This window comes from Magallana gigas, chromosome 8, assembly GCF_963853765.1.
Source record: "Magallana gigas chromosome 8, xbMagGiga1.1, whole genome shotgun sequence".
NCBI classification, from domain to species: domain Eukaryota; kingdom Metazoa; phylum Mollusca; class Bivalvia; order Ostreida; family Ostreidae; genus Magallana; species Magallana gigas.
The window spans coordinates 11,905,945-11,966,892 of record NC_088860.1 but is presented as its reverse complement, the minus strand read 5'-3'; the positions used below and the strand labels follow the sequence as shown (position 1 = coordinate 11,966,892).

The 60,948-nt window shown below is 32.3% G+C and overlaps 4 protein-coding genes and 1 long non-coding RNA gene across 11 annotated transcripts in view; all 5 read left to right on the top strand.

Annotated features, from left to right (window-relative positions):
- Positions 1 to 495: 495 nt before the first annotated feature.
- Positions 496 to 15,601, top strand: LOC105341314 (uncharacterized). The gene is made up of 23 exons (XM_066069010.1): positions 496 to 1,096; positions 2,046 to 2,259; positions 2,373 to 2,399; positions 3,391 to 3,494; positions 3,822 to 3,895; positions 4,083 to 4,612; positions 4,907 to 5,266; positions 5,601 to 5,927; positions 6,121 to 6,444; positions 6,964 to 7,383; positions 7,503 to 7,706; positions 7,910 to 7,951; positions 8,239 to 8,562; positions 11,037 to 11,456; positions 11,567 to 11,770; positions 11,958 to 11,999; positions 12,212 to 12,547; positions 12,932 to 13,255; positions 13,373 to 13,693; positions 13,805 to 14,236; positions 14,799 to 15,005; positions 15,128 to 15,175; positions 15,492 to 15,601. Exons 1-23 carry the CDS (start codon positions 584 to 586, stop codon positions 15,599 to 15,601), a joined length of 5,907 nt encoding a protein of 1,968 aa, XP_065925082.1. The 5' UTR covers positions 496 to 583.
- Positions 15,602 to 15,812: 211 nt separating this feature from the next.
- On the top strand, positions 15,813 to 18,114 carry LOC136271049 (uncharacterized). The gene is made up of 3 exons (XR_010708844.1): positions 15,813 to 16,118; positions 16,681 to 17,025; positions 17,122 to 18,114. It is a non-coding gene; the product is annotated as an uncharacterized lncRNA (long non-coding RNA).
- A 4,534-nt stretch (positions 18,115 to 22,648) lies between these two features.
- LOC136270504 (uncharacterized) lies at positions 22,649 to 31,469 on the top strand. 2 transcript variants are annotated; one of them, XM_066068106.1, is made up of 15 exons: positions 22,649 to 23,232; positions 24,221 to 24,434; positions 24,534 to 24,560; positions 25,517 to 25,620; positions 25,953 to 26,026; positions 26,210 to 26,736; positions 27,026 to 27,385; positions 27,737 to 28,063; positions 28,212 to 28,535; positions 29,024 to 29,440; positions 29,551 to 29,754; positions 29,942 to 29,983; positions 30,198 to 30,533; positions 30,928 to 31,251; positions 31,332 to 31,469. In XM_066068106.1, the coding sequence occupies exons 1-14, from the start codon at positions 23,218 to 23,220 to the stop codon at positions 30,939 to 30,941; spliced, it is 2,985 nt and encodes a 994-aa protein (XP_065924178.1). In that variant the 5' UTR covers positions 22,649 to 23,217; the 3' UTR covers positions 30,942 to 31,251; positions 31,332 to 31,469. The 2 variants fall into 2 exon arrangements, with proteins under 2 accessions (XP_065924178.1, XP_065924179.1); XM_066068107.1 differs by lacking the exon at positions 24,534 to 24,560.
- A 3,646-nt stretch (positions 31,470 to 35,115) lies between these two features.
- LOC117693159 (uncharacterized) lies at positions 35,116 to 42,968 on the top strand. 3 transcript variants are annotated; one of them, XM_034483543.2, is made up of 3 exons: positions 35,116 to 36,054; positions 36,895 to 37,286; positions 39,460 to 42,968. In XM_034483543.2, the coding sequence occupies exons 1-3, from the start codon at positions 36,023 to 36,025 to the stop codon at positions 39,678 to 39,680; spliced, it is 645 nt and encodes a 214-aa protein (XP_034339434.2). In that variant the 5' UTR covers positions 35,116 to 36,022; the 3' UTR covers positions 39,681 to 42,968. The 3 variants fall into 3 exon arrangements, with proteins under 3 accessions (XP_034339434.2, XP_034339436.2, XP_034339433.2); XM_034483545.2 differs by lacking the exon at positions 39,460 to 42,968 and having other exon boundaries at positions 35,122 to 36,054; positions 36,895 to 38,636; XM_034483542.2 differs by lacking the exon at positions 39,460 to 42,968 and having other exon boundaries at positions 35,123 to 35,395; positions 36,895 to 38,636.
- Positions 42,969 to 57,341: 14,373 nt separating this feature from the next.
- Positions 57,342 to 60,948, top strand: part of LOC105337610 (uncharacterized) — an 11,117-nt gene continuing 7,510 nt past the window's right edge. For all 4 annotated transcript variants that reach the window (XM_066068095.1, XM_066068094.1, XM_066068097.1 and 1 more), the window contains exons 1-4: positions 57,342 to 57,410; positions 58,891 to 59,104; positions 59,214 to 59,240; positions 60,504 to 60,607. In XM_066068095.1, coding sequence (XP_065924167.1) covers positions 57,351 to 57,410; positions 58,891 to 59,104; positions 59,214 to 59,240; positions 60,504 to 60,607 — 405 coding nt within the window. In that variant the 5' untranslated portion in view covers positions 57,342 to 57,350. The remainder of the gene's footprint in view (positions 57,411 to 58,890; positions 59,105 to 59,213; positions 59,241 to 60,503; positions 60,608 to 60,948) is intronic.

Genomic DNA, 60,948 nt, shown 5'->3' with positions numbered 1-60,948 from the left:
AGCATATTGAGGAAATATTAATAATGTAACCGTCTTTAAAATCACGTGCATCTGAAATAACAACCATCAATTGTACTACTTTTAAATATATCATTCATTCGCTTTTATTTATTTAAAAAATAATTTGGCCGAGAAAGAAATCTATTGTTAAAATCTTACCCAATCGGCGACTTTTAAAATGCTTCCTCAAATTCCTTCTTTAAAGTTTTCCTGTTGAACTCAATATTAAGTCACGTAACATTTCATTTTATAAATAAAAAAGAACCCCATACAATACAAAACCAATACTTAAATGAAAATATCAAGATTGAAAATCTTAATGTAGATCTAATGTGTTCACTTTCCAATCTTCTTGACTCAAATTTAACAACAACCTGTGTTAATCTCAGTATTATGTTTTATATGATGAGAGAAAAATGTAAATACATGAACTTTACTGAACCAGGAAGAACTGTTAAATAGATTTAAGTGGTACATATAACAGCGACACATTGTGTATGCTTTTTCATGTCTGGTATGGAGACATCTACTAAATGAGTCGCAAAGGAAACTAGACAAGGATAATCTTTTAAAAAGAGCCAACATGTATTCGCAAAGTAGGTCCAGTGGTATCAATCTTGGAGAATCTGAAGATGCACAGTTTAAACAGGAATGGAAGCAACAGAAAACAAAAATGTGTGCTGAAGAACACATGCTCGTTAGTAGTACAGAAAAACATCAAAACAATGTCAACGCTTCGCCAAAATTACAGTCATTCAATTATCCCTATAGTCCTACATCTTTAGATCAAGGAATCAAAAAAGGTACTATAACAAATGGATACGAAAATGTTTGTCATTCAGGAGATAATGGGTCTATAGATTCATCAGAAGATAACAATGGCCCGGTCAGCGATACCAATTATTATGTTTCATGTGAGTTTTCCAGTGATATTTACGAAAATGACACGTTTCGAACATACAGTGAGTTTGACAGAAGTTCGGTGATTTTAGAGAGATCTGACGATTTTCTAAGTGATAACAAACACCAGCTATGGACGGATAATATTACTGGTGGCACATCTAAAAAGGAGTATATAGACATGAACTTGTACCGGGTAAGATTGGTGATTTAATAACATTATTAGAAATCGAAATTTGATTATTGTTTCTGTTTGGTTTGTTATTGGTTGTTAAATGTGCAAACGGCCAATTTGATCTAAGTCTACTCTTTTTAATTTGAAATTTATCAATTTGTCTTTTTTCTTTTTTTATGAATCGGGATGAATTTTGGATGCTTTAAGTTCAGAATTCATTTTCGTTTGTGTTGGAAATGACTTCAAAACGCATGAAATGGCGTACATACATTGCATTTCATAGCCTACAAAGTACTTAAAATGAAAATGATTTTTAACTAACACCCCGTACAAAATTAAGACAATACAAATGGATAAGTATATATGTGAAAACATAAAATGCATAATTGTATTAAAAAAGGAAATGTAGATTTCTCATATGATTATAGGTATAAAGGAAGTTATGCATATTATGTATATCTTTTTTAATTGTCAGCATCAGAGTATCTTTAACCACAATCTAGACTTAATCATAAAAAGGCTCATGCAATTCAACAAATAATAAGTTTGGTATCAGGTTTTATTTGAAATTGATATGTTGTTCAAAAATAGATCTGTTCTGGTTCTCTCAATAATTGGTATCATCGGCCAGTTTCATTTGGCATTACTTGTTTTTTTTCTAAAATGACAGAAACTTAAGGTAGTAGATAAATAAACAAATATGGGCAAAGTTATAAAAAGTTTCAAGTTTTTAACACCTGTGAGTGTTAAGGACAATTCATTGCACTGCATACATGTCGTTGAAACAAGAAAATAACAATTCTCAATTTAGCTGCGAGGCATCGACTTATTTACAAAATAAAATTTGCCGATCTCCAGGTACAATTTTCATTGAAGAGCAAAAACTATAAGCCATAACAATTTTCAATTCATCACTTCCCTGTTGACAGTTGTTGGAAAGCAAAGCAATATCAATTACATTCAATTGCAGCCCACTTTTCAGCATGACAGCAGCAATTCCTTGGAGAACGCACGAAGAATCGGGTTTATTGAAAATCGCAGTGTAGAAAAAGAGACTCAGAATCTTTATCAGAATGAAAAAAGAAATGACAAAAAGACAAACAAGACTGGTCTTGTTGTTATATTGGGTATACTTTTAATTGCGTGCATAGCGGGAGTCCTAGCTTGGTTTCTGGCTAAGAAAGGTGAAGATTACTTAAAATTTGTGTTTTATGATTAAAAATGTGAAGATGCCTTTTTAAAGAATTTCAGATTTTTTTCTCCATAGCTTTTATACAATTTAATATTTCAATTACAGGGGATGATGAATTTTCTGTCAAATACTGTAAGTTTGATGTCAATATATTTACGTGGTTCATTTTTCTTATATCAGAGCATTTTAAAAACATATAAATAAAATAACTATCATATTTAAAACTGCAAATTAAAAATATAACATTAAAACATAACATAATAAAACATTTATGGCAATTATGGTAATCCGTTGTCTGGAATTCGCGTTTCTGTAAAATTCCATATTATTTACCTAACCCCAAGAACAATTAATTTCAAGCAAATACACCCAAATCATCAATGTTGGAATGAGAACGTGAAAAAGCAAATTGTCCTTCCCTTTTCGATGAAGAATTAAAAAAAAAAGTTGCGTAGATATGTCTAGTCTGTATACTCTTATCCATAATTCAAAAACCCCTGCTCATTCAGTGATAAAATTTACAAAGAAGCTTTTATATAGACTAGATCTTATATTGAAAAAAAACCTTGAATCCCTGACTGTCACTGGAGAATCAAATTGGAATTCTTTAAATACAAAGGAATATACAAACGCAAACATCTACAATGCCCCCATTTTATTTGTTCACCGACCAATTAACATTCAGCAACAATAGTTAAAAACATGTCTTACATGTAAAATGACTCATTAGTAAATTCATTGCACGCTATTTAATATTGTAATTTCACACGGTTTAATCAAATTCAAGTATTAAATAATTAAATTTTTTTTTAAAAGCAATTTGTGTTTTGGCTTTGTTTTTGAAAATGTTGTATACTGCTTCGTCTATCTACATGTACATAAAATGCATTGTAATATTTTTTGTTCTAGTATTCCATACTTAATATTGATAAAAGTTTTAATTATACATCACCCTAAGAATAAGTAAATCATTGACAAAAGTAAATCATTATTCTCCTTAAAACTTGTTCCATTAAACGGTCAAAGTATCACTAAGTTATTTCTTAAACGTTATCCTATTTAGATTGAGATTTTAACTTCAAACTGTTATAGATAAAGTAATGAAAATGATTCGATTTTTCAGATGTTGTGAATGGTGAAATGGCTCTGAAAAACGAATTCTATCCTGCGCTGTCAGATTCATCCTCAAAGGAATTCAAAGATCTTGCTTTACAGTTTTGTGGTGCAGTAAGTATCTTATTGTTACATTGATAATCAACGAGATAATGGTTGTTTTATCAAATTAAAAACATTTTATATGAGTATGAAATAACCAACTCAATGTTCAACTTATAAAAATGAGATGAACACAAAATCAAAACCCTCTCAAATAAAGCCCTAAAAATCCCATCCACTACATGTACTATATGTTTATGCATGTGATTAAGATAGTCAAATCCAAAATCAACTTATAGTTATTTTCTTACTTTTGTAATGAATTATAAGCGATTCATTTCATATAAGCTAGACGGATTAGTTTTACTTTACTAGGGTTTGAAAATATTCCTTTTTTAGATGACAGACGCCCTTAGGAAAAATGACACAAAATTTGGATTCCTCTACAGACATTGTGATGTAACAAAATTCAGGTACAAACAAATGTTTAGCAATTTAAAGAAACATTTCATGGAAAAACAAGTTGTTCTGGGGTTATTTTTTGTTTAGTAAAATAAGTATATTCATGATAGTATCAGCAATGATATCTATATTAAATTAACAGATTTAAAATCTAATCATTTCACACAAATAACGCATTTTTGTGATTGTTACCAACAGGAATGGAAGCATCATAGTTCAATACAGGTTATATTACCAATATTATGAAATTCAAATCACCAAAGAAAAGGTCTTTCAGGATCTCAAAAAATCTCTGACAGACATAGATTCCGGCCTCGCAAATTTTTCAGTCTTTGTTATCATAAAGGCAAGTGTGAGTTTTCTTGTAGAAGTTCAGACATTCAAAACAGATCCGTTTGCTATTGATGCACATTTAATCACTTCAACGACAATAACAGCAGCTACAGAACAAAAAACAACAACAAAGTCTACCAATTTCACCACGAAGGATACATCAGAATACCCGAGAGTATCGACGACAATGACAACATCAGACTATCCCACCGCATTAGCAAACACGGTTGAAAGATTTGCGGAATCAACAACAGTGAACGAAAGAGAAAGATCAACAATATCAAGAACAATTCATACTACAGAGATTTCCAAAATACCAACAAACCTTGAGACAAGTGAAAGGATAAGATCAACAACATTTTCGGCGACGGCGACTATCATAGAATATTCAGCAGGTGAGCTTTGATTTGAAATAATCCATCTTCTGCATACAGTGTATAAATGTTGATAGAACACATAATACAAATTTTGCATCATGTTATAGCTGATAATCATATTAACATCTTTAAATTGAAATGTCAAGTCCCAAACATACATGTACCATCTTTAATGTTAATGAATATGGTTGTTAATGTTTCAGTCGATAAAATTTCAACTTTCATTAATTATGAGGGGAACTAACCATGACAGAAACTATTTGAAAAGTTGCTTTTTGTTGATGGTTATAGAATTTGATTGTGCCTTTTCAGATGTTGTGGTATCACCTATGATTGCTATCTATGGAGAAACCACTACGACAAAGACCTGTGTTGTCTCTCCTCATGGAGATTGGGTTCATGTAACAGTGACTGTAGAGAATCAAGGTACATCATACGTCATTGGAAAATACCACAGTGACAACAGTTTCAAAGAGCCAGTTGCCTTAGAGAGATTAAGTGCCAGCATATCCAGTACAAACACTGACATCGAACTTTATCTGTCGTTGGATCTACAGGCACCAACAACTGACATGTGCTCTTGGAATCGAAAATACACATTTTTGTGTTCCATTACAATGAATGACTCCATTTCAACACGAGTCTACAAGGGCAGTCAGATTTATATAACTGGTACGTATACGTAATACGTGTTATGAACTCTTGTTTGTTTCATTGGCAAAAGTTAAGTATAACAATGCTGAAAAAAAGTTTTTTTTTTTAAAAATACCATGGGTAATGCGTCAATCATTTAGAAACGTCAAGGACTATTAACATTTTCTTGATTTGTTGTAATATTCAGTTAAATTTTGTTATTTTGAAAATCATGGTAGCTTTTATATAATTCATTATACAAAAAGCCAGATACAAGTGTCATGTTATCTCGTAATGTTTGGCTTGAACATGTTTATGACCATTAAAGCACATTTATTTATTTAGCATATTGATTGAACAGTTATTTTTCTAGCTCCTATGTCTGATGTTTCAATTGATTCCAACGTACACTACAATGAAGGTGAAAAAATGACATTCAACTGTTCAATGAAAGGGGATCCAAATTACAGCACAGCTTATGTAGAGCTGATTAAGAACTCCAAGATTCTTTATACAATTCCAGGACCAGTGTTTGGAACTGATTACATTTCCAATTGCTCTGTGGTCCTTAACTGGTCAGACGGTCCCCCAACTCCATTGACTTCACAAGAGCACGACCTAATTGTTCGATGCGTTGTAAAAAACAACTTGCTAAATGAAACTAGAAATTCCAAAAAGAAGTTGAATGTACCTGCTGCTGGTATGAGATTCATTTTCTTTTAAATTTTTAAGGACTGTGTAGATATATTATGATACATGTATTAACTTAACGCATGTTATTTATGAATAATTAAGTATATTCTTCCTTTTTTACAAAATAGAATGGAATGCATAAAAATAAACATTATCAACTTATTCCAATAAGATTTGAGTCACAACTTTTATTTTTGTAGATGTTGCTTTCCAAAAATATTCATATCAGGCTTTGACGACTTCCCGTCAAGAGATAGAATGCATAGCTCGAAGTCCTATGTCCATCTTGCAAGAACTTATAATATCAAAAGACGACATCCAAATTGCTGCCTTTAACAGTTCTGGCGTAGCTTCTTCAACCGATAGGAGGTTTTCTACCAATATACAAGAATATAATGGAGGTGTAAGGTTTACATTGAGTATACTCAGTGTCGAGTGTAAGGATCAAGGACGCTACAATTGCAAGTTAATCACAACGAATTATACAACAAGAGTTTCTCCGAAGATGTCATTTATAGTAGAAGGTACATATCCTTCACTTCTAATACCATTTACCAGGATATTTAAAAAATGTAATAGTAAAGATGCATATCATCGTGCCATTTCTTCATGATTTTCGTAATGAGATCTTTACATATTGAATAATATACAGAAAATGGAGTAAATAAAAATTGAAACGATTTTGTTTTTAAATCTTGTTTATTATTATCAGCCTACGAAATGTTTCATTGCCTTTATTTTGGGTAATGTACCAACATTAAGTTTTCCTAAGTTTACTTGAAATAACCTTGGATAAGAAAGATAACTCATACTCTAAATTGATGCCTAATCTCAAGAGAAAAAAAGATTTATGTCTAAGAAAGGTTTGCATTTTGACTGCCCTTTTGTGATAATTGTTTAAAAAAACATTTTCACTGAAGAAACATTTTAATAAATGTACATAATTATATAAATAGATGAATTTTAAAATTATAATGAAGTTGACTGTGTCGTCGTTAGGAATTGGCATTATGTACCAACCATATTAATATTTTTTATTCCAGGATCTAAACCAATAATGAAATTGCATCCAGATATATATGAACCATTTGCAAGACGAGGTTTAAACCATATATGTTCTACAGAACACGTTGGAGACGAAAACAATGATAACTTTCTAGAAATTCAAATATTTCAACCAGGGTCCCAAAGAGCTTTCACATACTCGAACAAAATAGCAGAGGTCGAAAAAATGTTTGACTCAACCAACAACATTACTTATATAAACATCACGGGAACAACTGCACAGTTTCTACTTGTGTCACATACCAGCAGTTCTTCAAATCAATCTTGTAACATCAAAGAAACAATTACTTTCTTACTAGACCTTACAATGGAGTTTAATAATGGTACCATAAAATGCGTTTTAAAAGATGAAATGGAAGAGTTTTCTGCCGTCGAGTCAAGGATAACCGTTATTCCCGGTAGGATATCTGCATTCTTTAAGATTATAAAATGTTTTACTTCCATATGATTTGTAGTCAGTTTTTTTTTTAATGGAAAGGTATTGTTTGATTTGAAAACTTCACCATAAATTTTTTAGGGAATTTTTGTGATGGATATGAGCACAGGGCATTTAGAAAACATCCCAACACTGACTGTAACGATTATATAGAATGTACAGAATATCAAGGAAAAATGTATGCGACAGGAAATCAATGTCCCTTAGGGCAATGCATTAAGTTCATAACAGAGTATTGCGTGCCTTGCGATTCAACCTTTACGTGTGATGAATTAACCACGACAGGTACACTTTATACCACCGAATTCTAAATAACATAATATCAATACTTTAAACATTGATTGGAAAATAGATGAAATGAAAATTGTGATTACATAGGATACAGATTACATGACGAAAATCAATCTAATGTCTAACTAATAAATTTCCAGAAAACAAGTTAAATGTTGATTTTTAAAACAATTTCTAATTCTTTTTTTTATAAATAGGACCTACTACAACGACCACAACGTTGCCCCCAGGGAGAAGATGTAAGCAAAGAAACCTATTCATATATTAAATTAAACAATAAAATTATACAATGATCAATAGTTAAATTAAAATTTTTGTAGAAGTGATTTCATACAACAACAATTCATTTTCTTTTAAATTTTTAAGGACGTGTAGATATATTATGATACATGTATTAACTTAACGCATGTTATTTATGAATAATTAAGTATATTCTTCCTTTTTTACAAAATAGAATGGAATGCATAAAAATAAACATTATCAACTTATTCCAATAAGATTTGAGTCACAACTTTTATTTTTGTAGGTGTTGCTTTCCAAAAATATTCATATCAGGCTTTGACGACTTCCCGTCAAGAGATAGAATGTATAGCTCGAAGTCCTATGTCCATCCTGCAAGAACTTATAATATCAAAAGACGGCACCCTAATTGCTACCTTAAACAGTTCTGGCGTAGCTTCTTCAACCGATGGGAGGTACTCTACCAATATACAAGAATATGATGGAGAAGTGAGACTTACACTGAGTATACTCAGTGTCGATTGTCAGGATCAAGGACGGTACAACTGCAAGTTAATCACAACGAATAACGCAACACTAGTTTCTCCGAATATGTCATTTATAGTGGAAGGTACGTATGCTTCACTTCTAATACCATATACGAGGGCTGTCCAAAAAGTTCGTGGACACATGTAATTTCATTCTAAGTAACGACGCTATATGTAGAAAAGTATTGAAATATGTTAATATAGACTATAATAATGCATGTGTATAAATTCAGAACAATGTACATTCTCATAATGTAGTTATCACTACAAAAACATTGCCTGTACAGGCCGCACGGCCCAGTCTGTCAGTTACACGAGGTTTTTATAACGTCGTACGTAGCGCGTTTGTTTCTGTTACTTTTCAACGTAGTCACCTTTGCACTGCAAACACTTCTCACACCTTCTTAGCCATGAATCGAACACATCCGAATACCATTTACTGTCGATTTTAGATACAATGGTTCGAGTAGCATATTTAAGTTCATCAGAATTCTCAAATCTTACTCCTCTTAGCTGTAATTTGATGAAAGGAAAAATTGCAAAATCCATCGGAGCAAGATCCGGACTGTATGGCGGGTGTTCAAGAAGATTGAATCCTAGGAGTTCGATTTCCAGACACATGGAAGCTGCCGTATGTGCAGGTGCATTATCTTGGTGTAGGATGATATTTCCAAGGTCCACAGCCATGGCAGGGCGTTTTTTCTTAATTGCCTTAACTAAGTCGCGGTGTAACACCTGTAATAAATAAAACCAATGGTTCGTTTGGTACACTGTATGTGGCTTTAGAATATGTGGGTTTATTAATATATATAGTAATTAAATAAATCAAAATTAAGATTAGAATGTCCGGGTATTAAATTTATGAATTACGATATGCTAAATGTAGCGAAATGGACGTTTTTAAAATTGTAATTACAATTTAAATGTGATGAAATGGGTAGTTGTCTACCTTGGAGTAGTATGCAGCTTTCACCGTCTGACCGGAGGGTACAGCGTGGACCAAAATCATTCCGTGCCGATCAGCAAAGAATATGTACATTTGTTTACCCACGGATTTCGCAACCTTTGCCTTTTTCGGTGCTGGTGAACCCCGGTGTTTCCAAATGCTCGATTCTGTTTTTGTTTCTGGATCAAAATGATGCAGCCAAGTCTCGGTCGTAGTAATGATTCTGTCAAGCCACTTCTCTCCTCCTCTTTTGAAATGCTGTATGAAAGCCTTACTTGTCTGCATTCGTCTTTTTTTGTGCTCATCGGATAAAAGTCTGGGCACCCATCTTGCGCAAACACGACTCATACAGAAGTCTTCAGTGAGGATATTAAAAACCGAAGATTTGCTAACATCACTTATTGACGCAACTTCTCTTAACGTCAGACATCTGTCCTTCATGACAATGTCATGAATGCGGGATTTCGTTTTATCGTCAGAAAGCAAAGGCCTTCCACTTCTTTCAGCATCTTTTAAATCGCATCCGAAAATCGTTTGTGCCACTTGTAGACTAGTGATCTTGATATGTGTCGATGCCTTTTTGTGTTCTCCATCATTTGTTTCGTTTCGATAGGTGTTTTCCCCGAGTCTACGCAGAATTTAATGATGGCGCGCTGTTCCATGCGATCCGCCGACGTCGCTTTTTCTGGCGTTTTCAAAGACATGTTCTTGCCGTAAACTCCTAGAAATATCCTCTGCTCAATTAAAAACGGCTTTAAATGACGTATGAAAATGACGTTCACAATTCTGACTACGTCACAGTTGAATATTTTGACGTTTTTACCTGTATTAAAAATACTGTTAATATTCTTATCTGAAAACTCAATCTCGAAGTTTGGACAATTTTGACAATGGGCCGTTCGTGCTTTTCGCGACACTTTAATACAGTAAAATTTAAGTTTAATTTTAATGAAAACATTCAAAACTACTTCAATCTGATTTGGAATTTTATGACAAATATGTTGGTATACAATATGCATATATAAACCCGTTTAAAATGACAAAAAACGCGATTGTCCACGAACTTTTTGGACAGCCCTCGTACAAGGATATTCTATAAAATATAATAGCAAAGATACATGCCATCGGCACAATTCCTTCATGATTTTCGTAACGAAATCTTTATATATTTGTTGAATAATACACAGAAAATGGAGTAAATTAATTAAAACGATTTTGTATTTAAATCTTATCATTATCAGCTTACTACGAAATGTTTCATTGTCTTTATTTTGGGAATTGTACCAACATTGAGTTTTCCTAAGTTTACTTAAAAGAACCTTCGATACGAAAAATAACTCTCAATTTTAATTGATGCTTAATTCATTAAATAAATATAAAGAGAAACGAAGATTTATGTTTAAGAAAGGTTTTCATTTTGACTGCCCTTTTGTGAAAAAAAAACATTTTCACTGAAGCAACATTTTAAAAAATGTACATAATTATATAAATTGATGAATTTTAAAATGGATGGAGTAAAATGTGTCGTCTTTAAGAATTGGCATTTTGTACCAACCATTAACCATGATAGACAAATAAAAATAATAATTTCTATGATATTTATTTTTCCAGGATCTAAACCAACAATGACATTGCATCCAGATATATATGAACCATTTGCAAGACGACATTTTAACCATATATGTTCTACAGAACACACTGGAGATGATAACAATGACAACTTTTTAGAAATTCAAATATTTCAACCAGGATCCCAAAGAGCTTTCACGTACTCGAAAAAAATAGCAGAGGTCGAAAAAATGTTCGACTCAACCAACAACATTACTTATATAAACATCACAGGAACAACTGCACAGTTTCTACTTGTGTCACATACCAGCAGTTCTTCAAATCTATCTTGTAACATCAAAGAAACAATTACATTCTTACTTGATTTGAAAATGGATTTTGATAATGGTACCATTAAATGCGTTTTAAAAGATGAAATGGAAGAGTTTTCTGCTGTCGAGTCAAAAATAACGGTTATTCCAGGTAGGATGTCTACATTCTTGAAGATTATAAAAAGTTTCGCTCATATTTGATTGTAGTGAGTTCTTTCAGATGGAAAGGTATTGTTTGATTTAAAAACTTTATTTTTCTAGGGAATTTTTGTGATGGGTATGAGCACGGGGCATATAGAAAACATCCCAACAATGACTGTAATGATTTCATAGATTGTAATGAAATACAAGGAAAAATGTATGCAATAGGAAATCAGTGTCACTTAGGACAATGCTTTCAGTTCTCTTTAGGATATTGCGTGCCTTGCGATTCAACCTTTACGTGTGATGAATTGACAACGCCAGGTACACTTTATATTACCAAATGCGTAATAACATTTATTATTAATAGTTAAACATTTTTTTAAAAGTAGATGGAGTTAAATATGTGACACATGTTACATGATAAAAATCAAACTTAACTGATAAATTTCAAGAAAAAAAGTTTAATGTTGATTTTTAAAAATATTTTAAATTTCTTTTATATCGATAGGACCTACAACAACGACCACAACGCTACCCCCAGGGAGAAGATGTAAGAAATGAAACCTTTTGATATACTGATATTTATAAATTAACCAAAAAAAATAATACACTGATCAATAGCTCAATTAAAATTTTTGTAGAAGTGCTTTCATAAATGTTTTATTTAAATGTACATTTGGAGAGGGCAACGAATAAAAATAAAAAACACAAAAATATCCCAGAAGATTACAGCTGTAGTTTGAATAATTATTGATTTTACAGATGTGTCCTGCAATGACTCTGCTCATTTCTTGGGAACAACGGCTGTGATCAGATGCAATATTTTGGATACTTCTTTTAACAGCCTAAATATAACCTTTCTTCCGGAGCAAAGCCAAAATGAGGAGTATGTAGGAGAAATATTCCCAGATGGTCAAATACAATCTCTACCTCAATCTCCTGTAGTCCTTTCGACGAATTTTGATTTGTCCCCAAAGATCTTAATGTTCACCTTTCAGCTGCTGGAATGTAGTTCTAGAGGACGATATAGAATAATCGCAGGGGGAACAAATTCTTCTGTTGCGCCTTCTGTGGAGACATTCGAACTCAATGTCCTTGGTATGTTAAATTCAACGAATGCAAACAAAAAATAAATGTGTTATTATTATTTTGATATAGCAATTTTTAGGGTTTAAACAACAGTTAAACCCGCCAGTAAGTGAAATTGTAACCTTTACAATGTACGCTGGTCTTCTTCCTCACATAGAGCGTGATTAAGATACAAACAATAAACGCACATCATCTTTCTATCTCTCTTTTTCTGCATGTTCCGTTTTCTCTTCTTATATTCTTATGGTTTGTCGCTAGGAAGCTGTGTGTCGGAAATAACTTTTGTTACATGTAATACTTCAGCTTAATTCCAGGATAATACATTTTAACAAGAATATTGAGTTACAATTTACCAATTTAAAATTTGTTACTCTGATTTTTACTTATCCGTAGGTAATCTGACTGAATTTGAAATGCACATCGAACCTGCATATCCAGAGGGAACTTTAGTCGAATATAACTGCACGGCTTCTCTTGATGAGTCTTATGCCAACATCAAAGGGTATTACAAAAAGGAATCAGAAAGCAGCTTTTCTGAAATAGAGGGATCGACAAGTGTAATTGAAAGAAACTTGTCACTCTGTTTTGTTAAAGTTTTATGGAAACCATCAACTCCTTTCACTGCAGATACAAGTTTCAATAATGCAGATTTAAAGTGTGAACTAGTTGATTGGCCATTAGTTCAACGGACAAAAAAGATTTCTGTACAAAATGCAGGAACGATATTTGACAAAGATTGTTTAAATCACGAAAACTTTGAGAACAATGTAAGTAAATATATGTTTTCTTAACAATTACAAACCATTTATTCAAAAAATTTTGTTTATGTTACAGATGTAGCCTTTGAAACCTATAAACTAGAGTCTTCCATCGGGAGCCAGGTTTCTGTGAAATGCTTCGCACGAAACACGAATTCTATCAAATCAATTCTTATACGAAAAATAGAAAATTCCGTAAATACCACGGTGGCAAATGTTACTCTACCAGATATGACATCTCATGTTGATGGAATCATAGTCAGCTACTCAAACAACTCCTTGACGTTAACGTTTTCTTCTCTAACCTGCTCTGATGATGGACAGTACACGTGCATTGTCATTAATGAGGATGGCTTGCAGATAGAATCTCCTGCATATCTTCGTGTTCAAATTAAGAGTAAGTGCTACTTAAATTTATTTACAATCATTATGGTCAAGCTTTATTTTAGCATGTTTATTATAATCATGAGGAACAATGATTGTTATATTTAAAAACCACTCTTTCCAGACCCTCCGAAACACGAGAAGGTGGCATTCATCTTAAATCCCGACATCAAAGAGAATAAATACGACACTAGCAACGTTCACACATGCAGTGGAGACGTAGGATATCCTAGCGGTCTTGGTTACTTATCATTAAAGTTTACAGACCCAACAACAAACGCTAGCTTCACCTACGACAAAATGACAGTGACAGAAGACATGAAAATATCTGTAGATTCACCGCTTAAGTTTAAAGTAAGCCTTTCAAGTGGACTAAGCATCATAATTGTTGAAGACGATGAGCCAGACATTGTCAATTGCACTAGAAAGAAAGAAATTAAGTTTTTGCTACAAGCAACAAGAGACTGGAATAGAGCAAAAATTCGTTGTAGAGTCATTAGTGAAACTAATGAAGTTAATTCTACTTCTGCCGAAAAAGAATTATACGTTATTCCAGGTAAGTAATCTTTTTAGTTAAATATGGTAAAGTGTTAAAACGAAAGCAATTATTGATTAATATTCATTAAAGATAAATTATTTAATAAAACACTCATCACAAGGAAATACATTTTATTTAACTTCCAAGCATCAAGTCGATATCTTAACATGATCATATATATCATAAAAAATTGAACTGCAGTTTAACAGTTTAACTAAGAACAAATTTCTAAAGATAAGAATGAAACCAAAAAGCAATCTGAGTCTTTTCAAGATATAGTTTCAAGCGTTTTAGCTTAACAACTCATCATGTAGGCGTTTTGCATGTAGAAAATCAAGATTCTGAGGCAAAAATATAATAATCAGTGCATTGCATTTAAACTTTTTATTAATTTAATTGACTAGAAACACAAAATCTTCTATTCAAATGATGAGGACATGACACGAAGTCAGTTAATCCGGTCAGAAAGTGCAACAATATCGGAAGTGATAATAAAAAACAATGGTTTAACGCCTTGCTTTCGTTTATGAAAAGAGAATAAAACAAGAATACACGATATATATGTTCTTTCTTTACTTAGATTCTGTTTGTGACGGTTCAAATGGATCTGACATCTATGTACCACTCGAGAATATTGATGAATGTAGAACATACATAAGATGCTTCAACAACAAACCAACGGGTCAAAAATGTGGAACGGCGGATTTGTGTTTTGATCACCAGAAAAATTATTGTGATTGGTGTAGAGTCGTTGCCTGTGAATCTGAAATGAGTTCAACGACAGAAAGTAAATGACGGAAAATTTTATCCTTTTCCATAATGAACGAACGTCAATGTTATATATATGCTCCAAGTTAAAATCATGTTCCAACCTTGATTTATTTCTTTTATTTTTCTTCAATAAATTAGGTCAAATAACAACTACATCTTCTCTGCCTGCGGTTCCAGAAATACAATGTAAGAATTTAATTTACTACACTGTGGATTGTTAATGGATTTATATTTAAAAAATTTACAGTTAACGTTGTTTTTGCTTATCTGCTTCTTTGGTTTTATTTGTGTAGCAAGTATATAGGAAAAACATACTCCTGGTGCCAGTTTTTTATCACTTTTATGGTTTTATAAATTCTTTGACAACTTTGACAATATCAAGCAAAATAGGGTACATTAGAATTTTGTTATCGTGATCAATGTTGATATAATTGATGACATGTTACTTGATTTTAGACTGATAAACCTGAACTAAAATTCGTTGAAATACATGTAACTACAGGTCCCCTTTTATCCTGCAAAAGATTCCGAACACATTTGCAGGGGTGCACAAGGTTTAAATATACGCAACTAAATAAATCGCTATTGTTTATATCATTGGTATTTTCGTAATAGTCATTACATTGGTAAATGCATATTTCTTGACCATTGTTGTATTTTATTACCCTTTAACAAAGTATACTCTTAAATATCTTGTAATATTTTGACATGGCAAGCAAATTAGGATATTTTAAAATTTTATATCGTGATCAACATTGATTAGATGGAAAGTCATTTGTAAACATGAACCAAAATACATTTATAAAATGACATGCAGGTCCCCTCTTATCCTGCAACTCATCCTCAGTATTTGAAATGGAAACCGGCGATATTGTCTGTGAGCTGAACACATCAATGACGTATGAAAATATCACTGTGATGAAAAATGGTAGCGCAATCATGACGGTATATCCAAATGGGACTAATTACTACTTCTCAGATGACTTTGATAAGTATTACAGCACAGTAGGAACGTCTTTCACATTTGGAATCAAAAACGTATCTTGTTCGGACGAAAATGAATTCACGTTTACTGTTGAGGTTGGTGAAGGAGGAAGCTGCTATAAAACTGCTTCTTTGGAAATGAAAGGTAATTAGATTATCTTATATAAAAAGGACAAAAAAAAGCTCATTCCCTTAACTTTAAAATTGATGACATCTGGTAGTAGTATTTTCATTTGCCACCCTTATTCATGTCTGCTGTGTTATTCATGTACATCATAGTCAACCGTAGCATTGTAATTAGTTTAGACATTTATCCGATATCTTAAATTGAAAATATCAGAACTTGCAAAATGGATGAAGGCTGTGTCTGTCCACGAATCAAGAAAAAAGTGCATCTGCCCTGTCGTCCTAGTTTATATGATAAAATGTTATAAATATACATGCATGTATGTTGGTCAGATGTTCAATATGCATATACGCCATTATCTGGCAAACTCAGGAAAGTATGGTCTTTATTATAACATGAATCTTTTGCAAACATGATGCAATATTCTTTTAACTTGGCTTCATCTATAGGCTTACCGTAATATGATTACCCCACTATTTTTAAATCACAGTCAGAGATAAACTCGATATCTAGAATTTCCTTATTTTTATTGAATCAATCGCATTTGAAATTTTCTTCAATGAATTTTCTTTGTATAAAGCAAAACCAGGAATACCAACACTAGTTATAGACTACAGGTGGACAGAGGGAACTGATTCAGGATCCCATTCATGTACTGGGAGCATTGGAAACCCTCCTGGAGCAATGACATTGGAAATACGAAATGGAGAAACTGGGAATTTTACAAGTTTTTCACCATCTACCAAATCACTGAATACCATAAAGGAAAATTGTCATTATGATGCAAAATTAACCTTTTCAATTAATTTCAACACCGAAAATATTCGAAGTCACTTCATTCGTTGCGTTGCCAACAATCAACACACTCTATCAATTTCGGAGTTTCCTTTCTTTTCGAGAGAAGTTTTTGTCGATCCGCTCCCAGGTAAACCAATTTTGCTAATTTTTTTGACATAGACAACGAAAATCATGAATTGATTTGTATGCTTAAAATCATATTTGATCATATTATACTTTTCAGCAAACGCTTGCTTCGAAAATGGACTCCATCCTTACCCAGGAGATTGTACACGATTTTTAAACTGTTATGGTAATGTCACAAGTGTTACGCAGTGTCCATCAGGGTTGTGCTATGAATCAGTAATAAAAGCCTGTGACAATGATTGCACAAGGTGTAGCACATAGTTTCTTTCCTTTTCCTAATATATCAGGTTTTGTTTTTTTTTTTATAAAACTTAGCAATTATGAAAATTGACCCGTCTGTCTTTCTAGAAAATACCAAATGAGTTATTTTTGTATATGAAGCACGTTTTGGATTTTGTTAAAAGAATGCTCCACATCGCAAGGCATAGAGGGCTTATGTGACAGTCCAAATTCGATATTCAAAATTTAGCATACTGAGACACAAAATGCAGCATCCAATCATCATCATGATTTTGTAAAATGATTTTAAGCCTCATTTATGTTCAAAACGAAGACCATAAGCACATGTTTTGACAAACGTACACATGGTGTTTAAATTGTTATTCGTTGTGTAAATAATTCAGCTAGTTAGAATATCATCTTTTCTGCAATCTGATTTGAACAAAAACAATAGGCAACAAAAAAACCTAACACACACACACACACACACACACACACACACACACACACACACACACACACACACACACACACACACACACACACACACACATATATATATGCGTTGTTGTTTTTGTCATACATTTTCTCGAAATTTAAAGAACATTTATCAGTCATCCTTTATTAGTTAAACCAACTTTTAAAACTACATTGTATTTTGAGTTGCACTGACATAACACCCATTTTCATGAAAAAATAGAGCAATAATAAACACGACACATTTATGCGCTGCGTTCATTTGTTCGGTTAAGTAAGCTGTTCACACTATTCGAACAGAAGTTGATTAAATTAGTAAGTCAATAGATCTATTTATTTGGGATGTTGTGAAAAATGTACACATAACTGAAAAGCTAATATATCAATATTCACATTTTTTGTTGTTGGTTTTTTGTGTATGAAACATGAAAATAACAAACTGCCAACCATCTTGAAAACCCGTAAAGCAAAATACAAATTAGAAGCAGAGCAACACGGACATCTAAAAGAGAGAGATGGGATTAGGTGCCTAGGAGAAGTAAGCATCCCCTGTTGACTGGTTGCACTCGAACACCCTTTCGCAATTGAACATGTCATTTTCGAGGAAAATGTCAAATTCGGGAAAATGTTATAATACGGAAAATGAAACGTTGATGATTTGGTTTTTGTGTGATTACCAAAAAACAAACCTTGAGCAAACACGAACCTCCAATACATTTGGATGTGGAATCAGGTGCCTAAGAGGAGTAAGCGTCCTCCTGCCGACCGGTTCCACCCGCTGTGGTGCTCATTGTCAAGGTCATGAAAAACGGAAGAAACCATAGTCAGTCTGGTGCATAAGGAATGGTCTAAAAAGTATGAAAAACGTCAGTCAGCATGTTTGTTAATGAAAATATTGTATTTGCTGACAAGGTCGTTGTATCGAACTTAAACTTCTCGATATTCGTGTTCCATCAACTTGTTTAAAAATTTGTTCGTACGTAGAGCATGATCTTGCATAACAATTAAGATTAGAGATATAAATCTCATAAACAGTTGATGATTGTATATTGCTGGATTAGTAAGGGAAGTTGACGTTAGAAAAATTAAAATTATCACGTTTATCTAATAATTTTGTTTTTAGGTTACCATTAACGTCTTTTCCTAGTAAAATATCCAAATATGAAACAGATTTCTCGGAATCTGTGTTATCTTTTAGTTCAAGCTCGCTGGGGTATATTTAGTTAACACAAGAGTGAAACTACCTGTTGTTAATAGATAAAGCATCATCAATATATATTAATGTCGAATTAAAAGCCACAGCAACTGTTTTTTTTCTTGCTCAAGCTTTTTAATAAATTCTGCTTCATGTAAAAATAAAAATTAGTCAACCAATCTGTGCCTATCGGAATTCCTACTGTCTTTTGGAAGACATGGTTTCCAAAAACACATTGTAGTACTGTATGGCCGTTTGCAGGTAACCCGTTATATTTTTTTTAATGTTTCATGGGAGATAACTCTACTTTCCAGAATTATGAAATCCAGAGCATTCTGAATAATATGTGTGTCTGCTAATAAATAAACGTGCCGAGCCTGACACTCTCCTCTGTTCTTTTTAGGGATAACAACATATTACCACATCCAAACCGTATCAGATGCGTATCCAAACCGTTCCTATTTTGAAAAACAAGGTCATCCAATCCTGTTCCGTTGTTCAAAATTAATCGACATAAACTGCTTATTTACATAATTTTAACATAAACTTTGTAGAACTTTGAAGATTTAATATGCTTTTAAATAGATTTGACGATCTTTTTAATGTAAACGTAAACAATGTAAGCCTTAAATAACACAAAAACTTATCAAGAAACAAACGGAGCCGTTATTTTCACTTTAACCAAACGCGTCACTACCGGCGCGGATACACGACAGTGGATGTTGTCTATCAGAAATTCAAGCATCTTTTTAATGTCAATTCCAGAGTACTTGTGTTTGCAATTAGAATGGTTTTTAGCGAAATTATTTTGTAGATCTCCAATGACAAGGTAAGAAAGTGTACGTGTTCCATTTTTCTCGAAGAAAAATCTGTCGATGGTATCAAAAAGCCGAGATTTTAAAAATTTTTTTCATGTGAAATGGTTGTATATAGTGGTGAGAAATCCTACGTACGTTTTGATGTTATGATTTTGGTAAGATTTTGTGACCTTAAAGTTTCCAATCATTCTTTATAGTTTTAAAGTATCCACTTCCTATTCACGCCACTTCTAGAGTATATTGTTGTTCAATAACTTGAAGTTTCTCCTTCACTACTGTAAGAATTGAACTTCAACAATTGAGAAGCAAGTTCTTAAATTAATGCCTCTTGTTGGTATAAATGTTTTACCCAATGTGGTCTTTAATAGGGTAGGATAACACAAAATTTTCGATTTTTTTTCAAAACGTGCATGATATTTTCGGAAGTAAATATAAACATGGCGGTAAAGAAGTTGATAATTTCGTTAGTGTATATACGTTTTTTTCATTTAATTGGAGATGATACATTTAATTTCAAAAATGTCAATGATGGAAGGAATGCAGTTTTTGCTCGGCATGATTTTTTTACGTAGCACCTGTCTCGAGTAGTACAGAGTGAATGACTCTTGGCGTCAAACAAAGCGTGTTAAACTAAGTTTAGTTACCGTTGATTGCTTTCAGCCCAGTACAGCTTATTTAATGAATGTCTTTGATTGGAAGAACAAACGTGCATCAGAGGATGAAAATGTTTTACTTTTAACAAAACCTATCAAAATATATAGTTTTTTTAAGGACAGGCATTTCCTGACTGATCTGTATGCCAAAATTCGTAATTAGTCCGTTTTGCTGCATAAATAATGTTTTAACCAACTTTGAAGGCTAATGTAAGAATTACAAGCGCAATATGCTACATAATGGTTTAAAAGAAAATTCGAAAAACTTTTTAAAAAATATGTACAGTAGTAAATATCAAATGAACTTTGGTTTTTAAAAGTAATTTTATCCGGAAATCGATCTATTTCTCCTAAAGGTCAATTCATTTGTAATATACAAAGGATCCATAATGATGAAGACTATTGGATAGTTTTGGTGTTTTTCGATGTGTGCAGCAATAATTGTAACGAAAAATTAAATCACCTTTAAAATTTGTAAAAACATTAGTAAATGCTCTACATGTTAATACCTGTGTAATCTGATCATTACGTTGGTAATATAAAGGATGAAATTGTTTATGCTCTTACGAATTTAAATGCTTTATTGACTTGTTTTAACCAGATGCTGGTTGGAGAAATAAGCGAAAAAAATAGCACCCCCCCCCCCAAAAAAAAACAAAAACACAACAACAAACAAACCAAAAACAAAAAAACAAATCAAACAAACAAATAAAAAACAAAACATTGAATGATTTATGATTTTAAGATAGAGCAGCCATAGAAATGCTTGAACTACACAATACACTCTATCCCCTGTGCGTTATTACAAATGGATAGGCTAGCAGCCGGTCTGTAGCTTATGGTCTGAAAAGAAAATTAGATGAATAACCTGAAAGCCACAGTTCCACTCATTGAAACAAACTTTTTATTTATTGCGAACAAAAGTTTTGGACTGATTAACTTAATTTATACGCAAATTTTGTGGAAAAAATTAATACACGTACCATTAATTTTTCATGAAACTTACTACCCATTCTGTCTCTTTACTTGCCTCAGATAGTCTTTTAAACAACATTACTAGCCCTGTAATGTGAAGTAGCGCAATTTGTTTACATGTAAAAATGGCGACTCTCAATTGTGAATGTAACATACCTCATTTGCCGAGGTCGGTATCGTGTTCCGGAGAAAGCATGAGACAAGTTAAGAAATGATACCAGTTGCAAATAGAATGGAGAATTTAATTTTTTACCACAAAATTTGCGTATAAATATATAAGTATAAATATAAGGCTAGGGCAGATCATGGTTAGGTCAGTCGAGAAATGGACAACATAAGAAAGCAGTACTTGGTCTAAAAGGGAAAAAATAAGGGGGAAAGGGGTAGATGGGGAGGGTTTAATATTTCTTAGATTATTATTGTTTTAATTATAAACGTGTCTTGTATGTACAAGTCATAATAAAAATCGAGAAAGGGAGCATGAAACGCATACTAATTTAGAAATGAAATGTTTGACCGAAAAACATCCAGAAAAACATAAATACCGTGAATGGGTCCTTGGATAAATTCACAAATCCTAGACACGCAGGGATATGCGGTTTTCTTGATGAAAATAACGAAGATGAAAAGATTAAAAACCATTTAATTCACTAGAGAATTTTACTTTTATGATTATTTTTTCATAATTATTAATCATAATAGAAACTCTACGTTTATAATAGATCCGTAGAATTGCACAGCTTCCTTTTACGTTTATATTACATAACCGAGTTTTAAATGGACGAAAAGAATAATTAGACAATACGATACGATATAGTATATTCAGGATTTATTCATAATGTAACCGTCTTTAAAATCCTGTGCATCTGAAATAACAACCATCAATTGTACTACTTTTAAATATCTCATTCATTACCTTCACGCTTTTATTTATTTAAAAAACAATTTGATAGAGAAAGAAATTTATTGTTAAAATCTTACCCAATCGGCGACTTTTCTTCCTCAAATTCCTTCTTTAGAGTTTTGCTGTCGAGCTCAATATTTATTAAGTCACTTAACATCTCATTTTATATATAAAGAAAAATCCTTTGCAATACCAAACTAATACTTAAATGATAATATCTTCCTGACTCAAATTTAACAACAACCTGTGTTAATACCAGTATTAGTTTCTATTTGATTAGAGAAAAATGTAAATAAATGAACTTTACTGAACCATGAAGAATTGTTAAATAAATTTAAGTGGTACATATAACAGCGACACACTGCGCATGCTTTTGCGTAGTAGAGACGTATAATAACTGAGTCGCAAAAGAAACCAAACAAGGATTTTCTTTAAAAAAGAGCCAACATGTATTCGCAAAGTAGGTCCATTGGTATCAATCTTGGAGAATCTGAAGATGCACAGTTTAAACAGGAATGGAGGAAACAGACAACAAAAATGTGTGTTGAAGAACACATGCTCGTTAGTAGGACAGAAAAACATCAAAACGATGTCAAAGCTTCGCCAAAATTACAGTCATTCAATTATCCCTATAGTCCTACATCTTTAGATCGAGGAATCGAAAAAGGTACTATAACAAATGGATACGAAAATGATTGTCATGCAGGAGATAATGGGTCTACAGATTCATCAGGCGGTAACAATGGCCCGGTCAGCGATAACAATCATTATGTTTCATTAGAGTTTTCCGGTGATATTTACGAAAAATGATGGTGACACGTTTCGAACACACAGTGAGTTTGACAAAAGTCCGGTGGTTTTAGAGAGATCTGACGATGTTCTAAATGATAACATACATCAACTATGGACGGATAATATTACTGGTGGTTCATCTAGAAAAGAGTATATAGACATGAACTTGTACCGGGTAAGTTTGGTGATTTAATAAAATTATTAGAAATCGAAAGTTGATTATTGCTTCTTTTTTTTAAAAAATTCGTTGTTAAATGTGCAAGCGGTCAATTGTTCATTGGCTTGTCTTGTCTGCTGGAACTTGTTAGAGAGCTTCTTAATAACCATATACAGTTTTCTCTAGTGCCCCACCTAAATGGTATACATTCTCTTATGTATCAGTGAGAATAAATTTTGGATGCTTTAATTCGGAATGTACTTTCGTTTTTGTTGAAAATAACTTTATAGCGCATGAAATGGAGTACATACATTGCATTTCATAGCCCTCAAAGTATTTAATATGACAATGATTTTTAACTATTATTAAGACAATACAAATGGATAAGTATATGTGAAAACAGAAAATGCATAATCGTATTAAAAAAAGGAAATATACATCTCCCAAATGATTGGAGGTATGAAGGAAATTATGCATATTATGTATATTTTCTTTAATTGTCAGCATCAGAGTATCCTTAACCACAATCTAGACTTAATCATAAAAAGGCTGATGCAATTTAACAAATAATGAGATCGGTATCAGGTTCTATTTGTAATTGATATGTTGTTCAAAATTAAAAATAGATCTGTTCTGGTTTTCTAAAAAATTGGTATCATCGGCCAGTTTCATTTAGTAAAGTTCTGTATTACTTGTTTTTTCTAAAACGACAGAAAAATAAGGTAGTAGATAAACAAACAAATGTTGGCAAAGTTACAAAAGGTTTTTATGACCTATGAGTGTTTAGGACAATTCATTGCACTGTAAACATGTCGTTGAAACAAGAAAATAACAAATTCTCAATTTAGCTGCGAGGCATCGACTTATTTCCGAAATAAAATTTGCAGTTAAAACCTCCAGTTAAAATTTTCATTGAAGTGCACAACTATAAGCCATAACAATTTTCAATTTTTCACTTCCCTGTTGACGTTGTTGGCAAAGTAATATCAACTACTTTCAATTACAGCCCACTTTTCAGCATGGCAGCAGCAATTCCTTACAGAGCGCACGAAGAATCGGGTTTATTGAAAATCGCAGTGTAGACACAGAGACGCAGAATCTTTATCAGAATGAAAAAAGAAATGACAAAAAGACAAACAAGACTGGTCTTGTTGTTATATTGGGTATACTTTTAATTGCGTGCATAGCGGGAGTCCTAGCTTGGTTTCTGGCTAAGAAAGGTGAATATTACTTAAATTTTGTGTTTTATAAGATGCCTTTTTAAGAATTTCAGATTTTTTTTCTCCATAGCTTTTACACAATCTATATTTCAATTACAGGAGATGATGAATTTTCTGTCAAATACTGTAAGTTTGATGTAAATATATTTACGTGGTTCATTTTCCTTATATCAGAGCATTTTAAAAACATACATAAAATAACTATCATATTTAATTATGGTAATCTGTTGTCTGGAATTCGCGTTTCTGTAAAATTCCATATTATTTACCTAACCCCAAGAACAACTCATTTCAAGCAAATACACACAAATCTTCAATTCTGGAATGAGAACGTAAAAAAAGTACAATTTGTCCTTCCCTTTTCAATAGAGAATTTAAAAAAAAGTTGTGAAGATATGACTAGTCTTGTATATTCTTATCCCTATTTTAAAAACCCCTGTTCATTCAACGATAGAATTTACAAAGAAACTTCTATTATATAGACTATATTGAAAAAACCTTGAATCCCTGACTGTCACTGGAGAACCAAATTGGAATTCTTTAATTACACAGGAATTTACAAACGCAAACATCTACAATACCCCCATGTTAATTGTTCACCGACCAATTAACATTGAGCAACAATAGTTAAAAAAATGTCTTACAAATAATATGACTCATTAGTAAATTCATACGACACTATTTAATATTGTAATTTCACACGGTTTTATCAAATTCAAGTATTGAATGAATTAAAAAAAACTTTAAAGCAATTTGGACACATTGTTTGTGTATTGGCTTTGTTTTTGAAAATGTTGTATACTGCTTAGTCTATCTACATGTACATAATATGCATTGTAATATTTTTTGTTCTAGTATTCCATACTTACATGTAATATTGATAAAAGTTCAAGTATGTAATTATAAATCACCCTAAGAGTAAGTAAATTATTGACAAAAGTAAATCATTATACTCCTTAAAACTTGTTCCTTTAAACGATCAAAGTATCACTAAGTTATTTCTTAAAAGTTGTCCTATTTTGATTGAGATTTTAACTTCAAACTGTTATAGATAAAGTAATGAAAATGATTCGATTTTTCAGATGTTGTGAATGGTGAAATGGCTCTGAAAAGCGAGTTCTATCCTGCGCTGTCAAATTCATCTTCAAAGGAATTCAAAGATCTTGCTTTACAGTTTTGTGGTGCAGTAAGTATCTTATTGTTACATTAATAATCAACGAGATAATGGTTGTTTTATCAAAATAAAAACATTTTATATGAGTATGAAATAACCAACTCAATGTTTAACTTATAAAAATGAGATGAACACACAATCAAAACCCTCCCAAATAAAGCCCTAGAAATCACATCCACTACATGTACTATGTGTTTATACACGTGTTTGAGATAGTCAAATCCAAAATCAGCTTACAGTTGTTTTCGGACTTTTGTAATGGATTATAATCAATTCATTTCATATAAGCTAGAGGGAATAGTTCTACGTTACTAGGGAATGAAAATATTCCTGGTTTTTTTTAGATAACAGACGCCCTTGGAAAAAATGACACAAATTTTGGAGACCTCTACAGACATTGTGATGTAACAAAATTCAGGTACTAACAAATGTTTAGCAATTTAAAGAAACATTTCATGGAAACACAAGTGGATTTGGGGTTATTTTTTGCTTAGTAAAATAAGTATATTAATAATAGTACCATCAATGCATATTAAATCAACAGATTTAAAAGTCTAATCATTTCAAACAAATAACGCATTTTTGTGATTGTTCCCAACAGGAATGGAAGCATCATAGTTCAATACAGGTTATATTATCAGTATTATGAAATTCAAATCACCAAAGAAAAAGTCTTTCAGGATCTCAAAAACTCTCTGACAGACATAGATTCCGGCCTCGCAAATTTTTCAGTCTTTGTAATCATGAAGGCAAGTGTGAGTTTTCTTGTAGAAGTTCAGACATTCAAAACAGATCCGTTTGCTATTGATGCACATTTAATCACTTCAACGACAATAACAGCAGCTACAGAACAAAAAACAACAGTGTCAAACCATTTCACCACAAAGAACACAACAGAATACCCAAAAGTGTCGACGACATTGACAACATCAGACTATCCCACCACATCAACAAACACGGTTGAAAGATTTGCAGAATCAACAACAATGAACGAAAGAGAAAGATCAACAATATCAAGAACAATTCATACTACAGAGAGTTCCCCAACACCAACAAACTTTGAGACAAGTGAAAGGATAAGATCAACAACATTTTCGGCGACGGCGACTATCATAGAATATTCAGCAGGTGAACTTCGATTTGAAATAATCCATCTTCTAAATCCAGCATATAAATGTTAAAAAACATACGTTACAAATTTTGCATCAGGTTATAGCTGATAATCATATTTACATATCATTAAATTGAAATGTCGATACCCAAACATACTATTTTTAATGTTAATGAATATGGTTGGTAATGTTTATGTCGATAAATTTTCTGCTTTAACTGATTATAAGGAGAAATCACCATGGCAGAAACGATTTGAAAAGTTGATTTTCGTTGAGGGTAATAGGATTTGATTGTGCCCTTTCAGATATTGTGGTTTCACCTATGTTTGGCATCTATGGAGAAACCACTACGACAAAGACCTGTGTTGTCTTTACTCGTAGAGATTGGGTTCATGTAACAGTGACTGTAGAGAATCAAGGTACATCATACGTCATTGGAAAATACAACAGTAACAAGACTTTCGAAGAGCCAGCTTCCTTGAAGAGATTTGATGCAAGCATAACCAGTACAGACACTGAAATTGTAGTTTATCTGTCACTGGATCTACAGGCACCAACTACTGACATGTGCTCTTGGAATCAAAAATACAAATTTCTGTGTTCCATAACAATGGATGACTCAATTTCAACACAAGTCTACAATGGCAGTTGGATTTCTATAACTGGTACGTATACGCAATACGTGTTATAAACTTTTGTTTGTTTCATTTGGAAAAAATTAGATATAACAAAGCTGAGAGAAAATAGTTTTTTTGTTTAAAATATCATGGGTAATGCGACAATCATTTAGAAACAACGTTAAGAACTATAAACATTTTCTGGAGATAATGGAGTTTCTGTAATAATTAAGTTTAATTTTGTTATTTTGAAAATCATGGTAGCTTTTATATCATTCATTATACAAAAAAAGCCATACATAGGTGTCATTTTATCTCGTCATTTTTTGCTCGAACATGTTATTACCATTTAAACGCATAAATTCATTATGCATATTGATTGAAGAGTTAATTTTCAAGCTCCTATATCTGATGTCACGATTGATTCCAACGTACACTACGATGAGGGTGATAAAATGACAATCAACTGCTCAGTGAAAGGGGATCCAAATTATAGTTTAGCTTACGTAGAGCTGATTAAAAACTCTCAAATTCTCCATACACTGTTAGGACCGATGTTTGGGTCCGATTACAGTTCCAATTGCTCTGTTGTCCTTAACTGGTCAGGCAGTCCCCCAAATCCATTGACTTCACAAGAGCATGACCTTATTGTTCGCTGTGTTGTAAAAAACAAATTGCTCAAAGAAACTATTTATGTCGAAAAGAAGCTGAATGTTTCTGCTGCTGGTATGTAATTTATTTGCTTTCAAGTTTTCAAGGATGTAAGGATAAATAATATTAACTTTGCGCATCTTACAAATAAAAAAAATATATTCTTCTTTCTATTAAGATAAAATAACCATAACCTGCTGAGTTACGCTGTTTGTAATTGTAGATGTTGCTTTCACGAAATATTCATATAAAGCTTTGACGAGTTCCAATCAAGAGATAGAATGTATAGCTCGAAGTCCTATGTCCATATTGCAAGAACTTATAATGTCAAAAGACAACATCCTAATTGCTACCTTAAACAGTTCTGGCGTAGCTTCTTCAACCAATGGGAGGTACTCTACCAATATACAAGAATATGATGGAGAAGTGAGACTTACATTGAGTATACTCAGTGTCGAATGTCAGGATCAAGGACGGTACAACTGCAAGTTAATGACAACGAATAATGCAACAAGAGTTTCTCCGGAAATGTCATTTATAGTGGAAGGTACATATGCTTCACTTCTAATACCATTTACCAGGATATTCTATAAAATGTAATAGCAAAGATGCATACCATCGACACAATTTCTTCATAATTTTCGTAATGAAATCTTTAAATATTTGTTGAATTATATACAGAAAATGGAGTAAATTAATTAAAACGATTTTGTATTTTAAAAAATCTTTTTTATTTATTATCGTTTTATTTATATTTATTATTGTTTATTATTATCACCCTAAGAACTGCTTCATTGCCCCTATTTTGGGTAACGTTCAAGCATTAAGTTTTCTTAAGTTTACTTAAAAAAACATAGGATAAGAAAGATAACTCTCACTTTAAATTGATGCTTTATATTTCATAATTTCATAAATTGATGAATTTTAAAATGGATGAAGTTGAATGTGTCGTCTTTAAGATTTGGCATTATGTACCAACCATTAATTATGATTGACAAATAATAATTCATTTCATTTGGTAATTTTTTATTCTAGGATCTAAACCAACAATGACATTGCATCCAGATATTTATGAACCATTTGCAAGACGAGGTTTAAACCATGTTTGTTCAACAGATCACATTGGAGATGAAAACAATGACAACTTTTTAGAAATTCAAATATTTCAACCAGGATCCCAAAGAGCTTTCACATACTCGAAAAAAATAGCAGAGGTCGAAAAAATGTTTGACTCAACCAACAACATTACTTATATAAACATCACGGGAACTGCACAATTTCTACTTGTGTCACATACCAGCAGTTCTTCAAATCAATCTTGTAACATCAAAGAAACAATTACTTTCTTACTTGATTTGAAAATGGATTTTGATAATGGTACCATTAAATGCGTTTTAAAAGAAGAAATGGAAGAGTTTTCTGCTGTCGAGTCAACAATAACGGTTATTCCAGGTAGGATATCTACATTCTTGAAGATTATAAAAAGTTTCGCTCATATTTGATTGTAGTGAGTTCTTTCAGATGGAAAGGTATTGTTTGATTTAAAAACTTAATTTTTCTAGGGAATTTTTGCGATGGGTATGAGCACGGAGCATTTAGAAAACATCCCAACAATGACTGTAATGATTACATAAATTGTAATAAAATACAAGGAAAAATGTATGCAAAAGGAAATCAGTGTCCCTTAGGACAATGCTTTCAGTTCTCTTTAGGATATTGCGTGCCTTGCGATTCAACCTTTACGTGTGATGAATTGACAACGCCTGGTACACTTTATATTACCAAATGCGTAATAACATTTATTATTAATAGTTAAACATTTATTTAAAAGTAGATGGAGTTAAATATGTGACACATGTTACATGATAAAAATCAAACTTAACTGATAAATTTCAAGAAAACAAGTTTAATGTTGATTTTTAAAAATATTTTAAATTTCTTTTATATCGATAGGACCTACTACAACGACCACGACGCTGCCCCCAGGGAGAAGATGTAAGAAATGAAACCTATTGATATACTGATATTTATAAATTAACCAATAAAATAATACACTGATCAATAGTTCAATTAAAATTATTGTAGAAGAAGTGCTTTCATAAATGTTTCATTTAAATGTACATTTGGAGAGGGCAACAAATAAAAATTAAAAACCCAAAAATATCCCAAAAGATTACAGCTATAGTTTGAATAATTATTGATTTTACAGATGTGTCCTGCAATGACTCTGCTCATTTCTTGGGAACAACGGCTGTGATCAGATGCATTATTTTGGATACTTTTTTTACCAGCTTAAATATAACCTTTCTTTCGGAACATAGCCAAAATGAGGAGTATGTAGGGGAAATATTCCCAGATGGCCAAACACAATCTATACCCCAGTCTCCTATTATCCTTTCAACGAACTTTGATTTGTCCCCAAAGATCTTAATGTTTACCTTTCAGCAACTGAAATGTAGTTCTAAAGGGCGATATAGAATAATCGCAGGGGGAACAAATTCTTCTGTTGCGGCTTCTGTGGAGACATTCGAACTTAATGTCCTTGGTATGTTAAACCCAATGAATGCAAAAAATGAATGTATTGTTGGAGTGTAATTTTAAAATGACAGTTTGTAAATTTAAACGTTAAATATACCTGCAAGTAAGTGAAATGGTATCCATTACAATGTTAGCTGGTCATATTCCTTACATAGAGCGAACATGCTGGCTAAGATACAGTTAAATAATACATATCATCATCTTTATATCTCTTCTTCTGATTGTCTCGTTTTCTCTATTTATTTGGAATTGTTTGTCGCTGGTAATTGTATGTTGGAAATAACCTTTGTCACATGCATTACTTCAGCTTATTTCTTACTAAGATAATAACATGTCCCTATGAATATTGAGTTTAAATTTACCTATTTTTAAGGTAAATTTTCATTTTCACTTTTTGATAGGTAATCTGACTTGATTTCAAATACACATTGAACCTGAATATCCAGAGGGTACTTTAGTTGATTTTAACTGTACGGCTTCCCTTGATGAGTCTCAGGCAAATATCAAAGGGTATTATAAAAAGCAAACAGAAAGCGGCTTTTTTGAAATCAAAGGAACCACGACTGTGATTGAGAGAAATATGTCACATTGTTTTGTAAAAGTTTTATGGAAACCATCAACCCCTTTCGCTGCATATACAAGTTTCAATAATGCAGATTTAATGTGTGAACTAGTTGATTGGCCATTAGTTCAACCGACCAAACAGATTTTTGTTCAAAATGCAGGTACGATATTTGACAACGATTGTTTTAAATCTTCTAATCAGTAATAAACCATTCCTTCAATTAACTTGTTTCTATTACAGATGTAGTCTTTGAAACCTACAAACTAGAGTCCTCCATCGGGAGCCAGGTGTCGGTGAAATGCTTAGCACGAAACACAAATTTTATCAAATCAATTCTAATACGAAAAATAGAAAATCCCTTCAATACCACCGTGGCAAATGTTACTTTCCCAAATATGACATCTCATGTAGATGGAACCACAGTCAGTTACACAAACAACTCCTTGAAGTTGACGTTTTCTTCTATAAAATGCTCTGATGATGGACAATATCTTTGTATTGTCATTAAAGAGGATGAATCGCAGCTAGAATCGCCTGCATATCTTCTTGTTCATCTGAGGAGTACGTGCTACTTTAATTTATAAACAATCTTTAGGGTCAAGTTTTATATAAGCATATTCATTTTAATCATGAAGTGCAATATTTGTTTATATTTAAAAACAAACTCTTTCCAGACCCTCCGAAACACGAGGCAGTGACATTCACCTTACATCCTGACATCAAAGATGACAAATACGACACTAGCAAGTTGCACACATGCAGTGGAGACGTAGGATATCCTAGCGGTCTGGGTTACTTATCATTAAAATTCACAGACCCAACAACAAACGCTAGCTTCACCTACGACAAATTGACGGTGACAGAGGAAATGAAGACGTCTTTAAAACTACCACTAAAATTTAAAGTAAGCCTTGCAAGTGGGCTAAGCATCATAATTGTCAATGACGATGAGCCAGGCAGTGTTAATTGTACTAGGACGAAAGAAATTAAGTTCTTGCTTCAAGCAACAAGAGATTGGAATAAAGCCAAAAGTCGCTGTAGAGTGATAAGTGAAACTAATGAAGTTAATTTTACCTCGGTCGAAAAGGAAATATATGTTATTCCAGGTAAGTAACTCTTTCCAGTTAAACAGAGTTAAGTGTTAAAAAGAAAACAATTATGATTGATATTCATTAAAGATAAATTACTTAATAATAATACTCTTTACATATTTTTTTTTTGAAATTCCAAGCAGCAAATCGATTTCTAAATATGATCATATAATCCATGACTATACAGTTTAACGGTATAACTGAGGACTGGTTTCCAAAGATAAGAATGAAGCAAAAAAAACTAATCAGAATCTTTTCAAGATGGGTAATTTTAATTTCTAACACCGTTTAAGTTTAATAACTTCATCATGTAAGCATTTTGTTTGTGGGGAATCAAAATTCTGAAGCAAAAATACAAGAATGAGTGCATCGTATTTAAACTTTTTAGCAATATAATTGAATAGAAACAACTTACTTTTTAAATGATGATGACATGATATGAAATCACTGAATCCGATCATAAAATGTAAAAATATCGGAATGATATTAAAGAAACACTATGTTTTATTGTCATGCATTCATATACTTAAAGATAAAACAAGAATACACGGTAAATAATATGTTCTTTACATACAGATGCGGTTTGCGACAGTTCAAATGGATCTGACATTTATGTACCATACGAGAAAATAGATCAATGTAGAACATACATAAGATGCTTCAACAACAAACCAACGGGTCAATTATGTGGAAACGCGTTGTGTTTTGATCATAAGAAAAATTATTGTAATTGGTGTACAGACGTTGCCTGTGAATCTGAAATGGGTTCAACGACAGAAAGTAAATAACGGAAAATTTTATCCTTTTTCATAATAAATTTAGAGTCAATATTATACATATGATCCAAGGTAGAAACATGTTTCAACGTTAATTTTCATTTCTCTTCAATACATTAGGTCAAATAACTACTACATCTTCTCTGCCTGGGGTCCCAGAAATACAGTGTAAGAATTTTTTTACTACGCGGTGGATTGTAAATTGATATTTTAATCATTCACAGTTAATGTTGCATAACTTTTCTGCTACTTGGGTTTTATTCATATTACAAGTACATACGTCGGGGCCCATTTTTATTCACTTTTTAGTGTCATATTTTCTTTGACAGCTATGGCAATAAAAACCAAAGGATACTTTAAAATTTTGTTATCGTGATCAATGTTAATTTAATCGATGAAATGCCACTTGATTTTAGTCTAATAAACATGAACCAAAATGTATTGAAATACATGTAACTACAGGTCCCCTTTTATCATGCAAACCATCCTCAGTATTTGAAATGGAATCCGGCAATATTGTCTGTGAGATGAACACATCAATGAAATATGACAATATCACGGTGATGAAAAATGGTCAAGCAATCATGACGGTATATCCAAATGGGACCAATTACTACTTTTCGGATGACTTTGAGAAGTATAACAGCACAGTAGGGACGTCTTTCACATTTGAAATAAAAAATGTGTCATGTTCGGACGAAAATGAGTACACATTTACTGTTGAAGTAAGTGAAAAAGGAAGCTGTTATAAAACTGCCTCTTTGGAAATAAAAGGTAATTATATTTTCTTAAACGTCGAACAAAGCAGTGGCCGTAATTAGTTTAGACATTTATCTGATTTCTAAAATTGATAATATTAGGACTTGCATAATGGATGAAGGCGGTGTCTGTCCACATTTTTAAGCAAAAGGTCCAAATGACCTGTCCGTCTTATTTATATGATAAGATGTTATAAATATATATGCATGTATGTTAGTCAAATGGTCAATAAGCATGTACACAATTATAAAGACAACTCATAAAAGCTTGCCCTTAAGATGAATCTCTTGCAAACATCTTGCAATCTAACTTGATATCATCTATAGGCTTACCTTAATATGATTACCTCACTATTTTAAAAGCACTATTAGTTACTGAATCAACAGTAAATCACAATCAGAGATAAACATGATATCTAGAATTTCCTTCTTTTAATTGAATCAATCGCATTGAAATTTTTCATCAATAATATTTCTTTGTTTAAAGCAAAACCAGGAATACCAACACTAGTTATAGACTACACGTGGACAGAGGGAACCGATTCAGGATCCCATTCATGTACAGGGAGTATTGGAAACCCTCCTGGAACAATGACATTAGAAATACGAGATGGAGAAACCGGGAATTTTACAAACTTTTCACCATCTACCAAATCACTGACTACCTTAAAAGAAAATTGTCATTATGATGCAACATTATCCTTTTCAATTAATTTCAACACCGACAATATTCAAAGTCACTACATCCGTTGCGTTGTCGATAGCCAACACACTCTATTGATTTCTGAGTCTCCACTCTATTCGAGAGAAGTGTTTGTCAATCCACTCCCAGGTAAGCCAATTTTGTTAATTATTTTAACATAGACCAAAATATATCAGTTGATTTGAATGCTAAGAATTATATATCATCATATTTTACTTTTCAGCAAACGCTTGCTTTGAAAATGGAATTCATACTTACCCAGGAGATTGTACACGATTTTTAAACTGTTATAATAATATCACACGTGCTATACAGTGCCCGCCAGGGCTTTGCTTTGAGAATTATTACTGTGGTATCAGTTGCACAGGTTGTAACGCGTAGTGTTTCAAATCCTAAACATATCTTAAAAAACAAACACTTATCAATGGCGTCTATCAAGAAATTAATATTATTAAAAGGGGATACTTTTGTAGAAAACACCACATATGTAGAATTTACGTAAAAAAGCGTTACATTAGAAGGCATTCAGGCCGTGCTTGGCATTTAAGATTGGATATTTGAAAAATGGAATTTGATTTGCAAAATTCAGCTTCTTAATTAATCGATCAAATCAATAATACATATGAAATATTATTGCCAAATAATATGTTTTATGTCATCTTTGTATCATGAATTCTATTTTTAGAAATTCTAATTTAAGTTCCGGTTTTTATTGGTTATTTTTAGCTAATTTGTCCATCATGTATCTATTTATAAATGCCTGTGCTTGTACCTTGTCATTAGCCAATGAAATGAGAGTATTTTGATCACGTGTATATAACTTCTGTTTTAAACTCAAGTGTGAGAAAGACGTGTTTCCGTAATCTAAGATATTGATCGCTTTGTAAAGTTTAAATTCACGGCCATGTACTTTCCGATAGTTTGAGAAGTATTGGACGCGGGAGGATTTGCTTTGGAACTTTGTTATTTAGTTAAAGTAAGTGTTAAAATCGGTGTACTGTGTAAGTTTTTACCATCGGCGCCCGGGGTATGTAACCAGTCAAAATGGCGGATCGAACATCAGTGTGCATTATTGGGCATTCTTATGTAAAACGATTGGAACGATTTATTTTACAAAACCCTGTGTATGAAAACTTGGGTCTTGATGAAGAACAAATTAATGTGTGTTTTCGGAGCCAAGGGGGTTTGTCTATTTACGGACTTGCTAACTCGTCAAGATTGTGCGCGTTTTCGGCAGTTCCTACTTTATGTGTTCTGGAGATAGGGGGTAACGATGCGACGACTCGACCATCACATGTCATTGCACAAGACATTTTTTCATTTGCGAACTATTTGATACATGGATATGGTGTAAAATCCGTGATCATTGGTCAACTGTTGCGCCGCGACCCTCGAAAATCACCGATTGGATATAACGAGGAGGTCATCAGTATAAACAAACACTTGGAACATTTGACAAGTAGTGAGGAGCATGTCCATTTCTGGAAACATAGAGGATTTTGGACTAACTTGGCATACCTTGGGCGCGATGGAGTTCACCTTGGGGTAGATTCGGATGGATGTTATCCAGCACCCATGGTCAAATACTTGAGGAGCATAAAATATGCAGTGCATAACAGAGTTCAAAAACTCAAGGCCAGTAAATTAACATCACTTTGTCAAAGAAAATTTAAAAAAGATAATTTAAGAAAGTTTTTAATGAGTATAACGAGTTATTTTCTAAGAAACTGAGTATGCATACTTAACATGGAAAATTTTTGTTTACATAAGCATAAGGAATAACATTTTGGAGATATTCTATAAAGATATTTTAAGAATATTCAATTCAATCTGTACAGTTTAGGTACAGTACTGTAATCCTGTTTCAATGTAATGCAGGAATAGTAAGAATTTTTAGATTGATACAGCAATAATTGCGAGAGTGACCAAAAAATTTAAGTTCATGTCTATTATACACACCTTTATCAAAGCTGAGACATGATTGGATGGGCTATATCTAAGTATGCCATCATCTGTTTTAATGGATATATATGTATTTGAAGAAATAAGAATTTAAAATACATGATTTCTGCTTATGGGAAAGTTGTCAGAATTCTAAGTTATATTCTGATTAAAGCCCTTTCTAAGTTGAAGCATGAGCAGATTGGCTATATCTAAGTAAGCCATCATCTGTTTTATGTATGTGTTTATATCAAAAGAAATAAGAAAACATATACAAAGTCTAAGATTTCTATGTATGTGTTTATATCAAAAGAAATAAGAAAACATACACAAAGTCTAAGATTTCTAAGTTACTAATTGGATACAAAGGTGTATCACAGAAGTCAAGTCATGTAAGTTTTTAAAGATGGTTACATGTTTTTCAAATATAAGTTACAACCATCCATGAAAAGAAACAAATTGTCAATTAGCCCTCAAAGGCTAATACTCTGGCAGTAAGCATGTCTATTAATAAGAATAAAAATTTCACTTCAGAAAAACCATGCCTAAGCGGGCTTTAGAGGGGCAGTCAACAAAAAGGAGGCGACCGGCAAAAGTACCACGAAATGATGACTTAAGTCTTCAAGCAGAACCAGTGTCTGATGAACCAGTGTCTCGTGCAGAACCAGTGTCGAGTGATGCTATTAATTACGACTTATTAGCTGCAGCAATCTTAAGACAATCCCAAACTTTGTCCCAAAACCAGACAAATTCGAGTGATACCACCACGGATATCGTGCAGCCATGTGTTCAAAACCAGGGTGATATCGAAGCCCACGCCCATCCAATGGCAAGTCAGCAAACAACAACATCAACAGTTAGTGACAACCAGCCTCAGCAAAATATTGCAGACTTAGTTAGTGCGTTATTACAACAAGACGGTCAAGGTGAGCCAGCAACTGCCAATCTTAAAAATGTTATTGATTTATCTGATGGTATTCCTCTTGGGGCTGCAACACCTCATCGATTAAAAGCTAAGATCTGGGCAAATCAATTTATTGATTTAGGTTTGCTGTTGCAGCGTCGAGAGGATCCTATTTCGTTAAACATATCATCTGGGTCCCTTATTGTACAGCAAGGGTCATCAAAGCCCAAATTGCCAATGTCAATTCAGCAATGGACTGATGCTTTTTTGATTTTTATGGGAATTTTTATTGAAAAATATCCAGAACAGGCTCCCCATCTCCTAAAGTACTGCTATTTTATTAGAGAAATGAACAAAATGTTAGGAGATAAGGCCTGGAGAATCTATGATGAGAATTTTCGGATGTTGAAAGAGACTGTTGAATTACCGTGGCAAAAACCGGTTGAAGAATTAAGAATCAAGGCTGCTTCTAGCAATTATCAATTTCAGCAGCCCTTTCGAGCAAACACAGGCAATAAGCCTATTAGATTCTGCTATGCCTTTAACAATGGGGAACAATGCACTCATAACCCCTGCTCATTTGCCCACATGTGTCAATCATGCTCAGGATCACATGCAAGAGCCAATTGTAGATTTCGTAAACAAAAACCAACAAATACCAACACTGTCACCAAGTCCTCAACAATCACCCAGCCAACTACCTTCCCCAGTCAACCCAAAAAGTTTAGGTGAATTTTTAGTTGATTATGACAGTGATCAGGCTTCGTACTTGATAAATGGCTTTACTCATGGTTTTAGATTAGGTTGTACTTCTGCTCCTTCATCCTGTGTACCTCAAAACCATAAATCCACATTAGATCACCCAGACATTATAGAAGATTATATACAAACAGGGTTAAACAAAGGAAGAATTGCAGGTCCATTTTCAAACAAACCTTTTGAACAATTTGTGGTATCCCCATTAGGTTAGTGCCAAAAGGCAGTACAGGAAAATTTAGGGTAATTCATGATCTTTCATTCCCTAAAAATCAATCAGTAAATTCCAATATACCAAGAGAAAATTCAGCTGTTCAGTACGATTCCATAGATCAGGTGGTTGATTTAGTTCAAAAGTTTGGGCGTGAATGTTTAATGGCGAAGACTGACATTGAAGATGCTTTCCGGATCATACCTATTCATCCAGCTGATTACTACCTGCTAGGGTTTACTTGGGAAGGTCAATACTATTATGACAAATGTCTTCCTATGGGAGCGAGTAGTAGCTGTCAAATCTTTGAATCATTTAGTTCTGCTCTCCAATGGGTCATGGAAAATGTCTTCAATGCTTCGGGTATGTCCCATATTTTAGATGATTTTTTCTTTGTGGGACCCCCAAATTCAATAACCTGTAGAAACGATCTTGCTAGTTTTTTATTTCTATGTAAAAAAATTGGGGTGCCAATAAAAATGGAAAAAACTCAGGCACCTACGACCAACATTGTCATTTATGGTATAGAGGTTGATTCAGTGAAAATGGAGTGTCGGCTTCCAGTAGATAAGATCCAAAAAATAAAGGACAAACTTAACTTGTTCAAAAGGTGTAAAAAGGTCACTTTAAAAGAAATGCAGTCAATCATTTGAATCTTTTGAATTTTGCTTGTTCTGTGGTTGTCCCAGGTCGAACATTTCTTCGTCGTTTGATCAACCTAACATGTGGTTTGTCTAACCCAAAATTCTACATAAGATTAAATAAAGACTCAAGGGCTGATTTAGAAACTTGGGCTACTTTTACTGACCATTTCAATGGCAAGTCAGTTTTTCTGGATAGAGTTTGGGTGTCATCAGACCATCTGAGTTTATACACAGATGCTTCTGGCTCAATGGGATTTTCAGCTGTTTTAAGGTCTGATTGGTTTGCAAGGGAATGGCCATTGGAATTAGAAGATTATCAAATTTGTATTAAAGAATTGTTTCCAATTGTCCTTGCATTGGAATTATGGTCATGCCATTTTCAAAATAAAAAGGTATTATTCTTATCAGACAATATGGCTGTCGTTGAGGTTCTCAATAAAAAATCGTGTCGAGATAAAGCTCTCATGAAATTGTTACGCCGTCTTGTTTTAGTGTCCTTACGTTTTAATATTCATTTCCGTGCAAAGCATATACCTGGGAAGTTGAATGTAACAGCTGACAGATTATCCCGTTTTAAATTTCAGGAAGCTTTTCAAAAACCACCTCATTTACACAGACAACAAACAAAAATCCCAGTGGATCTTCTTTACATTTGACAAACTCTGCAAAAAGAATTCTACAGGCTTCCTTAGCCCCTGCAACAAGGAAAGCATATCTACATTCATGGCATATTTTCCTTGAATGGGTAGGCTCCATATCCTTACCTGTACATTACATTACAATATGTAATTTTATAGGTCATTAATTCGAAATTGGTTATTCACCAAGCTCAATAGCATCCCACATTTCGGCTTTAACATATATTCATAAGATGTTAAAATTGCCAGATCCCGCTCAGTGTTTCCTAGTACAAAAGCTGCTAAGAGGTTGTTACAAATTAGGTCCATCGGTAGATACCCGTCTTCCAATTACAGGTGAAATTTTGAAAAAACTTGTGAATTCACTAGATCAATCTGTCTCAACTAGGGCACATTCATTGTTACTTAAGGCATTGTTTTTGATGGCATTTCATGGTTTTTTCAGATTAGGGGAATTGGTTATAAAATCAAAGACTCAGTCAGATAAGGTCATTCAGAGATCGGATGTCCATTTTGAGACAGCTCATGGAAAGCTAAAGCAGGTGCAAGTGGTGTTGAAACATTTTAAAACAGTCAGTTATGGACAGCCAAAGATTATTACATTAGAAGTATCAAAAAACACTAAGTCATGTCCAGTACATGCATTGTTTTACTATTTAAAACATTATCGCCATTCTTGTGGCCCCCTTTTCCAGTTTTTAGATGGTTGTCCGGTGCCTTATTCCTTTGTGGCAAAAAAGTTAAATGAAGTGATCAAAAATATTGGTTTGGATCCAAAACATTATAAGGGTCACAGCTTCAGAATTGGTGCTGCAACTCATGCATCTAAGGTTGGTTTCTCGGAAAATGCGATTCAGAATATGGGTAGATGGAAGTCTGATGCTGTTAAACGATACATTCGGTTGGGTTCATTTAATGTTGCACTTTACTAAGAAACTTAATCAATATCATTCCTGGGTATAAGTTGTTATCAGCAAGATAACGTTATATAACTAGTTCAGATGATGTCTGCTATAGATCTGCTCTGTTGTTTGCCTGTGAGTGATTTTTATTACTACCTCTTCAAAGTGGTAGGATTGTTTGGAGTTCATATCAAGTCTGCTACCATAATTATGATATATACAACTTACATTGATAGTAGTTCAGATCAGGTCTGCTACTATGTCTGTCATCTTGGAATTAGATCATGGCATTTACTTTTCCCCACTGCTTTCATTGTTCTAGATTAGATATGTTAGTGTACCCCCCCCCTTTTTTTTTTGTTGCATGTAGTTCAGATAGAATGTCTGCTACCACCCTGTCCTTAGAAAACATAGTGTTTTGTTTTTTAGTATTGTATTTTAGTGTTTGTATTAATAGGGTATGTTGCTGGCCATCCGTCAAAATCAGTTAATCATATTTCATAAATATTCTGTCATATCAAAAATGTCAATTATTATAATTACATCTTCAGTAGGCCATACTTTTACACATTGTTCTAAGTTTTACTAAAACAATGTATAATATAGTTATCAAAGTCTCCAGTTCCATCTATTTCCTTTGGGTGGCGGGAATCCAATGGGTATTGGATTTATGGCAGAACTTTGTATATGCCACCTTAATTTTTTACATGTTTATATTAAGGGAGATCACCCTGCCATTGTTGTTTACTATTTTTGGTTATATTTTACCGGGTGATCTCAATATTTGTTCAGGTGTTTTTTAACCAATAAGGGAGATCCCACAGTACCTGTTACATAAGTCATTTTAATAAGTTTAAGTATTGACTTTGTCAGGGATCTCCCTGTTTGTGATGTGGTTTATTTGTACAAGTTTTTGATTCGTCATTAATAAATGACATTATTTCGTCAATGACCATTTAGTTGTTTTTTAAGGTAAAAAATTAACAAGCTGCAGTTCATAGATGGAACGAAAGATTTAAGTCTATTAATGGAATAAGCTTTATTGGTAACTGTTAAGATCAATGCATGGGCATAATGAAATATTATTGCCAAATAATATGTTTTATGTCATCATTGTATCATGAATTCTATTTTTAGAAATTCTAATTTAAGTTCCGGTTTTTATTGGTTATTTTTAGCTAATTTGTCCATCATGTATCTATTTATAAATGCCTGTGCTTGTACCTTGTCATTAGCCAATGAAATGAGAGTATTTTGATCACGTGTATATAACTTCTGTTTTAAACTCAAGTGTGAGAAAGACGTGTTTCCGTAATCTAAGATATTGATCGCTTTGTAAAGTTTAACCCACCACCATCCCCATCTAACCGTCCAAATAATTTTATAATTTACAACAGTCATAATAGCTTGTGCCAATATCAGAAATCCATTCTAATGTTTACATTGTGTGCATCATGGTTTTATTAGATTTATGGCAGAACTTTGTATATGCCACCTTAATTTTTTACATGTTTATATTAAGGGAGATCACCCTGCCATTGTTGTTAATATTTTTGGTTATATTTTACCGGGTGATCTCAATATTTGTTCAGGTGTTTTTTAACCAATAAGGGAGATCCCACAGTACCTGTTACATAAGTCATTTTAATAAGTTTAAGTATTGACTTTGTCAGGGATCTCCCTGTTTGTGATGTGGTTTATTTGTACAAGTTTTTGATTCGTCATTAATAAATGACATTATTTCGTCAATGACCATTTAGTTGTTTTTTAAGGTAAAAAATTAACAAGCTGCAGTTCATAGATGGAACGAAAGATTTAAGTCTATTAATGGAATAAGCTTTATTGGTAACTGTTAAGATCAATGCATGGGCATAATGAAATATTATTGCCAAATAATATGTTTTATGTCATCATTGTATCATGAATTCTATTTTTAGAAATTCTAATTTAAGTTCCGGTTTTTATTGGTTATTTTTAGCTAATTTGTCCATCATGTATCTATTTATAAATGCCTGTGCTTGTACCTTGTCATTAGCCAATGAAATGAGAGTATTTTGATCACGTGTATATAACTTCTGTTTTAAACTCAAGTGTGAGAAAGACGTGTTTCCGTAATCTAAGATATTGATCGCTTTGTAAAGTTTAACCCACCACCATCCCCATCTAACCGTCCAAATAATTTTATAATTTACAACAGTCATAATAGCTTGTGCCAATATCAGAAATCCATTCTAATGTTTACATTGTGTGCATCATGGTTTTATTAGATTTATGGCAGAACTTTGTATATGCCACCTTAATTTTTTACATGTTTATATTAAGGGAGATCACCCTGCCATTGTTGTTTACTATTTTTGGTTATATTTTACCGGGTGATCTCAATATTTGTTCAGGTGTTTTTTAACCAATAAGGGAGATCCCACAGTACCTGTTACATAAGTCATTTTAATAAGTTTAAGTATTGACTTTGTCAGGGATCTCCCTGTTTGTGATGTGGTTTATTTGTACAAGTTTTTGATTCGTCATTAATAAATGACATTATTTCGTCAATGACCATTTAGTTGTTTTTTAAGGTAAAAAATTAACAAGCTGCAGTTCATAGATGGAACGAAAGATTTAAGTCTATTAATGGAATAAGCTTTATTGGTAACTGTTAAGATCAATGCATGGGCATAATGAAATATTATTGCCAAATAATATGTTTTATGTCATCATTGTATCATGAATTCTATTTTTAGAAATTCTAATTTAAGTTCCGGTTTTTATTGGTTATTTTTAGCTAATTTGTCCATCATGTATCTATTTATAAATGCCTGTGCTTGTACCTTGTCATTAGCCAATGAAATGAGAGTATTTTGATCACGTGTATATAACTTCTGTTTTAAACTCAAGTGTGAGAAAGACGTGTTTCCGTAATCTAAGATATTGATCGCTTTGTAAAGTTTAACCCACCACCATCCCCATCTAACCGTCCAAATAATTTTATAATTTACAACAGTCATAATAGCTTGTGCCAATATCAGAAATCCATTCTAATGTTTACATTGTGTGCATCATGGTTTTATTAGATTTATGGCAGAACTTTGTATATGCCACCTTAATTTTTTACATGTTTATATTAAGGGAGATCACCCTGCCATTGTTGTTAATATTTTTGGTTATATTTTACCGGGTGATCTCAATATTTGTTCAGGTGTTTTTTAACCAATAAGGGAGATCCCACAGTACCTGTTACATAAGTCATTTTAATAAGTTTAAGTATTGACTTTGTCAGGGATCTCCCTGTTTGTGATGTGGTTTATTTGTACAAGTTTTTGATTCGTCATTAATAAATGACATTATTTCGTCAATGACCATTTAGTTGTTTTTTAAGGTAAAAAATTAACAAGCTGCAGTTCATAGATGGAACGAAAGATTTAAGTCTATTAATGGAATAAGCTTTATTGGTAACTGTTAAGATCAATGCATGGGCATAATGAAATATTATTGCCAAATAATATGTTTTATGTCATCATTGTATCATGAATTCTATTTTTAGAAATTCTAATTTAAGTTCCGGTTTTTATTGGTTATTTTTAGCTAATTTGTCCATCATGTATCTATTTATAAATGCCTGTGCTTGTACCTTGTCATTAGCCAATGAAATGAGAGTATTTTGATCACGTGTATATAACTTCTGTTTTAAACTCAAGTGTGAGAAAGACGTGTTTCCGTAATCTAAGATATTGATCGCTTTGTAAAGTTTAACCCACCACCATCCCCATCTAACCGTCCAAATAATTTTATAATTTACAACAGTCATAATAGCTTGTGCCAATATCAGAAATCCATTCTAATGTTTACATTGTGTGCATCATGGTTTTATTAGATTTATGGCAGAACTTTGTATATGCCACCTTAATTTTTTACATGTTTATATTAAGGGAGATCACCCTGCCATTGTTGTTAATATTTTTGGTTATATTTTACCGGGTGATCTCAATATTTGTTCAGGTGTTTTTTAACCAATAAGGGAGATCCCACAGTACCTGTTACATAAGTCATTTTAATAAGTTTAAGTATTGACTTTGTCAGGGATCTCCCTGTTTGTGATGTGGTTTATTTGTACAAGTTTTTGATTCGTCATTAATAAATGACATTATTTCGTCAATGACCATTTAGTTGTTTTTTAAGGTAAAAAATTAACAAGCTGCAGTTCATAGATGGAACGAAAGATTTAAGTCTATTAATGGAATAAGCTTTATTGGTAACTGTTAAGATCAATGCATGGGCATAAACGACTTTTAAAGCTACACCAAATTGTTCTAGATCAAGATTATACGTATATGTTTTTATTTACATGTACGTTCCCCAGACTTAATCATAACGTGTGTGTTGTGTGTGTTTCGCAAATGTTAGTGTTTGATTGGTTGTAATTATCTATAATATACATTGAGCGTCAGCTTTATAATGTTATGTGATAAATTCTACAAGAAAGCACGGTTCGAATTCAACAATGTTTATCTGAAATATCATGAAATTACAATTTTGCAATCCTCATATATAAAGTCTGTCGATACATACATGAATGCATTAAAAGACGTTCATTCGATTTAAATCAAAATAAGTATATGTAAGCCATCACTCAAATATAGATCTTATATTTAAGCTCATTGTATTGTCATATCATGATTTGTTTACATGAAGTATTCGAAAAATATTACACAATGTTTACTGCGCTCATTTTTTCGCGGTTTAATTATTGTAAACACTAGATACGAAATACTTCAAATATAAAGGATGATGAAAAGTGATTTAAATATTTAAGATGAAAAACATAAACGGATCATAAAAATGCAGACTTATAAATGTGAAAAGATATTTAATTTTTTCCGTTCAGTATTTTGTAATCATGTAAGATAATCTTTTCTCATTGACAGTAATAACTAATAGTTGTTCATTTCAAAATTATTTTGTATGCAAAGTTATAATAAATGACTTTACCATAAAATACGCTTATACGGATTATAAATTGTATCACAGGAAAAACTTCTGCCATTCAGTAAACTTAATGTTAACTGAAAGGTATAGAAATGTGACTTAATGACAGGGTATTAACTTCCATTGATTGTAAGGCAGAGATTCATACTGTGTATAATCAAATCAACATTAAACAATCCGATGTTGCAAACACAAAAATTAAAAATATATTCTTGCATTTTGTTTTCCTACCTAGTTAACGTTGTACGTTTGCCTGTTTCTCTATTTGTCTGTACGTTAAAACCTAGAACCCACTCTATCTCATGTGTTTTTTATACCTATATCAGAAATTGTAATTACTTTGGAATCATCATTAATCGTGGAGTACCAATGTTCTTGGCTTTCGTGGGTACTAGTAACCCTTGCCCACGAATTTACATACAAGTAATAGTTACATATCTATTATATCACATCCCGATTACATTAGTGATGTGTGTTGTAAAATGACCGATACATTCGGTTCCATATGTTCACGTATGAAAAAGACAGTCGATGTGTTTATTTGAACAGAAAAATGTTATTAAGAATGAAAGGACAATTATAACCATATGAAGAATTAAGTGATGAAAATTTGACTATAAGCCGATATGGCTAGAGGGTCATTAGCATCTGCAGTGATGTGTTGGTCCTCTATTTATACCGAAATTGTGACCTGATAATCAAACTTAATGTTTTATATTTATATCAATATAACTGTTACTGGAAGTAATTCCAATGCTTTTGGATTTTAGTGATGCTATTATTGATATTTATATCAATATAGCTGTTACTGGAAGTAATTCCAATGCTTTTGGATTTTATTCCAGATAATGTGATTTTAATACAGTTATTGTCTGTAAATATAAACCAAGGATGTCTATATAGCATTTTAGTTGAAAAAGAAACTTGATAATATAGGAACAAAACCCAGGAAAAACGTTCATTAATGTAGCAGTATATGTTCCTCGTGTTATCTTTATGATCAGCTGAGTGGTATAGCAATAAAACAAATCAAAGTACTGAAGTACTGACGGGAGTTGATTTTATCGATTATCATTTATTCTAAATTCAATTTATCTTGCATAGCAATTTTGCAAATTTTCTAGTTTGTATTTAAATTAAGCACTTTTTTATATGAATTTTTAGACTTTTCCGACAAGAATTCGAGAAATCCCACATGAATCATGTTGTGTAATATTTAAAGAAAGATTTCAACTACTAATATGTATAAGTAATCGAAACCATTCTAAAAATTGTATGGATCCAAGCACTATTGATATTGAACTCTTGTCTTGTTAAACTAGACCATCGGCTGTCTCCGTTAATATATGACAAGCAAGAGAGCCCCCTCTCTGCTTGTCGCAAATTTATGGAGACAGCCGAGCGTATGGTTGAAGAAGACTATATTAACTCTGGCGTACGAATACATGAGACTACAAAAATATCTAAATTGTTCGAAGTATATAAAATTTGACTATTTTCAAAGTGTTTATAGATAAGTTTCCTTAAAAAAATAATGCTTATTTTTCTATTATTTTCAAGAACTTAGTCTTGTCAGCGGTAATGATTTGTGCTTAGGTCCAAACACTGTTTCACTTTCGGTTTTCAGAGTAACTGCATAAAAGAGTTGATTTAAATCAACTCCCAAAAACCTTTTTTTTGCATACATTTTGTACTTTTGTAGCAAATTGTTTTCATTTTTGTTTGTTTGTTGATTACGTTTAAATTCAGAAATGGGAAATTTTCTCCATTTTTGTGATTTGCTGCTATTTATACCACAAGTCCGTCCAGTCTGTAAGCAATAATTGCTTTCGATTGTTTTGCAAAATCTGCATACTACAGTCGAAAAAATAATCCTTTAATTATGTCATTTTCTGGGCGAGTGTTGTGTGTGTTAATTAGCCTATTAATAATAATCATAAGTATCCCGTTTTCTTTATCTTCGTTTTAAACATCGAGAAATAGAGGGATTATCGTTTACAATAGTATCCAATGCAGTATTTGCACATTCTAAAACAATGGTTTCTTTGTTAGTTTTGCATTTTGCAGGATCCGATAATACTATTGTTGATGGCCAGGAAGTTTTTTACTTAGCTCACCTGAGCTGAAAGCTCAAGTGAGCTATTCTGATCGCATTTTGTCCGTCTGTCCGTTTGTCCGTCTGTCCGTCTGTAAACTTTTTTACATTTTGAAATTCTTATCTAAAACCGCTTATCCAATTTCAACCAATTTGGCACAAAGCATCCTTATGGAAAAGCAAATATAAATTGCGGAAATAAAAGACCAATCTTTATTGAAAACTGAGAAACAATAGAAACAAAGCTGAGAAAACCTCAAAACTGTAGAAAAAGGGGGTGCATTTCTAAAAATCTTCTTTTCAAGAACTACTGAGTCAAATTCAACGTAGTTTAGCATAAATTATCCTTATGGGAAGGAAAATACAAATTGCAAAAATTAAGCGCTAATTTTGTTTCAGATTTAAGTAATGTATGAAAATGATAATAAGACAGAGAGAATGAGGGCCAATCAGTTTAACTGCGGGTTCGTATTCCATATCTCTAAACCCTCTTTGAAACAAAGATGTGGCCATTTTGAACGTATAAGAAATGGGTCAATCTGACAAAGATGAATTTGGTTGTTGTGGAACAGTTTGCGTGCGAAAGGAATATTTGAAACGTGCAAGATACATTAATGCCGATATTGTAAAGTAAATTGAGATTAAATATTCCAATGCGTTGACATTTTCACCTTTGACGGTAGTTTTCGCTTGTTTTGATTTTCGTTTGGTTTTCATGAATTACGGTTTATAACTTACGGGAACTATCGCCTGTATTTTTTTAATTTTTACGTATCAATCAAATATATAGACATCAGAAAATAAGACAGCTGACTGCTACTTGCGGAAAATAAGATACATTACCAGGTACGGTACTTTAACAACTAAAATACAAATTATATTGGTAATATGGTATGGTCTTTGCGTAATAGCTGATTACTGCAATGTGTTTTAGGCTAGTTGTAAGTTTTTCTCGTCTATTCAGTCTAAACGGAGATTAATATTGCTGATGGAAATACTAAGTGTGTCTACATGTAGCAGAAACATAATTAATTGTTAGCTCACCTGAGGTGAAATATACAGAGAAACATCTTCTCAAAAATCAATCGGCCAGAAAAGCTGTAACTTGTGTGGAAGCATCCTCAAGTAGTGTAGATTCAAGCTTGTCCAAACCATGATCCCCGGGGGTACGGTTAGGCTCCAATGGGGGATCAAATTTTTAGATACAAATGTATAGAGAAAAATCATTTAAATCATCTTTGCAAAAACCAGTTAGCCAGAAAAGCTGGAACTGTGGAAGCATCTTCAGGTAGTGTAGATTCAAATGTTTTCAAATCACGATTCCCGGGGGTAAGGTGGGGCCACAATGGGGGGGGGGTCGAAATTTTTACATAGGAATACATAGAGAAAGATCTTCTCAACGAAAACCAGTAGGCTAGAAAAGCTGTAACTTGTTTAACTTGTTTGGAAGCATCCTCAGGTAGTGTAGATTCAAATTTGTTCAAACCATGATCCCCGGGGTAGGGTGCGGCCACAGTGGGTGGGTCGAATTTTACATAGGAATACATAGCGAAAAATCTTTAAAAAAATTTCTTCTCTAAAACCAATTGGCCAGAAAAGCTGTAACTTGTGTTGAAGGTAGTGTTGATTCATTCTATTTTTTTCAAACCATGGTTTCTGGGGATAGGATGGGGTCACCATTGGGGTCAAATTATGGTGGTGCGTGTAAGTCGGTATTATCGCTACGTAATCGTTGATTAATGCAACATGTTCTATTAAGATGTTCAGCAATTTCAATCTAAACGGAGATTATTCTCGCTGCTAGAAATATATAACTAAAGTATATATATATATATATATATGATGAAAAATAAATTTCTCTCTTTTCTCTTTTCTTTTCTCTTTGTTTTATTGCAGTTTACTCTTGTTTTAATTGTTTACAAATTCCTATATTTTTACTAACCTGAGAGTCAAGCTTCGAGTTATAAGCACGATACAGAGCTTTGCGCACAATGCTACTATATGTTTGTACACAAAGCTGAGGTCATGCTTTATTTTGTTTATATTTTAAATGCAGCTATGCTGAATAGGAAATATCAAGTTTAAAATTCTTAAGTTGAATGTAATAAACTCATGTGAACATGCAAAAACATGACCCAAACCAAGCTATAAATCTTGCTTATGATTCTACGATTGACACTGAAATTTTGGTTGATCAATAGAAATGTCTTGCTAAAAGGATGATATGCTGTAATTACTTTCTGTTGACCCTTCTTCCACGATGAATTGTATAAGATCTTCACAAATTTTTGATAGTTTTCGAACACAAGTAAATAAAAACAATGCCTTTTAAACAGTTTCCATAGGCCTGACAGATTATTATCATGAGGATAAAAGCATTATCGGTGTTCTTAAAAAAATATTGCAATGGAAAATCATCTTTGTTTGTACACATTTGTTGTTTTTTAATAAAGATGAAAATAATGGAAGGGCCTTAGTACAATAGAGCGACATGCCTGCTAATACATTAATTTGAATTATAGCTCTTTACCATATGTGGCAACATTTTCAGTTAAGTTTATTTTCTTCAATCAAGTGAGTAAGGATATGAAAGGTCATACGAAATGAATTAATGCCTGGTAAATGACAATCGTCTATAATGGAGAAGGCCAATTAAATTTTTCAATGTTTTTAATTTGAGGAATTGAGCGCATTCATTCTGATGCATTGAGGTACACTTTTCTTCTTTCACATATAGAATTTTTTAAAATACAATAACTAGTATGTAGTGGAGGGTGAAAATGTACCTTTATGCTCTCATGTATTTTAATCGTTTTACAAAGTGATTGGGGGGGGGGGGGGGCTAAAATAAAGGGAACTGGAAGTCAACCGTGAACACCAACTGAAAATTTAGTTATTTATATTGCATATGATCTAATTATCGATAAAAATGGTATTCATGAAGGTAAATATGTCAAAGATTAAGTATAAGCAAAAATAAGTGAAAATTCGGATATTAATTTGGTTAATCTACCGAGGGGCCACATGGTACAATATCCTTTGAACGCCCATTTAAAGCCAGTGTTGCTCAGGTGAGTGATGTGACCCATTCGGCATCTTGTTTACAGTTTTAGCCACTTTGTGATGGACATGTTTAACACGATACGAGTGAGAAAAAGTCCAATTAAACATAAACTAACCGATAGCAACTAATCACTAATTTTTGTCAATAATGTTTCAAAAATGGCTCTTTTTCGTTGTAAGCAAATTTATTGGAGTTATCCTTCTTTGTTATAACTTATAAAAATTGAAATAGAATTTGCTACAAACGGAATTACCTCTCTAGAAATCAGGTAATTTTTGGCCACCCATGAACATTGACCTATGCGATTAAAAATTTCACAGTAAATTAAATACTGATTATTTCATCTTCGTTTTCAAAAACAAAACCCAAAACTTTTCTTTCCTCGATTATTAGTTCATTCTATTTATTTTAATTTTTTGATAATGGGAACTAATTAAAATTTTTAAGAAACAGTATGAAGCTGAAAATGAGTTACAGTTCAGGATGCAAATGACTAACGCAAATAAAAGTTGTCATTTCAAAATAATCATTGAAACTTGAAAACAAACTGAATTTAATTTACACTCTCAGGACATGTAATCTACTTAAACTAAATGTGATTTTCAATAAACAAATTTGATAAACTAAACCTACTTAAAAGGGAAAAAGGGTCAACCTCGATGTTTAAAACATGTCCAGTTTAAAAATGATGAAAAAATTAAAATTTAATCATTTTGGAAAAAATCAAATAAAAAATATCATTGCAGCGTATATTGAAAATCTTTTTTTCCAAAACAAAGAATGAGCACAAAATATTTCGATTTTGTTGATTCCATATAACATAAATGCAGATAATGGCTATTTAGGAAACAAAGAACACTAAAAATGAAGTAAATTCATTTTGTGTTTATTACATTGGTCGCATAAGTAATTAAACCTTTGTGACCTAAATCTTTAAAATGATCTGAATACATGCGCTGAAAAAAGGACATAAAGCGTAACATTTGAAGTATTTTTGACAAATTAAAAATATATCCATGTGTTAAATTCTCACAAATTAAATTAAATAAAATAATAAAAGGTTTCAGTGGTATTATCAGAATTCTAACTAAGACATATCTTATCAGGGGTACACACTTCTTATGTAACTTTCTAATAAATAATACTTGGTACGGATCGAAAACTTCTTAAATCAAACACCAAAAATATGATATAGAAATGCCATATTTGCCACATCCGTATTGAATATCATTTGTGTGGACCCTGGATGATAAAGATGTTGGTAATAAAAACAATTAAAGTGCATTGTGTATCAAAACTTCGAGTGCCAGTACTCGCGAAGGGTTGTTTTTAAGTGATATATTAATTGGCTTAATAACGAATAAGACAAGTTTTACCTTTGGGTTTCAAAAGTTACTGGTAACACAAAAGGGTTACGCATGAGGTACTGGCAGAGCAGTTATTATGTTCACACTGAGAAATTGTCCAAAGGACAACATACATAGGTAGCAGACCGGTCATCATCAGGACGAGAAGGCACTTTCTATGAAAGCGACTACAGACATCAGTGCTTCTCAGTGCTTCATTTCCTCTGTTTCTATTTTTAGATTCAAAACATGACACTTAAATTAATGTTCAAAATAATTCTGCGTCAACATATGTGATTTCTGATAAGTTTAAAGACGTGTTATATTGATGGGTGATAACTTGCGTGAAACCTTCCGATGATCAGATTTCCTATACTATGATTTTTTCTTATATCCTTTGTCTGAACTGTTCAAAATATATTTTGAATGACAATGTTTCTTTACGATTGTACGTCGGATAGAACATATCTTATCTAAAGGATGTTCCTTTTTACTCAATGATAAAAATACAGCATGCACACGGATTTTGAATTTTGACGTCCGTTGAATATTCGCTATCTTTATCTGTTGACCCTTGGTTTATGTTTTATTTAAATTTTATATAAATTTTGTCATAAATCTATAGAGCTTAACAAATTTAAATACCGGTAATAAAACACAATGCTGATTACAATCCAAGAGATGTTAAATCTAAAAGATCTTATCCTTCATAAATTCAATATTGATAATGAATATATCTAGTCAAGCGGTTGTACGGGACTTAAAAAAAATCAAATGCATGTTTATTGATTCAATATGACTGTGACTATGCAAACACATTAACAGAAGTTATTTGTAGATATACCAGGAAGTGTTTGTTCAGTGTTGGTTTTTAAAGAGACCTTTCTTTATACACTATTAAGTCCAATGATTTCGAAAGACACCTTTTAAAAAACAGTGATGAACTGAAGATATCATTAGGTATCGATCCCTTATAAATTTTCGCTTTTGTATGAAATATAAAATAATATAGAACTCAGTTCGTAAACTGAAACAGATCATCGGAACATGTTAAGTGAACTTTGAATCTCCTGATATAACTAATATTTAATTTGTGTTTTTATCTCCTGTTGATAAACATTCTCATATTTGTTCTAAATCTTCTAATTAAAAAATTTCATATTAAAGTTTTTTTCGAGATTTAAACTACCATTATCTTTACTTTATATATCTTGTCTTGATTACATATTTATGTACTTGTACTTGACATTTAATGAAAGTGGAAAAATTATCTGTGTGGTGTTTAAAAATTATCTTTGTCTCTTGTTGGCCCTTTAATCGACGTGGTGAAATGATGAAAAATTGTCATATTGTATATGTCTGAAACATTTCATGCATCTGAACTAAATTGATCGAGTTCATTTCTTTTCTCTTTCATTCTTATGACGCTTTTATTTATTAAAGAAAAATCTGCCAAAGAAAGAAATCTATAGTAAAAAGCTTATCCAATCGGCATCAATTAAAATAGCTTCCTTTTAAACGTTCTTTTAAAGTTTTCCTGTCGACATTAATATTTATTTAATATTTTTACTCCTCATGTTAGTATTAAAGGAAAAGCCGAACACCTTATCAAACCAATATTAAACCAAAAACATCAAAATTGAAAATTTAAATGTAGATCTGATGAATAATTTATTGACCAAAGGGTCTTTTTCACTTCAATTTTAAAATAGGTATGTTAATCTCATGTTAATCTCAGTATTATTCATTTCATGAAAGAGAAATGCAAATGAACGGTATTATTTTTATCGGCATTTATCGAAACTATCACGTGGGTTGTAACTTCATATAAACGACCACTCATTTCTGAATAGACTTATTTTTTTTTCTGAATAAAAAGCTGATACAAATATTGAATAGATATAGGATCTCTCATGATGTGCAATGGTATATGATATTCATTCAACGAGTTGTATGTTCCCTAGCCTTGGCAAGGAAACAGAAAGTACATGAGTTGATTACAAATCATACACCATCACAAATCATGAGAGATTCATTTTATCCTATGTTTTACTACGTCTTTTGTTAAATATCAATCTTTACTATAAAAAAACATTATTGGTAGCAGCATAACACATTTACTGCAAGACGTCAACAACTTTACGCATGAAAAAAAGTTCTTTGAAGATTAAGAAACCATTCTTTTTTCAGACATATATTTACGAAGTCATGAACAAAATAAAAAGCAGTAATGCTTTACTTTTTATGACTCCAAACTTCAACTCAGTATTTATTTTTACTTTTCATTCTACGTCAATCAACATCATAAACCTACATAATGTTTAATTATGACGTTACGTCGGGTAAGAATACACAGAGTAATATCAATTCATTACATGAGTGATATCCACCGTATTTCGAGCTAAATATGTGTAAAAAAAAATAGAGAATTAATAATACATAGCAAATTCTGTATCATATCCCTTATTAACCCGAGAGCCGATATTATATATTTGAATTTATCTCATACGTGTAGTGTATATTACCCGTGTGATAAACCTTTGCTATATCACACGGGTGATGCTATATCAAATACTTCCGGTCCGAACTAGTTTTGACACAACCCCTCGCTTCAACGCTTCAGTGACCTATTTTCGAAGATTTGCTAGTACTTTCAACATAACTATATCTAATACAAAAATTAATATAAAATTGATTTTGTCAAAGATTTAGATTACAAATATGAAGAAAAACACATAACTGCGCAGCACAGGCGTCGGAACCGGGGGGCTATTGTGGGGGGGGGGGGGTTAGCCTTTTTTTGCAAAGTTATTCATAACCGTAACCACAAGACCCTTTTTTCTTGTTTGACAGGATTTTTGATAAGTTTAGCCCACTTCCAACTTTCAATATGCTTTGTGAAGTTAATAAAACTGAAATTACGTTAACTATCAAGGAGTACATCCTGACGACGCGATGAAAACAGAGCGCTCTGGTTGCGTTTATATACAATAACTTACCGAAATAATGTTTCATAAGACTTTTATTCCACCACCAGTAAGCATCCTTATTCACTATTTTCAATTTCAAATCATATGGCTAGCCTAGTGTTTGTTTTATTAAACATCAATAACTGTTCCTCGTTCGAGTCAATTCAAACTAACGAGCATTCGCAACTTTGTTTATGTAAACAAACTTGATTATTCAAGTCTTCTAATCGGAATTTCCATTTAATCAAGTGAATAAGCTCTAGGAAAAATTATTTTGAGCTGAAAAATTATTTTAAGGTTTATTTCAGTGAAACTTTACATTAAAACAGTTAGATTTATCTCAGGAATGACGTACTAAATTTTATTGCGCAAGGTCACAATAGCCGCATAACACAACGTTGCATCGTCGTTTTTAATCTTTAAAAAAAAAAAACCAATTCGGGTTACATAAGGGACTGTCTCAAAATCTTCATAATATAAATCAAATTGTATGAGATAAATAGAACATCTATAATTGTGTGATTTTATATTTGCTTTATCCAACTCGTTGAAATGGTTATATGCGCTCGGCAAGCCTCGCGAATATATACGCCATTTCAACTCGTTGGATAAAGCAAATATAAAATCACACAATATAGATATCCTCTATTTAGAAAGCTGGTTTTCATTTTTCAAGTCGAAATGAACTTACAAGCATATTATCACTATCTTTAAACCTCGTATTTTCGACATTCAAATGTATTGTGACGTCATCCACACTAAAATGTTTAGATCATAATGTCATAGTTTCGACTTCAGATATGCACAGTAAAAAAGAATAAGATCCGACCTAATCCGAAAAAAAAGTACAAAGGTGTTCCGGAAAGGTGTATTAAAGGGTGTGATAAAGGGTGATAATACGGAGTGTGTGAATAAGGCGCGTGCCTCTGTTCATACCAGGGGTGCAAAAACCCTGTATTTTATACCAACTATATTAAAAACAAATAAGTGTTTCTACCAATGTACCAACCCCCCCCCCCCCCCCAAAAAAAAATCAATTGATAATAATTGTTTCTATAACTTGTATAAGAAGTGACCTTGAGTAAACATTTATGTACATTTATAGATATATGAAGGTAGAAGTATTTTAAAAAGCACAATATCAAATGCTCTAAAAGTCCCAACAATACGCACACACCGCGGTGGATTGAACAGAATAATTATTATTATACTGGCTACTTCTCCTTATTATAAAAAAATAAAGTTTAACTCCCAAAATAATAAAAATAAACAAACAATGTTTTCATAATGAAAATATGCCATGTGCAAGAGTTATACCATTGTGTATAAATGACTAATATCATATTGCCCAATAATGTTGGATAAAAACATTAAAACATAAATCAGAATTCCTTTCAATATCTTAGAAATCAAATTATGCGACGTTCAATAATAAGACCATTTGTTCGTCTTTGTTCGTCATGTTTTTCTAAATATGAAACTCTGGTTAATCTTAAAAGAAGGACGTTCATCCTGGACAATATTACGTTACAAATAAAAAAGTTTGAAACTACCGGGACTTTGATTTATTTATTTTTTTATAATAAAATACGTTATATATAAATATGTTACATTTTTAAAATATATACACTTACTATTAAACTTTACTAAACATACCATATGCAGAATTTCTTTTATCGAAACATTTTTAAAGATCAACACATATCATTGCAAATATTTGTGTACCACACAAAGCCTTACCTAATGACAATGGAAGATATCGGCAGACTTAACAATTAAGAATTTTAATCGATTAAAAATCAATCATCAAATATTTAAAAGACTGAACTTTAAACCAGGAAGAACCGTTGCATGCATTTAAATACAACATATAACAGCGACACACTGCTCGTGCTACGCAATTCTGACAAAGAACCATATACTGAGTCGCAGAATGGTTATTCTTTAAGAGTAGAGTATTCGCAAAATAGGTCCTATGGTAATACTCTTGGAGAATCAGAAGATACACAGTTTAACAAGAGCTAGAGGCAACTTAAACCAAAAATGTTTGATGAAGAACCAATGTTCGATAATACGACAGAAAAACATCAGAACTATGTCAAAGCTCCGTCTAGATTACAGTCATCCGTTTATCCTGGAAAGTCTAGAAAAAGGGATTATAGGACATCACAACGACCCCCTATTAAAGATTCATTGCAAAAATCAGGTAGAAACGGGCACCATGGTTCCACGTCTTTAAATGAAAACATCGACAAATGTACAAGGAATGGATACGGAAATGTTTATGAATCAGAAGAAAATTGGTCAACAGGATCATCAAGCAATGGAAATGGCCTGGTCAATGATAACAATCATTACATTTGTGGCGCGTTTTCCAGTGTTATTTATGGAAATGGTGACAGGTTTCAAACACACAGTGAGTTTGACAGAAGTTCGGTGATTTCACAGACTTCGGACGGTTTTCTGAAGCTCCAGCCGTGGATGAATAAAGTTACTGGTGGTACATTTAGAAAGGAGTATTTAGACAAAAATTTGTTTCGGGTAAGATGAATAATTTAATGAAATTGTCAGAAATCAAAAGTTGATTCTTAGAATTTACTTACCGGTTATTAGATGTGCAAACGGTGGATATGACCTATATATCTGTCCTTTTTTTTGCATTTATAAATCTCCATCTATTATGTATCTTTTATGTATTGGGATAATTTATGGATGCCTTAACTAAGTTCGGTATTCACTTTCGTCTTCATTAAAAATAATTTCACAGTAGATAAAATTAAGTATATACATGTACATTGAATTTCATTGTCTTCAAAATACTTAAATGGAAAATAGTTTCTTTAACTAACACCTAGTACAAAATCAAGATAATACAAATAGATCAAGATTAATGAAAACAGAAATACTAAGCCTAATTCACCAAGAGATGTACCTTTTAAAATGAATTAAAGGATGAATAAAATGTATAGAATATGTATCTACTTGAATTGTTAAAGCTGCTTGGTCCGATTTTTTGTAATTACAGTATCAACATTTTTTCCATACAAATTCTTTATCTTAGAAAGTTATGGACTTTCTCCTATTTACACCAGCAGAATCAGTCTCCTTTCAAGGTTAGAAATATTCAAAGTAAATAAAAATAATTTCTCTTTGGGCAAACGAAAAAACAAACCAAAATGCATCACGGGAATGTTTAGAAAAGGAAACCACTTGGTTTCGTCCCCCGAATGATTGGGGTTATTCAACCCGCATGCTATGCATCAATTGTAAAGAAAGCAGACTTTGGAAATATTAGCGAACAAAACGTTCACATGTTTATTTGTAATTTGTCTGATCATTTCGACCTTTTTTAAAGCGATGTCAAAGTCGTAATACAACCATACCCGTCTCGTCGTCAGGGGTGAAATTTAACATGAGGCGAAATAACGCGGTACCTTTTAATGTCGTTTGTTTTGTTAGCAAATTTTGTACGTATTTTTCTTCATTGAAATTTGGCATAATTGACGGGTAAAACTACTGCAATGTCTATTATTATACATATATTAAGCATAGCCATCGTTTAAAAGCGTGCATAAAATTTGATATAAAATCGGACCAAGCAGCTTTAATATCAGAGAATCATAAACATCAATCTAGAATATATCATGACTTATACTATTAAACAAATATCAAAATTGTATCACGTTCTACTAATACTTAATATGTTGGTAAAAATTGAAGAAAAAAACCCAAACCCGTTCTGAATCTCTAGATTTATGCTACAATTTGTTAACTTTATTTGGTATAGTTCTGTTTACTTGTTTTCGTCTGAAACGGAAGTAAAAGATAAACTAGCAAGTGTGCTGTTAAGTTCTAAAAAGTTCATATTTTAATCACTTATGATTGTAAAGGATAGAATGTATCCCTGAATATTCCTACATGCCATTGATACATTTCACATGCTACTTGTAATTGCTTCGATTTATTCAACTTCCCTTTTGACCGTTCTTTGTAAGGGTATTTAAACTCCTTTCATTTGCAGCCCACTCTTCAGCATGATAGCAGCATTCCCTTACAGAATGTACGCAGAATCGGGTTTATTGAAAATCGCAGTGTAGAAACACAGACGCAGGATCCTTATATTAACGAAGAAAGAAATGACAAAAGGACAATCAAGACAGGCCTCGTTGTTATATTGGGTATTCTGTTAATTGCATGCATAGCGGGAATCTTAACTTGGTTTCTGACCAAAAAAGGTGATTATTTTTTTGTGTTTTTAAAATATTTATTGATATTTTTGTGACTAATTTAGAGGATGTTTTTCCCCTTCCTTTTCTTTTAACAAATTGTATGTTTTATTTACAGGAGATGATGAATTTTCTGTCAAATATTGTAAGTTTTATTTTTTTATATATTTATGTAGTTCATCTCTCTAGATAAAGTATATATACTTTCTTTATAAAAACATCTACTCAGTTCATATTAAATCAAAATTATACAATGTCAAGCAAAAACGATAGGAAACATAATTTGATAACTAGATAAATGAAGTATAAATGAAGTCAAAATCTTTTCAAAAGAGAATAAACTAAAACGGAAAAAAACCCCGTTGAAATCGGTTTGATCTCATATCTTTCTTTGATATCTTTCTATCTTTGTCTATTTTTAATAAAAAAAAACCACTGCTCCATCAATGTCAGTATGTACAAAGAAGTTTTTATAAATAGGCTATATTCTGTATTTTTAAAACCTTAAATAGTTTAACAAGAAGGCGGATCTTTAAAAACACTGGGAGATACTCACGCAAAAACAACATTCCTCCAATATATTTTTTTCACCGACCAATTACTGATAAAAATTCGATCTACAAAATAAATTTGCCTGTCTAATAAATAATGTAAACTTGCATGCAAGTTCAATAGACGCCATGAAATATTATAATTTTATGCAAATGTTACAGATGTTACAATCAGGTATTGTGTTAATTGAAAAAAAAACCCTTAAACGCATGCGCACGCTTGGCGCCCCACTTTATGTATATTGACATTGTAGGCTGTATATGACCTGTTTAGTCTATTTACATGTATCTTTTTTATGTTTTTCATATTAGTATTTCATATTTTTTATGGATGAAAGATTCTGCACATTGAATGCAGTCAAAGAACCGCTAAAAAGCTGTATATAATTATTAAGGGTGACTCATTAAACCTTCAATTACTTTCTCAACTTAGCAGAAATTTACTTGGATAGGAGAGATAACATGATGGATAAGAAGAACATAAGTGTAAGAGGCGAAAATATGGGCAATTTTGGATTAAATATTATCTTTTCAAAAATTTATTTAGCAAAATAAACATGAGCAAAAGTCTCAAGTTTATTCGCTCATTATCTGCAATTTGTAAGCTCGATACTTTATCCACGGGGCTATGGTAATATACAAACAAATCGATTGATACAAACATTTTAACAAAACATTTAAATCGCCATCTTGTGACGTAGCATTAAAAGGTATAAGCGTAGGTGTAGTTGGATACTTTAAATAAATCATAATGATAAAATTTTGATTTTATTGAAGTAGCACTTGATAAATACTAAAGGTTATTCTGTGTTGATTAAGATGTTTAACTTAAGTTCTTTCATGGTGCAATTTTCAAGATATTGTATCTGGTGAAATGGCTCTGGTAAACGAGTTCTATCCTGAACTATCTAATTCATCGTCAAAGGAATTCAAAGATCTGGTCATACAGTTTTGTGGCGCCGTGAGTATGATAATATTAATAAATAACGAGATACAGTAGGATTTTACCAAAAAATATTTCTCAAATATCACTATTATATAGGAAACTTGTTGTTTTTTACTTACAAAAATATATTTTAAGATGAAAAACAAAACATATATAAACACGTTCAAAAACCCATCCTCAACATGTACATGTATATGTTAATTCATTTAATGATTATAAATGGCAACCTTAGTTTTTTCTTATTATTGGAAATTGTTTTGTTATCTTTTATTGTAAACTATTCTTTTCTGGCTATTTGCTACTTATACAATAAACTAGAAGTAATATTTCTACATGTATGTTACATGGATATGAAT

Coding starts and splice junctions, on each gene's coding strand:
- LOC105341314 (XM_066069010.1), top strand. CDS start 584: ATGTATTCGCAAAGTAGGTCCAGTGGTATCAATCTTGGAGAATCTGAA. Junction 2,260..2,372: donor TTGGTTTCTGGCTAAGAAAG/GTGAAGATTACT, acceptor TTTCAATTACAG/GGGATGATGAATTTTCTGTC. Junction 11,771..11,957: donor TGATGAATTGACAACGCCAG/GTACACTTTATA, acceptor TTATATCGATAG/GACCTACAACAACGACCACA.
- LOC136270504 (XM_066068106.1), top strand. Junction 24,561..25,516: donor TGAATTTTCTGTCAAATACT/GTAAGTTTGATG, acceptor TCGATTTTTCAG/ATGTTGTGAATGGTGAAATG. Junction 29,441..29,550: donor AACAATAACGGTTATTCCAG/GTAGGATATCTA, acceptor TAATTTTTCTAG/GGAATTTTTGCGATGGGTAT.
- LOC117693159 (XM_034483545.2), top strand. CDS start 36,023: ATGCAGTGCATAACAGAGTTCAAAAACTCAAG. Junction 36,055..36,894: donor ACAGAGTTCAAAAACTCAAG/GCCAGTAAATTA, acceptor ATTTCACTTCAG/AAAAACCATGCCTAAGCGGG.